We start from the raw sequence: 69,700 nt of genomic DNA, 5'->3' as shown, positions 1-69,700 counted from the left end.
ACTTTTTCAACTGCAAAAAGGCAGACATGAATGCCAGAGGAACAGAATGCCAAAGAACTTGCCAAACTCTAAACAATGATTGCGTAAGGACCAACTTATGCTTTAATGTATATTGGTCTTCAGAGCTGTTTGACCATACAATACTGTGATATTTGACAGGTGAGTAAGCATTGTGTATCAGGCTGTGTGTGTCCTCGCGGTCTGGTGTCTAATGGGAAAGGAAACTGCATCAAGGAGGAAGACTGTTCTTGCACCCATGGAGGAGTTACCTACAACCGTGAGGATACTATTGAAGTGGACTGTAATCGCTGGTAATTACAATTATACATACATATATATATAAAAGGAAAAACAACTTGCTTGGTTAGATATGGTAGCAATATCTGTCAAATGGTAGGTGTGATTCCATGTTATTCTTAAAAAAAAAAGACAAATATTTAATTTTACATTTTATTTCTTTTCTTACAATAGTACCTGCCGAGGTGGTAAATGGAAATGCACAGATAAAGTGTGTGATGGCATGTGCACTGTATATGGAAAAGGCAATACAATCACATTTGACCAGAAGAGGTTTTTTTTCCGTGGAGCCTGTCAATACATTTTTGCACAGGTGTAATAAATCACACACTATTCCATTCCACATAATAAGCAGTAATAGCCATTGGTATTTTAGCAGGCACATGTATTAAATCTGTTTCTGACAGGATGACTGTGGGAAAGATGGAAAAGGCACTTTCGCTGTTCTGATAAAGAACCACCCATGTGAAACATCTGAGGCTGACTGCTTCACCATCAATTTCTTCTTAGGGGTGAATAATTTGAGATGAATGTTTTGATGCATGTACTTTTTGTGGCAATAACTGTTAATGCTTTAATTTTCAGAACAACAGCCTTGTTCTTTCTGAAGAAAATGTCAAAGTAACAGAAACCACAGTAACAGATATACCATATAAAATCCACATTGTTGGCATTTATCTTGTAATTGAGGCAGAAAATGGTATTGTACTAATGTGGAATAAGAAAACAACACTCATGATAAAACTTAAATCTACATTCAAGGTAAGCAAATATATAATTGAATTTGACTATTAATGCAGTTGTTTTTTTATTTTGTTAATCTGACCTCATTTTGTCTCAGGGTAAAGTCTGTGGTCTGTGTGGGAATTATGACGGCAACATAAAAAATGACTGGACCTCTAGATCGAATGAACCAGTGGTGGAAGCTTTTGAATTTGGAAACAGCTGGAAAAACTCACCAACCTGTAAAGATGCAAAACCACCAAAGGATTCCTGTGATATGTACTCACACAGACATGCATGGGCCAAAAAACGCTGCAACATCATACTCAGCAAAGTATTCAAGGAATGCCATGCACGGGTAAGATCAACATGTGTTGTTTTTTTTCCTGTACAGAACTGTAGACTTGATTTTTGCTTTGTAAATTGTTATTGATGTTACTTATGAAAACTATACTAAATGAATGTCAATTGTAGCTTTTCTGGCAGTTTATTTAATAATGGATGGATTTGCATAACCCCTTTCACGTTCTTTTGATTCATTTGTAAAAGGTTAATGCTCAAGAATACTATGATGCCTGTGAGAGTGACACGTGTGGATGCAACACAGGAGGAGACTGTGACTGTTTCTGCTCTGCTGTTGCCGCTTATGCAGCAGCTTGTAACAAAGCAGGAGTGTGTGTAAGATGGAGAACACCAACTGTATGCCGTGAGTCAATATAATATTCCTTAATTAAAATACAATTACAGGGTTTTATGGTTTAAGCACTTTTCTATTTGGACAAGTTTATCTCTTCATATCTTCTTTAGCACTGTTTTGTGATTACTACAACTCCGATGGACATTGTGAATGGCACTATGAGCCTTGTGGAAAATCATGCATGAAAACTTGCAAGAATCCATCAGGAAAGTGTTACAATGAAATTCCAACATTAGAAGGTATACCAAAAAAAAATCTGCATTCTCGTGTGTGGTCTATGCTCTGAGGGTTTTGCATATTGAATTAATAATTGTAATCTTTACTAGGCTGCTATCCACATTGCCCTGGGGGGAAAAAGTATTTGGATGAAGAGAGCATGAAGTGTAAGTCAAGAAAAGAATGTGGCTGCTATGATGAACAAGGAAACCATTACGAAGAAGGAGCAACCATGCCTCCATCCCATCCCTGGCAAATGTGGTGAGTGGTAATCCCTCTTTTCTATTCACACATGCGCCCTCCTCTGATCCTACATTATGAGCACATTTCCAAAGGAGGGTTATGTGTTAAAAGTATTTCTGACATGCATATTTATTTGCACAAACCAAAGAGTTTCAAATAAATTTCTGTCTATTTTTAGTACATGTTTGTCAATGGTGCAGGTCTGCACCACACATACTACGACCACAGAAATGCCCACTACAACGACAGAAAAAACTACCACTGCCAAAACTTTCACAACAACTTTACAACTGTCCACCACTGAAGAATCTACCACCACAACAAGTAAACCGACGACAACGACTTCACCAATCACAACAACTTTACAACCGTCCACCACTGAAGAATCTTCCACAACAAGCAAACCTACGACAACTGAGCAACCTACCACCACTGAAAGATCCACAACAACTGAAAAACCAACCACCACTACCACCACAAAGAGTACCACATCTATATCGACAACTGAAAAACCAACTACCACCACTGAAACTCCTTCTACAACTTCACAATCGACCACCACTGTAAAAACTACAACAACTGGTAAACCTACTACAACAACTGAGCGACCCACAACTACAATAATTTACACTACAACCACTGAACACTCCTCCACAACAACGTCTGAATCCCCAACGACCACTACTTCAAAACCTACTACAACAACAACAACAACACCCTGCACAGATCTCACTTGTTCAAAACCTACCACTACTTCTGGTCCAGTTACAACTACAACAACTGAGCAACCTACAACTACTGAAATTTACACTACAACCAGTGAAAAGTCCACCACAACAACGACTGAATCCCCTACAACTACTGGTCCCACCACCACCACTGAAAGATCAACAACTGTAGAACCAACCACGACCACTGAAACTCCTTCTACAACTTCACCACCGACCACCACAGTAAAAACTACCACAACTGGTAAACCTACTACAACAACTGAGCAAACTACAACTACAATAATTTACACTACAACCACTGAACACTCCTCCACAACAACTTCTGAATCCCCAACGACCACTACTTCAAAACCTACCACTACTTCTGGTCCAGTTACAACTACAACAACTGAGCAACCTACAACTACTGAAATTTACACTACAACCAGTGAAAAGTCCACCACAACAACGACTGAATCCCCTACAACTACTGGTCCCACCACCACCACTGAAAGATCAACAACTGTAGAACCAACCACGACCACTGAAACTCCTTCTACAACTTCACCACCGACCACCACAGTAAAAACTACCACAACTGGTAAACCTACTACAACAACTGAGCAAACTACAACTACAATAATTTACACTACAACCACTGAACACTCCTCCACAACAACTTCTGAATCCCCAACAACCACTACTTCAAAACCTACTACAACAATAACAACACCCTGCACAGATCTCACTTGTTATTGGTCAGATTGGAAAAGTGATAAATATCCTAGCAATGATTTGAGTGGTGGTGATCAGGAAACACTACCAGATATTACCAATTCAAATGTGGAGCAGATTTGTGGCAAAAATCTTGTAATTGAGTGTAGAGACAAAGCAACCAACAAAACACCTGAAGAGGCAGGTCAGAAAGTAACATGTGATGTTAAAACAGGCCTGATTTGTAATAATCAAAAGCAGCGACCGCCACATTGTTATGACTATGAAATTCGGGTCGGATGCTGTGTTTGCCCAAAAGAGACAACAACAACTTCTATGACCACACCTGCAGAGACCACAGTGACAGCGAGTCCCACTACTACAACAACTGAAAAACCAACCACCACAATAAAGAGTACCACATCTATATCGTCAACTGAAAAAGCAACTACCACCACTGAAACTCCTTCTACAACTTCACAATCGACCACCACTGTAAAAACTACCACAACTAGTAAACCTACTACAACTAGTCAGTCAACAACTACTGAAATTTATACTACAACCACTGAAAAGTCCATCACAACAACTACCGAGCCCCCTACCACCACTACTTCAAAACATACCACTACTTCTGGTCCAGTCACAACTACTTCACAACCAACCACCACCACCACAGTAAAAACTACCACGGTAACTAGTAAACCTACTACAACTGGACCCACAACTACTACCACTGAAAAGCCCACCACAACAACAACTACTGAATCCCAGACAACGACTACTACTTTAAAACCTACCACCACCTCTGGTCCTATCACAACTACTTCACAACCAACCACCACCACCACCACTGTAAAAACTACCACTGCCAGTAAACCTACTACAACTGGACTCACAACTACTAACATTTACACTACAACCCCTGAACACCCTTCCACAACAACTACTGAATCCCCAACGACCACTACTTCAAAACCTACCACTACTTCTGGTCCAGTTACAACTACAACAACTGAGCAACCTACAACTACTGAAATTTACACTACAACCAGTGAAAAGTCCACCACAACAACGACTGAATCCCCTACAACTACTGGTCCCACCACCACCACTGAAAGATCAACAACTGTAGAACCAACCACGACCACTGAAACTCCTTCTACAACTTCACCACCGACCACCACAGTAAAAACTACCACAACTGGTAAACCTACTACAACAACTGAGCAAACTACAACTACAATAATTTACACTACAACCACTGAACACTCCTCCACAACAACTTCTGAATCCCCAACGACCACTACTTCAAAACCTACCACTACTTCTGGTCCAGTTACAACTACAACAACTGAGCAACCTACAACTACTGAAATTTACACTACAACCAGTGAAAAGTCCACCACAACAACGACTGAATCCCCTACAACTACTGGTCCCACCACCACCACTGAAAGATCAACAACTGTAGAACCAACCACGACCACTGAAACTCCTTCTACAACTTCACCACCGACCACCACAGTAAAAACTACCACAACTGGTAAACCTACTACAACAACTGAGCAAACTACAACTACAATAATTTACACTACAACCACTGAACACTCCTCCACAACAACTTCTGAATCCCCAACGACCACTACTTCAAAACCTACCACTACTTCTGGTCCAGTTACAACTACAACAACTGAGCAACCTACAACTACTGAAATTTACACTACAACCAGTGAAAAGTCCACCACAACAACGACTGAATCCCCTACAACTACTGGTCCCACCACCACCACTGAAAGATCAACAACTGTAGAACCAACCACGACCACTGAAACTCCTTCTACAACTTCACCACCGACCACCACAGTAAAAACTACCACAACTGGTAAACCTACTACAACAACTGAGCAAACTACAACTACAATAATTTACACTACAACCACTGAACACTCCTCCACAACAACTTCTGAATCCCCAACAACCACTACTTCAAAACCTACTACAACAATAACAACACCCTGCACAGATCTCACTTGTTATTGGTCAGATTGGAAAAGTGATAAATATCCTAGCAATGATTTGAGTGGTGGTGATCAGGAAACACTACCAGATATTACCAATTCAAATGTGGAGCAGATTTGTGGCAAAAATCTTGTAATTGAGTGTAGAGACAAAGCAACCAACAAAACACCTGAAGAGGCAGGTCAGAAAGTAACATGTGATGTTAAAACAGGCCTGATTTGTAATAATCAAAAGCAGCGACCGCCACATTGTTATGACTATGAAATTCGGGTCGGATGCTGTGTTTGCCCAAAAGAGACAACAACAACTTCTATGACCACACCTGCAGAGACCACAGTGACAGCGAGTCCCACTACTACAACAACTGAAAAACCAACCACCACAATAAAGAGTACCACATCTATATCGTCAACTGAAAAAGCAACTACCACCACTGAAACTCCTTCTACAACTTCACAATCGACCACCACTGTAAAAACTACCACAACTAGTAAACCTACTACAACTAGTCAGTCAACAACTACTGAAATTTATACTACAACCACTGAAAAGTCCATCACAACAACTACCGAGCCCCCTACCACCACTACTTCAAAACATACCACTACTTCTGGTCCAGTCACAACTACTTCACAACCAACCACCACCACCACAGTAAAAACTACCACGGTAACTAGTAAACCTACTACAACTGGACCCACAACTACTACCACTGAAAAGCCCACCACAACAACAACTACTGAATCCCAGACAACGACTACTACTTTAAAACCTACCACCACCTCTGGTCCTATCACAACTACTTCACAACCAACCACCACCACCACCACTGTAAAAACTACCACTGCCAGTAAACCTACTACAACTGGACTCACAACTACTAACATTTACACTACAACCCCTGAACACCCTTCCACAACAACTACTGAATCCCCAACGACCACTACTTCAAAACCTACCACTACTTCTGGTCCAGTTACAACTACAACAACTGAGCAACCTACAACTACTGAAATTTACACTACAACCAGTGAAAAGTCCACCACAACAACGACTGAATCCCCTACAACTACTGGTCCCACCACCACCACTGAAAGATCAACAACTGTAGAACCAACCACGACCACTGAAACTCCTTCTACAACTTCACCACCGACCACCACAGTAAAAACTACCACAACTGGTAAACCTACTACAACAACTGAGCAAACTACAACTACAATAATTTACACTACAACCACTGAACACTCCTCCACAACAACTTCTGAATCCCCAACGACCACTACTTCAAAACCTACCACTACTTCTGGTCCAGTTACAACTACAACAACTGAGCAACCTACAACTACTGAAATTTACACTACAACCAGTGAAAAGTCCACCACAACAACGACTGAATCCCCTACAACTACTGGTCCCACCACCACCACTGAAAGATCAACAACTGTAGAACCAACCACGACCACTGAAACTCCTTCTACAACTTCACCGCCGACCACCACAGTAAAAACTACCACAACTGGTAAACCTACTACAACAACTGAGCAAACTACAACTACAATAACTTACACTACAACCACTGAACACTCCTCCACAACAACTTCTGAATCCCCAACGACCACTACTTCAAAACCTACTACAACAATAACAACACCCTGCACAGATCTCACTTGTTATTGGTCAGATTGGAAAAGTGATAAATATCCTAGCAATGATTTGAGTGGTGGTGATCAGGAAACACTACCAGATATTACCAATTCAAATGTGGAGCAGATTTGTGGCAAAAATCTTGTAATTGAGTGTAGAGACAAAGCAACCAACAAAACACCTGAAGAGGCAGGTCAGAAAGTAACATGTGATGTTAAAACAGGCCTGATTTGTAATAATCAAAAGCAGCGACCGCCACATTGTTATGACTATGAAATTCGGGTCGGATGCTGTGTTTGCCCAAAAGAGACAACAACAACTTCTATGACCACACCTGCAGAGACCACAGTGACAGCGAGTCCCACTACTACAACAACTGAAAAACCAACCACCACAATAAAGAGTACCACATCTATATCGTCAACTGAAAAAGCAACTACCACCACTGAAACTCCTTCTACAACTTCACAATCGACCACCACTGTAAAAACTACAACAACTAGTAAAACTACTACGACAACTGAGCAACCTTCCACTACTAAAACATACACTACAACCACTGAACACCCCTCCACAACAAGTACTGAATCCCCAACGACTACTACTTCAAAACCTACCACCACGTCTGGTCCAGTAACAACAACTGAGCAACCAACCACCACCACAACAACAGTAAAAACTACCACAACTAGTAAACCTACTACAACTAGTCAACCAACAACTACTGAAATGTATACTACAACCACTGAAAAGTCCACCACAACAACTACTGAGCCCCCTACCACCACTACTTCAAAACATACCACTACTTCTGGTCCAGTCACAACTACTTCACAACAAACCACCAACACAGTAAAAACTACCACGGTAACTAGTAAACCTACTACAACTGGACCCACTACTGCCACTGAACAGCCCACCACAACAACAACAACTGAATCCCAGACGACGACTACTACTTTAAAACCTACCACCACCTCTGGTCCTATCACAACTACTTCACAACCAACCACCACCACCACTGCAAAAACTACCACAACCAGTAAATCTACTACAACTGGACCTACAACTACTAACATTTACACTACATTCACTGAAAAGCCCACCACAACACCCACCAAATCGCCTACAACCACTCTCCCCACTACCACCACTCAAAAATACACAACTGAAAAACCAACAACCACATTGAAGAGTACCACATCAAAATCGACAACAGAAAAAGTATCGACCACCACTGAAACTGCCTCTACAACTTCACGACCGACCACCGCAGTAAAAACTACCACAACTACAACCACTGAAAAGCCCACTACGACCACTATGTCAACGACTAAACTGTCAACCACAACAAGAACAATCACAAGTACTACAGCACCCCCAACAACAACAATTCAAGGGTCAACTACTTCAAAAACTACTACAGCCACGCCACAGACCACCACTACACCACAGGCGACCACCACGGAAAAGCCCACCACGACAAAGGGATGTTTTTGCACACATAACAACAAAGTCTTCAAACCAGGTAAATTATATATGAAAACATTTGAAAGTACACATTTAAACTGGAATTATGTTTATATTATATTTTATCTATATATTTTTAGGTGATTTTGTGTACAAAGTGAACGATGGGAAAGATGACTGTTATGAAGTCCACTGTAGCTTGACGTGTACTTTGGAGAAGAAGCCATGCGGGGATAACTGCTCATACCTAGTTCCCCCACGAGAGGTTTTTTCTTACTTTCTTGCTTTTTAAATGTTGTATTTGCTTTGTATTTGTTTGTTGCTCTCTATGCTTTACTTTTATAGAGTATTGTAGTTGTGTATGCTTCTACCTGTCTCAGAATGGTGACACCTGGATATCGGGTTGTAAGAGTTACCGGTGTGAAAATGGGAAAACAATATCTGAACCAGTGACATGCCCATCAGTCACAAAGCCTGCATGTGACAGTGGGTGGGAACCTGTGAAAGTTTATTCTGACGGAGGCTGTTGTTATCACTATGAATGTCCTTGTAAGTTTGCACAGTATTCGTGTTATATCATATGCTACAATGATTTTTGTTATGCCTCGTCTTTATCCAAATTTATGTGTTTTTTAGGTATTTGCTATGGCTGGGGAGACCCGCATTATTACACATTCGATGCCCAATATTACAGCTTTCAGAAAAACTGCACTTATGTTTTGGTTCAAGAAATTATCCCAAGGTACAACTTCACAGTTCTTATTGACAATGAAAACTGTGATGCCTCTGGAGCTGTGACCTGTGCCAAAGCTTTGATTGTAAAGTACAAAAACTACAACATTATTCTTACGGCGAGGACAACTCCATCATACAAAAACATTGTAAGCAAACACTGTATTGTATTATTGATTAACATATGTAAATGCTGTGAGATTTAGAATGCATGTTATGAGAAAATGTTTTGATGGTCTTGAATATTACAAAACCATATCAATACGTTCCATCTGATTTTAATCATTTTAATGCAATAGGAAAATCTTTACATTATTTTAGGCTGTGTTAATTAAGTATGTTGTAGCTTCTTACGATATGCTATTGCGTTATATAATGCCTGAATCAAAAATGATCTGGAAATATATTGTGCAGCCCTTATAGTTGGGATATGCTTGAATCACTATGGTATACATTAGAAGAAGATTCCCTCTTCTTGATGTGCAAACATGCTTTGTTTTAGGTGAAAATGAACGGCAAGGAGATATTCCCAACTTTCTCCAATGATGACCTGATCATCACCAGCACATCCATTGAACTGCGCTTGAGGATTCCAAAAATTCATGCAGTTGTTTTGTTCAAATCGCTTCAGTTTAGTGTTGAAGTGCCAAACACTCTTTTCCACAACAACACAGAAGGACAGTGTGGTAGGTTTTGAATACGCACCGATTTATAAGATGAAATAAAAATCTGACCTCTAAATTCTGCTTCGGACAGGCACTTGTGACAATAATACCTCGAACGACTGCAGGTTACCAAATGGCCAGCTCCGCCCCTGTCCCGAAATGGCACATGAGTGGCAGGTCAAAGATCCTAAGAAGCCATACTGTGAGCCCGGACTTCCTCCTCCAACAGTTACACCTTCTCCACCTCCAGTTCCTCCTGTTGTTCCTCCATGTGAAGTATTGAAAAGCGAGTTAGTAATGATCCTGTACAGCTAAAAAAGAGAAGTTGATAATGTGATGTTGAAATTTACAAGCGTCTGTGTTTGTCTTTTTAAAGTGTCTTTAAGGAGTGCCACAAAGTGATTAAGCCAGATCGTTATTATGAAGCTTGTAAATATGATGTTTGGTACAAGAACAATGCAACAGGATGCGCCAGTCTTGAGGCATATGCTTCTTTATGTGCTCGAGAATCTATTTGTGTGTCTTGGAGGAATGCTACAGATGGACTTTGTGGTAAGATAAGACAGTGATAATGGACATTAATGTAAATATGTGATTCACTCATAGAATGCATGTCAATATGCTTTTAACTTGTAGAATTTGATTGCCCTGCAAACCAAATCTATAAACCCTGTGGCTCAGCTGTTGTTGAAACATGCAATCCAAGGTACGTGTAACGTAACGGTAACGTGTCTAAATATATAAACCAAAACATATTTGTTTATGATATTTACTTTTTTTTTTCAGTTACAATGAAAAATACATTCCCAAATGTCCGGGACAAACAGTTGCTGAAAAAGAAGAATGTAACTCTTTCATGGAGGGATGCTTCTGTCCAGATGGGTTGAGACGATTCAGTTCAAACTCCGACCTCTGTGTCTCTGCCTGTAAAATCTATTGCCAAAATTATTATAACAAATGTACATGATATATGTAAATACTAACCTTTTAACTATTATTAGGTTGCCCTGGTCCAGATGGCTTACCTAAAGAGGTATATTGAACATTCAACAATATATTAGAATTTACTGTTAGAGAGTGTTACTATGAAAACATTAAATATTTTCCTGGGTTATACAGCCGGGTGATACATGGCGGAGTGGCTGTCAGGAGTGTGTTTGTGACAAGGACACGATGGGCGTCCAGTGTAGACCGCGCACCTGTCCCACACTGCAGCCTCTCGTCTGTAAAAAAGAGGGAGAAGTGGTGGTAAACTACACCGAGGATTGTTGTCAGCAGTTTAAATGTGGTAAGTTAGCATGATGATTCAATTATATTGGACAACTTATTTACTCTACAGTTTATGGATTTATTTTGTTTGTTACTTACAGAATGCAAAAGTGAACAATGTAAAGACATCATTCCAGTGTGCGAAATAGGATTTGAGCTGGACGTACATAAATCTAATGACAGCTGCTGCTCTAAATACACTTGTGGTACTTATTTTGTATTCTTGTTTAACTACATTTAGATAATATGTTGAGTTTTTGATATAATTAACTTTTTTTCATATGTAGTTCCAAAGAATGTCTGTGTTTTTAATGGCACTGAGTACAAGGTAAGAAATATTTGGCAAATGCAAGACTTTTTATTATTATTATTATTACTGTATTATTATTATTTGTTTTTACCAGTTTGTTTGTTGGTAATGTAAAGTGTGTGTTTGTTTTGTTTACATGCATTTATTTATAGCCAGGTACAGATTTCTTCAAAAGCCAGTGTGAACGTTGCTCTTGTACTGAAAATAAAGACAAAGACACCAAGTTAAATGACTATAAGTGTCAGGAGAATCCGTGCCAAAAGAACTGCTCTGAGGTAGTACTATGTTTTTTTTTGTAGTATATGTATTTCATTATGTCACTTTGTTAAAACATTTTTTTTCTCTAGGGCTATGTTTATGATGAGCCAAAACCAGGGCAATGCTGTGGCTCATGTAAACTGGTCAACTGTGTTTTAAGATTAAACTCCACTACTGTTATTATAAAGGTAAGACTCAGTGGACCCACTTATATTTATGCATATAATAGTCGGAACACATACATCATATACATTTGTTTATTATTGCTAAAAATTCTACACGGATGAGATATGAACATGTTCACTATTGGATTCACTATAACACAGAAATAAATAGAGATGTATGAATCTTTTATGAGCACACTGTATGCCCCTGGACCATCCCTCACTTTATACAAATATTTCCACAGCCTTCTGAGTCATTTTCCCCTTCAGATGACCCCTGCACCAAGTATCACTGTAAAAAAGAGAATGGAGAGTTGATTATTACAGAGAAACAAATCGAGTGTCCCAAGTTTGATCCAACAAAGTGCATTCCTGTAGGTATACCGTGGGATCAATAGTAAATGGCAATTGTTAAGAAACATTGTTCTTAACATAATAATCATAATTGCATAATAATCTACCTTATTCCCAACAGGGAACTGAGCAAACTGATGCTAATGGTTGTTGTAAAAGTTGCAAAGGTAATTATGTTAGTTTAAACTGCTGATCAAATCTTCAATATTTTCAAACAAATAAGCAACATGTGTAGGTTTTCCCCCTTGTATATTTCTTGTCCTGTTTAATCATTGTTTGTGTTTGTGGCAGTGTCCGACTGTGGAGTGAAAAAGAACGTAACACATCTGGAGGTTGGAGGCTGCAGGTCGCTCAAAGAAGTGGAGCTCACTTTCTGTGAAGGATCTTGTGGGGTTTCTTCATCCATGTGAGATTAAAAATTCAGAGACAACGTCCATTTTAGTCTGATTAGATATTAATGCTTTCCTTTGTATTTCTAGGTACTCTGCTGTGAGTAATGTGATGATGCATTCATGCACCTGTTGTCAGGAAATGAAAACCAGCAAGAAAGAAGTGGAGATGCTTTGCTCAGACAACAGCATCAAACCCCACACCTACATTTATGTGGATGAGTGCAGCTGCCATGTTGCTGAGTGTAAAGAGGCCTCTTCTTAAGAAGACATCGTAACATTCATATATTATCCCCTAATCATTAGTAGTATCCTATTTCTCATCACATATTTTCACTTTTTCAATGATTAACACAAACTTTCCTGCTTAAAATGTTAACTGCAATGTTCCTTAATGCATGCATTTATCTGTATCTTTTGCATCTTGGTAAAAAGTAATTGACTGGATTACCTCATCAATACTTCAATACTACTTTTAAATAATCATATTAAAATATTTTCTTATTATATATCCAAATGTGTCCGTTTGCCAGAGGTGTGTTGCAGTCTACTTACCAGACACTAATGCTGTGTGTTATTATCTGATCAGTGGAGTTTCTGTTTGATTATCATTCTTCATCTTATTTGTACCCTCCTAAAAATCCCATTAAAAGTTTGATTTCATTGCACTTCCTATTCATTTTTTTTAATCAACTTTCCTTTTATACAAGTATATACAGTATACAACAATGCATTGTTGTATACTGGTGTTGATATTAAACTGATAAGAAACTGATATTTATAGCTAAAGATAAGATAAGCAGAAATACAAAGTGACAAGAAACTACAGAACTTTACACAGTGGAATTAAACTTTATAATATTTTATCATAAATTCTCAGAAGACAATGTCTTTGTCTTCTGAGAATTTATGATAAAATATTATAAATTATGACCATGTTTATGTTAGTACCCATTTTTAGAGTAATGCATGCTACACTGGCCAAAAGCTTCCTCTTTGTGAGTAGGAACCAGACTTCTTTAGTCTTGCTTCTCATCGGAACAGTTTGAGTGTAACACGCAGATCGGCAGTCATGTCGGCGCAGAGCGCGCAGAGGTATCTGAGCTGTCCGCAAGAGTAGTCAATTTTCTGTTTTCAAATATTTACTTTTGTATATTTTGTATTTAGACAGATCAGTTTGAAACAATGCGTTGAGGAAAAGCGACGCACATCTTAGTACCGATTCAAATTAAGGTAAGTAAAGTTAAATGCTACTTGTCACTCAGGCATTGCTACTCTGGACTGTAACGTATAGCTAACATATTGACGTTTGGTTAACTAATGCATATAGTAAAAAGAATACAAACAGCTGATACACATCAAGATAAATAGACATTTTAGGCTTGCCTAAACATAGCCCTTTGTTGTTGTTGGATCAGTTTGCAATCCATTCTTTCTTGATCTTCATCTTTATAGCCGTTTCTGGGTTTGGTTTTGAATCATTTTAGGGGGTGCATGATTGCAGACACTATTAAATTGGCGAAGCGTGATTACTGCTAACAATGAACTCCCTTGTGTCAGTTTTACCATGGCATCGCTGTCAGAGGAGGTGCTTCTGGTGCTGAAAAAAGTTCGTCAGAAGAAGCAGGATGGGACACTTTACCTGATGGCAGAGCGGATAGCCTGGGGTCCAGAGGGCAAAGACCGCTTCACCGTCAGTCATCTCTATGCGGACATCCGCTGTGAGCGACCCTTCCAATTTTCTACATGTGACATGAGCTTCTATTCTTTGAAATCATATATTTTTATATTCTTCATATGTTCAGGTCAGAAGATCAGTCCAGATGGTAAAGCCAAAATTCAGCTTCAGCTTGTCCTTCACACTGGAGAAAGTACCACATTCCATTTTGCCAATGAAAGCACTGCACTAAAAGACAGAGAAGCTGCCAAGGAACTACTGCAGCAGCTGCTGCCCAAGTTCAAGAAGAGAGCAAACAAGGAGCTGGAAGAAAAAAACAGGTCAGTATCAGATACTGTGGATGAGTCTTTTAAATTGAATACGTTATTCCAGCACTTTTGGATATCCACACAAAAGAGCAGTTCAACTTCAACCCATATGGGTGTTACTAATCTTGATATTTTACCACAGAGGTTGGTACCAAAAACATAATAGGCTGCTCCATTGTAGGAAAAAATATTACTAGTCATATAGTTTTAGTCACAAGTATTTGTCAACTTTTAAGAGTGTCCTGTTGAATTCATGTAAAATATATTCTTTAACCAAAATATATATTATTATTATGATGCTATTTTTTTTGTACATACATTTTGTGTGCTACAATTGAACTGTTATCAGACCTCACAAAAGTAAGTCCATCCCTAACATTTTTGCAAATATTTCATTATATGTTTCATGGTAGTGGTTCAAAGTAGTCCATCTACAGCTTTTATAATAGTGTGATTATAATGTCTCCTCAAAACACCTTAACACACACACACAGCTTTAAGTTGCCACTGGACTCCTTTTCCACTCTCCCATGTCAACATCACAAACCTGGTGAATGTCAGAGACCTTGACCTTCTCCAACCTCTGTTTGTAGATACCCACAGATGCTCATTTGGGTTTATATCCGACGACATTCTTGGCTAGTCCATCCTTTACCCTCAGCATCTTTAGCAGGACAGTGGTCGTATTGCAGGTGCATTCGGGGCCGTTAAGTTGCCCACTTTCTGAAGGAAGGAGGGCCGTATATTTTGCCATTCCTGGTTCTCTGAATGAACTGCAGGTTCCCAGTGTTGGCAGCGCTCATTCAGCCCCACCACTGTGCTTCCCTGTAGGCACTTGTTTACCTCACCAGTTGCACCACACACGCTTGACACCATCTGAACACTAAAACTTATCTGACCACAAGACATGGTTACAGGGATCTTCAGCAAACAGTTTTGGGGCTTTCCTTTGTATCATAGACGAGGCTTCCTTCTCTTGGCATTCATGGTTCCCTTATTGAGATTCATGAATGCTGTGCCATACTGAAACAGAGCACAACCCCCTCTCTTCAGAAACTGGTCCATATAGGGGAGCTCCAACATGAGAGCGATCCCAAACTCACATCAAAGACAACAACTGCCCTGCCAAAGAAGATGAGTGGAAAGGTGACTGAGCATCATCCACCAGGTCTTTAATGTCGACATGGAGGAGTGCAAGAGGAGTCCACTGGTGACTTTTTAATCTGGTGAACTTCATGGCCATGAGTGTTAGGGCAGAGCTGGGAAATAATGGTCACAACACAAAATATTGACTCTTGGGACAGTTTCAATTTTTGATCATACTAGGAGTACTTACCTTTGTGAGATACAGTATGAAATGCCATAAAATTGTCTGTAATCCTTTTTCCTAATTATGTCATTTTTGTACATAATTTATAATCATAAATATAATTGAACTTTGGTTAATTGCACAGCCCTATGCTCTGCCTTTTTTTTATGTCACAGGATGCTTCAAGAAGATCCTGTCCTCTTCCAGTTATACAAAGACCTCGTTGTAAGCCAAGTAATCAGCGCTGAGGAGTTCTGGGCCAATCGTTTAGGTAGTAACAACAACGCAGACTCTGCTGTGTCTAACAACAAGCAAGAAGTTGGAATTTCTGGAGCCTTCCTGGTGAGATCATGTGATGTGAAATATTAGATCTAACAATGTTGTGCTTAGCTCATACATGATCATGAACCGTTTCTTTTGCCGCCATCAGGCTGATATCAGACCTCAGACTGACGGCTGTAATGGATTAAGATATAATTTGACTGCTGACATAATTGAGTCAATCTTCAGAACATACCCAGCAGGTAAACTGTTGATCCACTGATTTAATTCTGTGCTAAATCTGTTCTCTGCTTTACTTTGTCATTTTCTCTCCATGTATTTCTTACAGTAAAGCAGAAATACAGTGAAAATGTGCCTCATAACTTAACAGAGAAGGAGTTCTGGACCCGTTTTTTCCAGTCACATTATTTCCACAGAGATCGCATCAACACAGGGTCGCAGGATATCTTCTCAGAGTGTGCCAAGCAGGACGAGAAGGGTAGGAAACAGTCAGCACTTTTAGAGGTTGAATATCTATACATAAACAATTCTTTGTGTGCGATCTATTCTAGGTTTAAAGTCTATGGTTGTTCAAGGAGTGAAGAATCCACTTGTAGACCTTTTGTCTTTAGAGGACAAATCATTAGATGAGGTGAGATTTGCTTATAAATATATTGATTATTAATTACGAATAACCAAATATTACAAACTCACTGCCATACAGGGTTATGGACTCAGCACGCCAATTCCTTCCACTTCCAATTCACACAAGACTGTAAAAGACAGCAGCAACTCTGCCATTATAAAGAGGTTTAATCATCACAGTGCTATGGTGCTTGCAGCTGGCTCGCGAAAAGGGTGAGTTAAAATAGTTTGATAGGAATGTAATAATAATAATGCATTGCACATTATTTTTTCTCATGAATAATTGTATTTTCAAGAGATGCACCTGCTGATCAGGCCAGTGAGACGAGCAGTACAGATGGAAACTCCAGAGACTCAGATTTTTTTCAACCCCCTGTTAAAAAAGTATGTAGAAAAGTTATGTTTTACTTCGAATACAACAGTTTGTTTTGAAGTAGACTAGTTAATATTACACTTTTTGTTCATTTCAGGTCAAATTACAGGAAGCCATAGAGTATGAGGATCTTCAAAGGGAAAATAAACCAAAAACGGTTGCATTAAACCTGAAAAAATCTGATAGGTACATTTTATTAGTATTTCAATTAAGAGGAAACATCTGATTAGTGCTTGTGTTAAATCGTTTTCCCTATTTATTTTTTGTTGCCTTAAAGATACGCCCATGGTCCGGTTCCACTTCAGTCTCAACAGTACACAACAAGTCAAGATATTATCAATTCTGTCAACTACATACAGCATGAGATGACCAACTACAAACCCAATCTAACTCAGGTAAATAGATTCATGTTTACTTCATGTGATTTCCTACAATAGTTCACCCGAAGACCTAGTAGATGTTACTTGTATGTCACAGAGTCTTCCTTTCTTCCTTTGCAGGTGTTATCCAGTGCATCTGCTAGTTCTGCTATTGCCGCACTTTCACCAGGTGGCGTCCTCATGCATGGAGGAGCTCAGCAAGCCATAAATCGTAAGTGATTTAGAATATTGGATTTGTTGATACAATGGATGTTCTTGAATATATGTTGAAGTTTAGGATCTGTGTTTTTTAAATATTTACCAAAAAAAATGCCTCTGTGTCCCCTGATATAACACTATACATTTCACATTTATTATATATTATTATTGGTTAGTGTTTTGGTTCTTGTTATCCAATCCAAATTATATTGGGTTGCCATATTCTATGGCTACAGCCTGTGTGCTGTAGGTAAACAAAATGTGATGAATTCAAAATAAATCTTCTTTTCAGAGATGATCCCTACTGAGGTGCAAGGAGAGTTGAAACATCTTTATGCTGCTGCAGGAGAGTTGCTAAGGCACTTTTGGTCCTGTTTTCCTGTAAACACACCATTTTTAGAAGAAAAGGTACACCCAGTCTTTATATTAATGGTTATTTCACCATATGTATCATTCTGTTTTTCATTTTGTGTGTGTGTTTTTTTTGTGTCAAAGGTCATGAAAATGAAGTCAAATCTTGAAAAGTTTCAGATGACCAAACTTCGACCATTTCAGGAGAAGATTCAACGTCAGTATTTAAGTGCTAATGTGAGTTAATAGTAGGGCAGAAAATGCATCTTCATTTTAAAGTTGATAATTATACGTTTTTAATTACAAAATACCTTTTGATTTATTGATTTTGCACAGCTAACGGGACACTTGGAGGACATGTTGCAGAGCGCTTATAGCAAGTTCCAGATCTGGCAAAATCGCCGGATGATGAGGAAAACCTGAAGCCGCTTTGAGTTGAAATAAGGGACTAAAAAGATGAAAGTGTATGGACTAATTGCCTGTCAATGCTCTGGACTGCTCTGACTGGACATCCCCTGCTGCATTGCCTGTGATGGGACTCACAGTGGTCAATGATTTGGACAGAAAGATGCTGCTATCAGAGATTAACTGCATCTTATTAATACAAGAAATTGTAATTTAGTTTTCTTGTTATATTTTTAAGTGGTTGAAAGATTTACGTCACTAATGGAAAAAAGGGAGGTTCGGACGTGAATAATGGTACATGACCAAATTGGAGGTGGAATCAGGAAGGCACTCAGGACAACAAGGTGACCCACAAGATGCCAGCAATGGACTGCCAACATGTGTTTGCTCTGCATTTGGAGCAAGGTTCTGGGCACAAAATGCCTTTGAAAGCACTGTGTCAACTAGAGGAACTGTGTTCACCAGAGGAAAGAGGAAGTGACTATAGCAATACTGTTATTTTACACTTGAGTGCATTAGTTTGTGTGAGCTTCCAATCACACTGTAAATGATTTGTAATGTCTGCACATTCTGTCTGCACTGAAGACAAAAACTTTAGTCCTGGATTAAAGTTAAACAAGCTGTTGTTCTCTGGCCATCAGTTTATATACCATAAAGATGCTTATGTCGTTTAGATTAAGCTAAAAGCATTTTTCACTTATGATTACTTTAATTTCAGGGGGCAATATTTGCAGTTTCAGCCTTTCTTTTTTGTATGTATAATGAGTGAATGTAACTCCAATTACACATATTTCTGTTGATGATATCAAGGCATTAAAAAGAGCAAAAAGTATAGTAAACTACAGAGTTCAAATGTAGTGATAATTGTTTTAAGTTTCGTGGAAGTATCCAGTGACCAAGGCTGCTGTGCGTGAAACGTGCGTAAACCAGAGTCGCCACAGGAAGTAGCAGAAACATCAGCTGAGCATCAACATTACAGTGAAAGTGGGGCGTGTATCTGCAATGGCACGGGTGTACTCTCTGAAATAATTCTCACTTTTACAAAGGTCTGAACTCGAAGCCACCCCGCTGACGTTTTCATTTGGTGAGTGTTTAGAATGATGTTTTTGTATCCTTGGTTAGCACGCCGTGATTTAAGCTAGCTAAAGTCACGGACCGATTGAGACGCGCAAACTTCAACGATTCTCTAATATTCCTTTTAACTAACATTTTACCATTTATGCTTGTTTGACACAGCTGTTTCTTTTTTTTACATTTATTAATAGCAAAAGGTTAGCACAAGTCACATGAGTCCCAAGACTGTCCCGTGACGCGGCGACGCGACGCAGGGAGTTGAGGCACCGCAACTTGATCAATAAAACAGTTTCCGCTGTCCCAAACCGGACTTTGGCCGTGATTTAGTGTATTTTAAAAGGCCGAGCCTCTCTTTTATTGTTCGTCATATGTTGTTAACTCTGGATGGCATGAATTAGAATGAGAAAGTTTGCTTATCTGCTCCAGTGTGTTTACTCTCCCTCCTTGTAACTATTATTGTGTCCCTGTTTTTGCTTGTTTGACTTCTGTAACCATTAGTACTTGACTTATGGTTTCCTGTGCAAAGGATTGGATGGTTGCCTTTAAAGATGCCCAGTGTACCTCTTGTGCCAGAGAATCACACTCATGCATTGGCAGAGTTTGACTGTCTAGACCCACTTCTGGCAGCTCTACGTTTGGACTCTGGCAGGCTTAAGGTTGGCCACCGTGTCATTGACAAGAGGTTCATGATAATAGCAGTAAAATATTTTTAAAAGTTGTTTTGTTTGTCCTAGTGCACTTGTTTGGCAGTATCCAGAAAATGGCTGGCTCTGGGAACATCCGCCGGAGGTTTGCACCTTATACAGAGAGAAGGATGGAAACAACGGCTCATTGTCACTCATAAGGTAATATTCTGGTATATCTTTCTGCATTTTAGTCAGAGTAAAATTTGCTTAAAAAGAAGAAGAAAAAAGCCCAGAAAAAACATTCATCATTCATATTACTGCAGCTTCTGAAGATGCCATTAGTCACCTGATTCCCTAAATAGATTTTTCCAACACTGGGGTCATTGTGCAGGTAAGATGTAGGTCACTGCTCTCAAAGCCAGGCTGGTGACTTTCTTGATGGAAACATACTTGTTATTTGTTGCCAAGATATATATATATTTTTTATACATTATGCCATATTGGTGCAGTTAATATGTTTTGGAGCGTGTCTCACTGCTCTAAATGTTTTTTAGGAAGGATCTATCACTCAAGTGGCGTGTTGTCCCCATGATGAGGACTTCATAGCTGTAGCCACAAGGTAACCAATATTTTCAATCAATATTCATATCAATATTTTTAAGTTTTTTGGCTAAATCTCTGGTTACTTTGAATGTGACTTTGATTTAGTCAGGGGCTGGTGGTGGTGTGGGAGCTGCAGCTGGAACGACGCGGCCGTCCCGAGCGAGTGAGTGTGTCCTGGGAGCACAGAGGGCAAGCAATCACTGCTCTGTGCTGGGACACAAACACCCTCAAAGTATATGTGGGGGACACAGCAGGAAAAGTGTCCTTTCTGAGGGCAGGGTCCTCTAAAACCGGCAAAGTATTGAACATCATAGCAGTACAATGTAATACATGATGAGGAACCATGTTGTGATCAAATTATTTTATTTTTGTTTTATTCTTTGTTTTTAGGGAACAGCCTTTGTTATTTTTCCAGTTCAAACTGTGACCACGGTTGACTCCAAAGTAGTTCAGCTCGGCTTTCAAGATGGATGTCTGCTGGTGTCTTCCTTGACCCGTTGTTACATCTGCGATACTGAAAAGTCTGTCTTGGTTTGATTTTCTGACATATTGCATAAATAATGATCATGATAATATTATAACAAAATCTATCGTTGTCTGTCTTAAGGGAGAAGTTCTGGCGAGTTGGACATAAAGAGCGCGATGGAGAATATGGAGCTTGTTTCTTCCCCCAGAACAGAGGCTTGTTACTGGGACAGGCCCCACTGCTGTACTGTGCACGACCTGGATCTCGAATATGGGAGGCTAATTTTAACGGTGAGGTTGTGAGCACTCATCAGTTCAAGCAGCTCCTCACTTGTCCTCCTCTGCCGCTCATCACATACAGGTACAAATATGTTCCTGTTTGGAAGTTCCTACCTTCGTTAAAACAGCCTCACGTTGTGTTTTTCTTGGTTACTTTTAGGAACGAGCCTCAATATAATGCGTCACAAAGGAGCCCTCAGTCGTTAGCCTTTACAAAACTACTATATATGGGGTAAGTATTATTGTCTTATTTTGTTATTATTCATATCAGTATTTATTATTGTTATATCAGGGGTAAAAGTAACACACATTCAATGCCAACCTGATGATCTGATTGTTACTTCATTCTATCTATTTCAATAACATATCTTCTTAACACAAAACCCTCTGTTATACACGTTTAGTGACCAAAATCTACTGACTTGGACCGACTCTGCCATTTTCATCTTTACGCCTCAGAATGGCCAAGTGCTTCTGTGGACTGAAGTGAAAGGTTACTTGATGAACAGTTTTGAATTAAATATATAACAACTATACTGCATTATGTGTTACAAAGATATGAGCAAGGTTTAGCTGTATTTGCAATGCTGGTCCTTTTATTTTTTCAGATGTAGCTGATATCGTAGTCTACCGCAGTGAACTGTTCTGTCTCCATGGCAGCGGTCGCCTGTCCCACTTCACACTTCTATCAGCGGAGCGATGTGTGGAGCGTCTCCTTCGCAGGGAGTCATGGCTCTTGGCTGCTGTCGTCTGCTGCATGTTCCAGCACGCCATCACCACAAGCAGGGTGAATAATGTTTACTGTGCTATTATGACTTTATGGCCACTGCCTGGTCAGGAAAATAACTCATTGCTCTCGACTTGTTTGCGAATGGGATGCAATTTATATTTGTTAATTTGTTAAAAGCAAACATGATGCTTTAGGAGAGCACAAAGGCTGATCTTAAAGGTGATATTTGTGCATATTTGACGTTGTAGTGACTCAGTGGTTGTATGAGTGGTTAGCATGGCGCCTTTACTTAGTCTCTAGGATGCTCCAGGATCAATTGTTTTGTAGGTTTTCTGGTGAGAGGCTCCGTCAGCAATGAAAATTCTCCAAACAATTGATCCTGGTGCATCCTAGAGACCACTGTGGTGGAAAGTAAAGGCGCCATGCTGACCACAGCCGCTGGGTCACTACAAGGTCAGATGCACACACCTTTAATGCTCTGTGTAGCCGTGTACCCCCTGAAGCTTTGCGTGAAGAGTCTATTTCCATCCATTATTACTGTGAACTCAAGCAGTTTTTCCACATTTAAACATTTTTTTGCTTGCTTGGGTGATAGGCTATTAAGAATACGAAAATACAAAATATTAAATGAAAATGTCAGTTTTTAATTATTTTGAAAACATGGCTGTGAAGGGGTAAAGCTTTGTCCCAGTGACCAGCTCATTCTGAACATAAGACCCTGGTTCGGACTCTGTGATCTGGCCCCGCCCCCTCTGTGTCTCCCTCAGTAATGGCTACTGTCGTATAGATCCGAATGTGTTGGTTTCGTTGATGCAAAGACAATTTATACGGAGGACATTACAATATTTGCACGTGTCGCCGTGCATCAACTTGTAAATGAAATGAAGCTATGTGGCAGATACAAAGCGACTGAGGAACGTGAGGTTCAGTTTTTGAGCGGCATTTAGGTCCAGAACTGCTCATCCACGTTTGAATAGGCTCTTCCGTATTATAAGCGTGTTTCCCGTGTGGCAGTTTTAGCGGGTTAATATCGATTAGATTGTGATAAACTTTTTTTCTCTCAACATTTTCTTTGCGTACCCCCTAGGGCGTCCTGTACCACAGTTTGGGAACCCCTGGCCTAGTCTATTTGTATTAGACTTTAGATTTTCTGTATTATGGTTTTGTGGCGAATAAAAGGGAACTTTTGTTAGGCCAGGAAATCTATTCCCATTGATCGTCTCGAGCATCTGAAGTCCCAGCTGAGCCCCTGCGACACTACAGAGCTGATGGGACAGTTGGAGGAAGTGATCAGCAAACTGGAGCCTCTTGACTCTGCCTCCAGCAGCCGCAGGAGCAGCATCTCTTCACATGTGAGTCCAGATTAATAATTTTCAACATATTTGTCATGATTTTTTATGAGCCACAATTACGCAAGATACATCTAGTTTGAAACATAATTAAAATAGTCTATATTGCCTGATTACAAAATGGGACAGTTTATTGAGAAAGTGGGTCTGGGTCAACAAATCACTTGTAAAGATAAATCAAGCGTATTACTAATCTGAATTACTATCACCTCCAGGAGAGCTTTAACGTCCTGGACTGTGGGATCTATCGAGTGATCAGCCGCAAGGGAAGTCAGTCGGATGAAGAAACCGGATCCCTCCTAAACCAGTCTGCGTCTGAGGAAGAGCGGCTCAAGGACTTCAGCTTTGTTCAAGATGAGGATCAAGTGGATCATGGTAAGAATAGGCTGATTTAGCGTCTGAGCACTAACTTCCAAATAGAAGTATGGAAATACAGTAACTCGCACTCAAACATACCTTTTTGTTTTTATTTCCTTCTATTACATTTTCTCTGCTAAATGTTGCTTTGCCTCGTCTAAAGTTAAATGACAAAAGAGATGTTGAGCTTACTGCATTAAGACTTGTCTCCTGAGATTCTTTTTGATTAAAATGTGTTAATTACTTGTGGTGGTACTGGAATTACTCTGACAGTGCTTAAATCTGACATATCTTGCCATACTGTTCCTCCGTACTTCATGCCACAATTATTTTTATCACATTGTGCAGCATTTAATTTATGTTTTCTATTCAGTCATGTCTTGCACCTCAGCTCCACCTGCTTCCCCTTTGCCCTTTCATTCTCATTATACATTTCCACCGCTCCATACATCTGTGTTTTTCCTCTGGCTTTGGCCGCCATCTTGATTCAGATCCACAGAGCTGCGAGCGCATGGAAATGGAGCGGTCTGAGCAGGGACTACCATTCAATATCCCCCTGTCGTTTCGACCTAAGCCGCCGCGCATCGCCCTGCAAGCTGTTAAAGAAAGGTAACCCTTTTTAGAAACTGAAAAAAGTTCAGTTCTTCTTTCTGTTTGTTATAAAAAAAACAAGCCAATCCATCTATTTAAGACAGCTTCCCCTTTTTTGAATGAACAAATTCTCCAACTTGCTCTTATGTAACATTCAGGACTGTTGTGAATCATTACTGAGCATGACTTCTCTTTAGTGTGTCCAGTTTTATGAAGAAGACGACGGAGAAGATCAACACCCTCCAGATGAACTCTGAACTGTGGCAACGACCCGAATATCGAGATGGATCCACGGTGGAAATGCCTGCACCGACAGCAGCATATTCTGAGACTATGGATCACGAGTAAGCCACATTAATTCACATGTGCAGCTTATCAAGGCATGATGTGAGAGGAATTGCTTTGTTTTACAGGGTTTATGATGAAATGTCAAGCACAGAAGCAGAATTGAATGAACTGCAATCAGCGACTGACCATGCGATGTAAGTAAACACTGCGTACTTTCAAGACAGTTTAATATAAAAAGAATTGCCTCCAAAATGTCACATTACAAAAGTGATGATAGCCCATATTCAGAGCCCATCCATTTATGAATGTCAAATGTCAATTAGTTTTCTTGTATCTTGAGAATTATTTATTTAATTGCATTTTCATGGTGAATTTCAATGTTATATCTTTTATCTGCCCTATCCTGTCGTAAATCAGTCTTTTGCGTTGATTTTGTGCTTAGAATTTCACCACTTTTTAACCATTACTTGTGTAAATATTTGGTTCACACCTTTATACTGTTCTTCTTTTAGTAAAATTATTTTTATGTAACGATACTCTTGCTTGAGGACATATTAGTTAATGATAACATGCTTTCACATTCACTATCTTGAAAGCATTTGGATATATATTAGATGTCTAAAAATTACTAAGGGGCATGAGAACTGTTTTTTGTGTTTGCCATGGTCAAACTTTTATTCTACTCCTCAATCTTAGTCAATTGAAATCCTTATTTTTTACCCAGTGCCCAAATCCAGGATCCCTTGGTGCTCCTTGACCCGATTAGTCTTGAAGAAACTCTGCTCGAGTGGCTTCCTGCTCTGGAGAAGGTCCTTGGTCCGGTCAAACTTGAGTTAACTGTATCTGGATCCGAATCAAACCACAGTGTCCCAACAGACGACAGAGAACCCCTAAACCCCTTCACAGAGCCGCGAGAGGAACAGAATGTTTCAAAAGAGGAGTTACACGGCAGCAGTGATTCTGGAGAGGAAAACTCCCACTGTGAGCGCGAGTCACCAGTGGATCACAAAGTCATAGACGCTGATGCTTCCAATGGTTCTCGTGCGGAGCCTATTAGAGTCGGTGCACCCAAACCTGTCCCATCAGATCTGATGGGCAATCTCTCTCAGCTGGCCATGCTTTACACAGAGCTCAGCTGCTTCAGGAAACACCAGAGTAAATATACTCTGGGCAGCTGCACTTTCCTCCGACGCTACTTCTTTCTCCTCGACCACGAACGAGTGAGAAAAATGTGCCTGCTCTGCTACAAAGACCAGGCCGACCTCCAGAGCTCCTTCATCGAGGCTATGCAAGGTCAGAAAATGTGTGAGATTTATTTACATTTTTTCTTTGTAAAGTCCCCCCTTCCCGGATCTCAGCAACTAATCAGAGTCTAGCATCCTCTCGCATGGACCAAGGAGGGAGGGGTAGGAGCTTGATCATTTTCTTTTGAAAATTCTGTTAGTGCGCTGCTCGTTTTGCTTTCTGGTTAAAGAAATTTCACTCTCCTCCTTCATCTCTCCTCATTTAGCAAACTTAAAGACTATCACCTTCAAAAAAAACTTTGGCCAGAAACAAGTCACCCAAGGCTGATGCCTTGATAAATGCATGAGGAATCTACACACAGCAGCAGTTGCTGTAATTGTTGTAAGGTTAAGATTAACCTCTTGTTAAATTGGCACACGATTAAAACCTTAAAAACTGTTGGCATCATGGTTCCACACCTAAATAAAGGTATGGGAAATGGTTTAAATGAGAAACCTCTGAGAATGCTCCCAGTTGAATGTTTGACTGCATTGGCCACCCATCTGTTGCCCTCCATGCTGTATGTCATATACCGCCCTCGATGAATGAGTTTGGACACTCCAGATCATTATAATTGCTGCAATGTAAGGTTCTTATCCAAACACCTGAAGAACTTTAATCTGTTCACAAAATGTATCTTTTACTTCGCATTAACATACATAACATAGTTTTTGAAAAAGCCCTGCATTGACTTTTGGATACACACAAGTTTAGAACAATGAAGAATAAAACGCATATTTCTTTTGTTTTCTTGCAGAACTAACAAAGTCCAGTAAAGTGTCTGAAGTTATTCAGAGAAGTGATTTGCAGCGGTCCCTGCGCAGCCTGAGAGAGCTGCAGCCCTCCTGTGGTGCATCTGCTCTCCTGCCTCACTTGTACCGGTTTGTACTGCTTTTTGTATGTTTTTGCCTTGAAATTACTTAAATATAACGTCAATATATCTTATCCAGTTTGTATGAGAAGGATGGAGAGGCTGCTGTTCGCTCCTGTTCCCAATTTTATCCAACGATTACTCCGGCTGATGTTATGATAATGGCGGATCAGAGGCATTTTTTAGCATATTTGGATAATCTGGTCCAATCCAGAGCTGAAGACCACAGGTTTGTCCAATCAAAACTTCGGTGCAAAATGTGTTGCAGTGACTAATAACCTCTATGTATTATCCTAAATGTCTTTTATTCAGGTTATCATTTCTTCAGTCTCTACTGGACCCAGAGTCTTTGAGGCAGGATTGGCTGGAGCTTGCACTTTCTAATGATGCTCCTCTGCTGTGTGACACACTGACCCCTAGTGGAGATCCAAGGTCTGACACAATTACCTTCTAGCATTAAAGGGCTCCAATTTTGAACCAATACACAATACAATAGTCACTTTTGTCAAAATATTTAGAAATAATAAGACAATTTAGGAATAATGTGTTCTTTATAGGTGGCACTCCCACTGTTTTAGCTGGGGCTATGGCCGCCTCCTGTCTCTGCTCATTCGTCTTCCTGCTGACCTCGCGTCAAAACAGGCCATGGCAGAGAGCTGTCGCAGTCATGGGTATTTATATTTATATTATACAAATAACATAAGGTAATGATCTTTTCATTTCAGTATCCAGTAATGATAGACTAAGTGTTGGTGTTGATAGCGTTTGATGTGTGCAGGTACTGGATGGGTTACCTCTATCTGTGCAATCAAATGCAAAGAAGATCAGAGGCTTTTTCCACCATTTGTCAACTGGACGACATCAGCCTTCTGGAGGAACCTGAAGGTATAACTAAAAAGTGTAATTGTTTGCAAATAATATAACTAATAGATAAAAATAGAGAAGTTTAATTCAAAAGCCGCCCAGACTGTGAGCACAGAATGAATAAGTGCAAACCTGAAGATAGTTAATGCATTTCTTCAGGAGTTGAGCCTCATTCGCTGGACGAGTGGAAGCTCCTGATCCAACTGTCCCAGAGCAACGTTTCGGCCGAGCACGTCCCAGGTGTGAATGGAGGCGATGGCTGGTCTGATGAGTCCGGGGTGAGTGGAGGGAAGGTGAGCCCAGAGACCCTGACCCTGATGCTGGCTCGCTCCGCTGGGCCGGACGTGGCTCTGGCCGTCCTGCAGGAGTGTGGGGTGCAGTTGGTCCTGACGCCTCACTCTAAACTCATCTGTGAGCTCCTGCGGGTCACTGAGAAGAGGCAGAGGTGGGTCATCGCACCTGGCTGTTTGTATTGATACTACACAGTAATGATATTTAATTCTTCCTAACAATGATTCTGCAATGTAGCTTAAAGAGGGGTTAATATGTTTTTTACAGGTATTTAGTACTTTAGTATTTAGAAAATGACATTGTTGTATGGTAAAAAGCTCTAAAAAGTAGTTTGTAGTAGTTTATTTGTATGTAAACAATCAATCTGAGGTAGCAAGAGAATTAAATCTAACCTTAATTAATCTAACCTTTATTGACTTACTCTCCTCTTCTTAGAGCGATGATCCAGACGATGCTTGAGCGCTGTGACCGGTTCCTGTGGTCACAACACGCCTGAAACCAAAGACGTCTCTCAAAGCCTGAACAAAAGTCTCGACTACTGAAATACTACTGAAAGTTTGCACTGTGATATCAAAAGGTAGATTTTAAAATGAAGGTGCACTGTTGAATATGTTATTTAAGATAAGGGTGTTTTATGGTTTGTTTACACATAATATATCTCAGTATTGACCTTTTTGTTACATGTTTTTTTTTTTTTGTGATTAAGAAATTATTCAACAAATTGTGTAATTTTGGCTTCCAATGTGAATTTCAGTCAGTGTTAGTTTAAGTAACTAATAGAAAACAAGTCTTAAAGCAGTGTTAAACTTAACATGATTTTTATAAAACATGTGTCAAAGTAATAAATGCATAAACATAACACCACCCTTGTTCTGCTTTTTTCTGCTCGTGGCAAATGACTGCTTATGTGGGTCAACTGAGACAGAAGTTAATATCGTTGTATTGAAAAGGAGGATGGCTCAGTCTCTGCTATCACACACCTGGAGCTTCAAAGAAAAGTCGGGGAAACACTGGAGCTTCAGGTTTGATTTGTGAAAGTCGACACCGGCTTTAGATTCTTGTCCAGTAACACACATTAATATAGAGCTCACGTCACTCTGACCTTTTCTGGCTGTGCTCTCTTTTGACAGCTTATTACCATTTCCCAGAAGTCTAGTCCTTTTGCCACATGTTTTTGTGTATTTCGTCCGTGGGAGTTATTCAAGTTTACCTTCAGCTCTGAGCTGCAAAGTTAAGCTCAGCTCAAAGGTAAAAGCAGTAATTAATGCTAAAAGAAAAAATAATGTGATTTTTATTTTTAAATACCAATTTCCATTACATTAAAGGCACACTGCGTAGCATTTGTACCATCAATACAAAACATGCTGCTAATGATCAGCTCAACACAAAAAATGCTATTACTGCAGCGGGTAATCTCAGAATGGATTTGGATGAGGATCTACTACTGACTAGTCGACATCGCCATGGAGACGAGCTGGAGACGTACCCACTCCCGGCAAAGCTGCAGTCATGCCTTAGGAGAGAGGAGCCCCTCACAGCATAAGCACATGTTTGTAAATTTATGTGGTATTTTTTATATATATCTGTCATAAAATAAATGCTTGTATTTCAATTGTATTTATTGGGTAAAATTCTACGCGGTGTGGCTTTAAGATGCGTAGACCATAAAAGCAATACTATGTAGTACTTTTCACTTAAGCAATCAAATCCAAGCATTTATTTAATTATGGTTGTTTTCACTGGTGAAAAATATGTCTAAAAACATGCCCTTTTACCGTTTCTCAGGCCTGATGTGACTTTTCTTGGAGGGGGTCATCGCCGTTGCGTCTCCAAATGTGAGATTCAGATACATTTAGGAAATTAAATCTTTGAAATCCTTTATTTGAAAAAATTGCTGCTGAGTTTTATGGAGAATAGTATGTGTGTATCTCCATCAGCGTGTTGCTTGTCTTTTACTCTACTCTCTGTTTTAAGATGTGAAGCTTCAACAATTTCAAGGGGAGGTGATAATTATATTTCAAAATGTTTTGATACTTGGGTTTTCATCGACAATGAGAGACAGAATAAATGCGATTTGTGAGGATTGAGGTTTTTGGGCCAAATGAGAGCGGCCACTGTTTGAAGTTGGACTGCTGTCACCAGAAGTGCAGATTAGGGGATTCTGCACATACCTGCTGCTTCTGTGGTCAGGATATAAAGGGTAAAGCTGATGCCCAGAGCCCTGACTCTGAAGACACAGTCACAAAAACACACAATGACTCTCCAGCTGGATACGTATCTATAGAAAAACAGATGGAGGCAACACATTTGGTAAGTGTCTCTTCATATTATATCTATAAGTACGTATGTTTTTAATTATCTGAGTTTAAACTACTAAAGTATTATTTTTAATTCTTTTCTTACTGTTTTAGATCTCATTTTCCTTGCTGCTCATCATCATTTTAATGAAGTATGTTTTGCTGAAAAATGTTGACAACACAACAGGTAAGCGGTACTAGTTTGTTATTCTGACCAGTGGAATGAAATTTGTGCAATAAATGGTATAGGAACAGTACTGCCACATTGATTGAGGAGAGCGGTGTTGGTTGAAGGGGCCATTGGCACAGATCGAAAGCAACCCCAGGGCAGCTGTGGCAACATAATATTATGTAGTTTACCATCACCAATAGCGGGAGTGATGAAATAACAACTGAACCACTTTTAGAAGCTATCAAGCAAAATATAAATCTGCATCTTTATTATCATTTAACACTGGTCTGATTTGAGGTTGTGTTTGTGTTAATTCAGAAAAGGCGTATTTGGGTTCAGAATTTGTTGAGGAAGCAGTTCAGAGAGCCATCGAAATGACAGACGCTGCTTATGCTCGCACAAGTGAGAGGTGAGGTCCTTCGTCAACATTGCTTCATACTGATTAGGGAAACGCAAATATGTAGAGCCTGTTTATATTGTTCAGAGTGAAGAAGTCTCTGTCGGAGGGCACTCTAAGGCCCAGTGACCTGCTGGCTCAGTTCAAACAGACTGAGGCCTCGGTCCGGACCCACATTTACGCAGCAGAACTGTTGGACAACACTGTGGAGCTGATCAGAGAGATGGTCTACACTCACAGCATGGAGCAACCACAACCTCATGGTATGTCCGTGACACTTTTTACTATGCCTTTCATGCTGTACTGTCCTGTCAAATAAAGTTAATGAGCCAGGTCTGATTGAATGTCAATGTTTTTGTTTGGGTCAGATTTGTTGAGTGAGAGGGATGTGGAGAACTTGCTGCAGGTGACAGGTTGCTCCTCTGAGCTGCAGAGGCCGCTGTGTCCCTCTGGCTGTGTGTCTGAGCGCTACAGGTCCATCACCGGAGACTGCAACAACAGGTCAGGACCGGACTTAACCAGGATTAAGCTGGACCAATCCAGGACCAGGCCATATAAACTGTCTAAACCCCACACTTACAAACTGACTCTACACTCTACCACCAAGAGAACTTCATAGACCAGATTAAGACAAGAGGAAGGAGAGATGGGTTGATCATTATTCCAGTGATTTTTCCTCAAACAGGAAGTATCCCAAGTGGGGTGCTGCTAACGTCCCATATTCTCGCTGGCTCCCTCCTGAGTATGAAGACGTGTGGGGGGCTCCTAGAGGCTGGGACCCGGGCCACACTTATCTCAACGCCAGCCTCCCTCCAGTAAGACTGCAGTACAGAGGAGCATTTGTCATCTTTTCTTTCCCCTCTAAAACATCCGATACTTTGGTAATGCCCAGGTGCGGCTGGTGTCCCAGGAGGTGCTTTCCACACAAAATGACAACATATCTCTGGACTCCACCCTGTCCCACCTGCTCGTGGAGTGGGGGCAGTGGATCGACCATGATGTGGTGCTGACGCCTCAGAGTCCCAGTACGACAGCGTTTAAGACAGGAGTGGACTGTAGCCTCACCTGCAGCCGGGACACTCCCTGCTTCCCCATACAGGTTTCTGTCCACAGTGTGTCCACAATGTTTACAGGCTGTGTCAGAGTGAATTTTTCTGCGCAGCATTTCTATATGTTTATCTCTATGTTGCATGTTCATAACACTGTCTACTGCTTTTACTACAAATACTGTGCAGATGTTCTGCCATCAACTGTGCTTCCCCACAATTATATTTATTAAGCAAAATGTTCTCCCTAGATCCCGTTGTCCGACCCCCGCAGTGGTATCCAGAGCTGCATGCCGTTCTTTCGCTCTGCACCCAGCTGCTCAGAGGGCGTCCTGCCTCAGCGTCACCGGGAACAGCTCAACGCCATCACCTCGTTTGTGGACGCTAGTATGGTTTACGGCAGCTCCCCTGCTCTGGCCACTGTCCTCAGAAACCAGTCCTCCCCTTTAGGGTCCATGGCGCTGAACTCGCTGTGCTGGGACCAGGAGCTGGCCTACATGCCCTTCCTGCCCCAAAAGCAGACCCACCTGGACCCCTGTGGCCCTCGAAACTCCAGCGGCCCTCCCAGATCTGCTCTTCTGCGGAACAGCACGTCCTGCTTTCAGGCTGGTGAGACCGTAAATGTTTTTCTATTGTTCGCTTTTGTGTTTCAGCTTCAGTTTACTTTCAAGCATTGTGTTTGAGTGAAACCACGTTTGTTTGCCTGTGTGTCAAAGAGGTATCATTTCACGCTCTTATCTGATGAATTAAATACTTGCTGAAAGCCACAGACACGTTGCTGTGTACACAAATAACATGTATTTCTGAATTCAAATATAGAAAGTACACTGCCTGACCAAAAAAGAAAAGTGGCCACCTGGATTTAACTGTTGTAATCTCGGGTTGCTGAAATCTATGTGCCCAAAAAATGAGATCAGCTGACGCCCTGGACCTCCTGAATGACCAGGTTATTCCATCAATGGATTTATTCTTCCCTGATGTACAGGCATATTCCAAGATGACAATGCCAGGATTCATTGGGTTCACATTGTGAAAGAGTTGTTCAGGGAGCATGATGTATTATTTTTACACATGCATTGGCCAACACAGAGTTCAGATCTTAACCCCATTGAGAATCTTTTCAATGTGCTGGAGACAGCTTCCCACAATGGTCACACTCTCCCATCATCATCAATACAAGATCCTGGTGAAAAATTGACGCAACACTAGTGGACGTAGCAGAGCTTATTGAAACAATGCCACCGCAAATGCATGCTATAATCCAAGCCAAAAGCAGCAAACATATTTGAGTGTGTTCGAAAGTGTACGATATTTCAATGTTACTAAAGGCTTTTTAAACATTTAAATTAAAGGTTTATTTTTACCACTGTGTAGAAATGGGCAACTTGAAGGATAAAAATGACCCATGCAGTATGGTAAACCCATTGATTGAATATTCTTAATGCTGAACAGGTGATTCCAGAGCCAATGAGCACCTGGGCATGGTGGTCCTCCACACACTGTTTCTGAGGGAGCACAACCGACTGGTCAAAGAGCTGCACCTGCTCAACCCTCACTGGAGCCCGGACACACTGTACCAGGAAGCTCGCAAGATCATGGGGGCGATACACCAGGTATAAGAGAACCTGCATTTACTTTTACACTGATGCCCTGTCACATTCAGTCAGAAAGCGAGGCTGAAGCAAATAATTAAGAGGGATGAAAGTGTACGCATTTGATTAAGTTTAACAAGGGACACATTGTGAGGGTAAGGCATAGCACATTCAAAGCTCTTGCAAGCGCCATCACTCTTATGCCGAGTATGTCGCAATCGATCAAAACATTCTGAGCGATCATTAACTCTTTCAGATATTAACGTGGGAGCATTATCTTCCTCGGATTCTCGGTGAAAGCGCCATGGCGGATCAAGTCCCCCCCTACAAAGGCTATGACCCCTCTGTGGATCCGACCATTGCTAATGTTTTTGCCACTGCCGCGTTTCGCTTTGCCCACGTCACTGTGCAACCGATGGTGGCCAGGCTGGGACCGGGCTACACCACCGACTCCCAGAATCCCCCTCTGCCTCTGCACCAGTCACTGTTTGCTTCTTGGAGAGTTGTACAGGAAGGTAAAGGCACAAGCTTGATATTTATATTGCTTGTTATGAATGTGATGCAAGGGGCCTTATCGGTTTTGCAGGGGGGATAGACCCAGTGCTGCGCGGGCTCTTGTTGTCCCCCGCCAAATTGCAGACACCGGGGCAGATGATGGTGGAGGAGCTGACCGAGCGGCTCTTTCAGGCTCAAGGAGGGATCCCGCTAGACCTCGCTGCTCTCAACCTTCAAAGGGGCAGGGACCACGGGCTGCCAGGTGATTTTTTTGTATGTTTAAAGGTGCATTATGGAACTTTTTATGTGGAAAGAAAACTTTTCCTTTGTGCATATTTGACCTTTGGCGCCTTTACTTTCCGTCACAGTGGCCTCTATGATGCTCCAGGATCAATTGTTTTTAGTGTTTCTGGTTTTCACTGCTTTCAGAGGTTTCACAGAACCTCTCACCAGAAAGCCAACAAAACAATTGATCCTGTAGAGGCCACCATGATGGAAAGTAAAGACGTCACGTTAACCACCCACACAGCCATTGGGTCAGATAAAAAAGATAAATTACGCACAAATATGAAGGTTTGTTTAGTTTTTAACAGAGCAATAAAATAACAAAAACACAGAAGGAATTTTGAACTGAGGACCAACCAGAGGCACCACAAAAACTTAATGCATGCATAATAAGACAATAATGAAAGGGGGAGTGTATACATTGTCAAAGTCAGCTTTATTTCTATAGGACATTTCTAAAAAACACAGCTGCTCAAAGTGCTTCCCATAAAATAGATAACAATTATCAAAGAAACAGAAAATACATGCAAAAACGGCTCAACTTGATGAAAAGCCGGTGCAAATACAGCAGGTAAGACTTTAGGGAGGATTTAAAACTGCTTAGAGTCGGGGCCAAGCAGACGCTGAGGGCAAACCATTCCACAGCCGGGGAGCAGCAGCGGCAAAAGCTCTGTGTGGTTCATACAAACAAACAAACAAGCAAACAAAAATCTAGTAAAACACCAAAAGGCTATGTCTCTCCCACTGTAGAATTTGCAACATCTGCCACAATAAGATGTTTTATGAATGGGTCCCAGGTGAATATATGAATTCAAAATATTTGTTCTTTATTGTGTACCTTAAGGTTATGGTGCATGGCGTCGCTTCTGTGGCCTCTCTGTTCCTGACACTACGTCTGAACTGGCTGACATTTTGGGAAACTCCACTTTGGCCCATAAATTTCAGCTCCTCTATGGGACGCCACACAACATTGACGTGTGGGTGGGGGCCATTGCTGAGCCTGCTCTGCCCGGGGGCCGAGTGGGACCTCTTCTCTCATGTCTGCTCGGAAGACAGTTCAGGACACTCCGAGATGGAGACAGGTAAGGGAATTATGTGCATAGTATTTTCCAATGCAGCTGATTATGATGTGCAAAGAAATTGTGTTGAGATTGGGATTAAATGTCAAGAAATAGACATTATTGGCTAAATAAATAAATAAAACAAAAATCAACAAAGGTTTAAACTAAAAAAATCTCCATTGATTTTTCGTAACTGTGAATTTTACGCTGTTGAACGATCTCGATTGTTTCTATTAGGTTTTGGTGGGAAAGGAAAGGAGTTTTCAGCAGTTCCCAGAGAAAACAGCTCCACTCTGTGTCTCTGTCCCGCATCATCTGTGACAACAGCCACATCACTTTGGTGCCCTTTGACCCCTTCACACGAACAGAGAGCCCAGAGGAGCTACTGCCCTGCTTCCATCAGCGCATCCCCCACCTGGACCTCCGCCCCTGGAAAGAGCCAGAGACAGGTGAGGAAGAGGATGTGAGGACAAGTATGAGATGTATCTGGTCCATAATTAGGACCTCTTGCTTTTAGGTGCAGTGTGGTCGCTTGCAGACAAATGTTCTTAAACCGTTTCCTGTAAGGGAATGTTTTACCTCAGCTCTCACCTTAATAAGCTACTTATGATGAAAACGACTGAGAGCTTAAACAAACATTTGATATCAGTGACTGTTGATAAGGAATTTTCCCAAGGCCACCTCCAAACCTTTGTTGGCTTCCCTTTGTGACTTACTCTGTGTCAAAAATAATCTGATAACAATGGCCTGACGCCTCAGACTACCACAATGTGTTTGCGTGTTTGTGTCTCCAGGTCCTGTACTGTCAGTAAATAAACTATTTAAGATCTAGAAGAAGTAGATTACAGTACAAGCCCAGCCTCTTACCCTGGGGACAGGAAAGCTCGTGTCATTGGTCCATGAGCAATCCTGCGGGACTGTCATTTGTTGAGATCAGATAAGGGAGGGGCTTAAGACAAAATATTATTATTACTCTTACTTTACATCAAATGAGGCCTAGAGGGTCAAATATATGCATTCTATTAAATTTGTGATACATTTTAGACTAACAGACTATCACTTTAAGGTTTTTCATTTTCACACTGCATTTGGCAAACTGTATCTTTTGTAGATCCAAACTGTGGCCCCGTCCCAAGGATTGCAGCAGGATACTCTCTGCTCTGTAGCTCCATGGTTCTCTACGAGTGCCAGTCTGGATACAAGCTGCTGGGCTCTTCATCCATCAGCTGCGACCTAAACACCAAGAAGTGGAGACCGACACCACCATCCTGCCAAGGTACAGCCACAATCGGCCTTTTCTACTCTAAAAGCTTTTTCCTTTCCATCTTTATGACTATTTTTTGTGATTACAGATATAAATGAATGTGAAGAAACCATTTCACCATGTCCTAAAGATATGAGGTGCCTTAATACCCCAGGTTCCTTTGTGTGTGTAGGTACGTCTGTCCTTGTCTTTTGATTTGATTTATAACTCCTCTATTAATTTAATTTCATTTTGTTTTCTTTCCCCAGAGCCAACTACACAAACCACAGCCTCCATCATCACTGCAGTCATTGTGGTCATTGGTGGTGTGGCCCTTTCGGTGACGACGATGATCTGTTATCGCAGGTAACTGTTAGGAAATACACTGGTCTCATCACACATGATGAATGAGATTTAAAAAAAAATGTATTTATATTCCTTTGTTTTTCTTGCAGATATTACCCCAAGAGAGAATTTGATAATGTGAAATGTTGTCAACCAAAAAGCTGACTTTGGGTATGAGGTACCGGTCATATCTTGCAATGTAGAGCTTCTTCCCCCTTGTTATTAAATGCTCTTTTCATTAAACTTGCCATGAATGTACTACATACCCCCCAAGATACACCTATTTACACCTTACTGTAACCTCACTTACAATTTATTCATTCTCTCCTCTTTTGAGTCTTAGCACATTGTTAGGAAAGCTCTTGTGCAAATCCCAGAAATCAAAATCGGACTGGAATGCCTACACGGCAGCATTTCCTCTGGATTATGTGCTTTATTATCACTTCAGAACCGGTTTGATTGCTGTGGGCGTGTAGTAGCTCTTTTGTGGCAATGCAGTTCCTGGCAAAAGAGCTACTGTGAATCCGAGCAGTTACAAGAATAGGTTTTCCTGCCATCTAGGTGTAAATTTATTACCAGCATCGACCAAACAGTTTACAAGATCATAAAGTGTCAATAAAGTGGGGACAGTACAAAGGTCCGGTAGCACAGCTTGTTTAATGGAGTGTGTAAACTACAAAAGAACACATTTAATCAGCACAATGAGGCTAGAGGGCTCCAGGCCTAAACCAGGCTAAGAAACGGCTATTGCACTTACGCACCATTCTCTTTGTATTTACAGTCAAATACTTAACAATGGGATATAAATCTATACTGTGAGGTACAAATAATAAACTTCATGTAATATGGCTGCATTCTTGCATCTGCATGGCTTTTAATTATAAGATTGCATACAAGTACAATTCAATAAATTGATTGAAAAAAAATGAAAAAAGCCACACTAACTTGTATTAAAGCATAATCATCTTTTAAAAAACACACATAGTTCCAGATCCAAAGAAAAACAGAACAAAAACATGTACATTGTATGAGGCAGCCAGTCCTTCATTTGTTTTTATACAAAGCATCTTTAGGAAAGGGAAACTGTCGAGCCATGCCGGAACAAAATGTCATGTGTGGTGGGCAGGCCAAACTGATGGTAAACTGAAACCCATGTTACCGGTTTAACAAATTGTATCCTTGCGTTTGTGGAGATCGACTTCAGGCCTCGGGTGCAAGACTCCACAGTTTGGTACCGCTCTGTTATACAGATCATTTTTGAAAGTAGTACCCTCTTTAGCCCTGATCTGTCACATAGAAACCTAACTTTGCCACAGTCATTTCTTTACGAAGCCGCAGCACCTCCCAAAACATTTGCTCCGCTGTAAAATAAAAAGATACCTGAGTGAGCAAACGAAACGGAGTCATATCCTACAAGAATAACTTCAAATCAAAACAACGCCGCCCAAGAAGTGACTTCCTGTTTCGATGCAGCACACCCAAATAAAAGCACCATCTTATTGATTGGTTCAACTTTCTTTCTGCCTAACTATTAGACAAAACACTTAAAATGTGTGTATTTAATTACATTTTGTGTACATGTTGCAAGTACCTGCTGAACTGACCAATGAGACGAGCTGCTTTTATTTTGGTGTGCTGGATCGTGAAGTCAATTAACTCCAAACGGCAAACAACTGTGATGTTTATGACCATGTGCTAAATAAGACATTTCTGATGCTCTATGTTTTCCAACTAGGACTCAAACAACAAATCGATTATTGAACAGTAAACACATCAAGTAGTTATCTTGCACAGTATACACAGACTCCATCAGCTGAGAGGAGAGGTTTTCTCACTCAAAACAAAACACATAACACACAAATTACATCCAACGTCAATTGTTGCCGAAAAAACTATTTTATCTGTCTCTATTTAGATGTTCTCTGGTGTCCTTTTTAAAAATCCCATTTCATTGTATAAACTTATTGTCAAGATTACTCAATTTGAAAATAATCTCTAATTCTGACAAGTAAATAACAAATTGAGCTGCAGAAGGTCAAATGGATAAATTGGGTTAGCAAAGATGTATGTTTTTAAAACAAAATGCTGCATCTTTCAAGTCTGCAGAATAATGTATAATTGATGCTATAAAAATAGTGCATAGAAAGAATGTTGTGATTGGCCAACAGTTCATTTTCACTGTAATTTTTGGTGGTCAGTTTTTGGCAGGTAAATAACAAATTTACCTGCCATAATGTTCCGGGTAAAATGTGTATTATGACTTACCGTTGTGTCTAACCAGGCCCTGCTGGATGTAGCGGATGTATGTAAAAAAGTTACAAACAGCTGTGATCTGAAAATAAAGACCGATGAGTCACATAAACAACTAAAGATTGCTCCAGCAGGTAGTTTTATTTGTGCAAAGGTTCGATATAAATAGTCACCCTGGCTCGACTTGAAGGACAGATATAATAGTAGTTTCCTTTGTCACCAAGTTTGATGCGGTGCCGGCACATTCGTGGCAGGCCACTCAACGCGCATTTCCTATAAGCACAGAAGCGCTCTGAGCAACAATGACCAGTGTTTGGGTCAATAAAGACTGCATCACGTGTCCGAAAGAATATGCAAAGCCATGAATTAGACATGCAACCAAAATGTGTGCCGGAGTTAGTGAAAAAGCATTCGCGACAGACACAAATTGGATGTTATAGAAAATATTTCAGAAAAAGAAATACTCCCGAAAGCACTTACGTCTCTATTGCTGCCCTAAGGCCACTGGAAGAGATTTTAATCAAACAGGGATTAGAAATGTGCCCATTGATTAAATCCATTTTAGATAAAGACAGTAGTAAAAAGCCATAAAGAACAACAAGGGATTGTCACAACCAAATCACGCGAGAGGTGATTTTCCAGAGATGACTTGCCTATTGTTTAAAGTGAACAGTGACAGGCCAGTTTCTTTAAGGGTTAGATTCTACAGATAACTCACTTAAGGCTGCCGCACTCCAGCGATGAAGCCTTGACCGCGGGTAATGCTGACAGGGCGACAGGCTCAATAGTTAGAGAGTTGTTTTCCACTGCACTTTGCACCATCTGAGACAACTGCGGACAAACAGCATGACAATGAGTCGGTGACTGGTTGAAATGGTGACGTTGAAGGAGTAGTGTCTGACCTCGGATCTAGTGAAGGAGAGACACGGCCTGATGTCTTCTCTGTAGATCCGACTCAGAAAGGCAGAAGAGCGGTCCAAACTCGCGTGTTCTTTCCACATCAAAAACTCAGCGAATAAAACAGAGTCCATCTGTAAAGTCATGCAATAATCTACTTCATTAGATGTTTTTTTTTTTTGTACTGGTAATTTAGTCAGTCTTCCATGCTGCCTTTTTGCCTGCAAGCATAATTGCCCAAGTCATAAATTGAGTTTTTTGGGAGAATGGAGAAAAGGCCATGAAGTTGGCAATCTTAAAGGAACAGGCCACCTTTTTACCATACTGAGATATGAATATATCTGTTGTGCCTTCAGTCGCGCAAAAATACCAAAGATGTTGTTAGTGTTTAGCCTCTCCTCCTCTCCTCTATAGGGCCAAACGGGGGTGAAGCGAGAAGCGACCAAGCTCTTCCATGTTTCCCCCGTTTAAATACGGTTACGAGAGTAGTTACATGATCCAAGTATAGTCAGAACACAAAATTAAACATGTCGATGTCCATGCAGTAATATCTTCACTTTACTGCCACTATGTTTAATTTTGTGTAACAATACTTGGATCGTGTAACTACTCATGTAATCGTATTTAAATAGGGAAAACGTGTAACTTCAACCCCGTTTGGTCCCAACAGGAGAGGCTAAATGCTAACAACAACATTGGTCTTTTTGCGTGACTGAGCGCACGCACAAAGACCAGACAGGTACGTAATCATTTCGTCTAAGCTCAGGTAAGAAAATATCTCAGTATGGGAAAACGGTGGCCTGTTCCTTTAAGAGTCAGAAGTGTATACACAGAGTACATTGAAACAAAAATCTCAATTCGGCCCAAAACTTGCATTAGGCAATTACGCTAGTCGGCAAAAAAGAAAACATGAATGAATTGAATATTGCTATGTAGCTTAAAATAAGACAGAGTCAGAGCATGTTATTGCACTTGAAATACAAAAAAAAAAAAAAAAACGATTCCACTTGGCTGGTTGTAGCCTTGGTCAGTCTAGAAATACTGTACATGAATCAAGATAGAAATAAAAATAAGAAATCACACAGCACGTTGTTTTTCTTTTTCTGTTTGTTTTTTGGGCGATGTTATTTTACATGATTGTGGTCACAATGGTGTAGTGACTGGATGTTTGTAGTGTGTTTGTGTATATTTTGATGGATACACATTTTATATTATAGGGATTGCAGTTTAGGAATAATCTGGTATAAAGCATCTTTACATATGTTACATAAACTAATAAACTAAAACTAACTTCACCTTTTATGAATGTCTATAAAGTTACCTGTCTGTAGTTGATCTCTTTCCCCTGCACTTCTTTGTAAGGTTCATAGGTCCTAGGGACAGAGTATCCAGGAAGTAGGCAGAAAATAAGCGAAAGGAAAGCAGGAACAGGCTGAACACAGAAAGCCTGAAAAAGTTAGCATTGAAAGGTAGTAGTTGAAGCCAAGAAAGAACAGAAGAATAACATGCTAGAAGAACGAGAACATTTAAATCTTTAGACATCACCTCTTTGTCCTCTTTTGTCATGGGCTGAACTGAGACGGGTTGTGCGTCTGTTTTCCCGTTCGTTTGCGGAAGAACGCTGCTGGTGCTCTTGTTTCGGCTGTGGCCCATATGTTTATACGCTCCTCTGGTACATGACGACTGCAGCTGTGGATGGAGCTGACGATTCGGTGAAGCTGGAGTCGAAGTCAACACCAGAGCCTTTAGTGCCGTGACTTCTGCTTGGAGGACATCAATCTAAGAGACAGAACCATCAAAAGACCTTTTCCACTTAAAAAAAAAGAAAAAAGATTTAAGCTCTGACCATAAAAGTCGACATACCTTTCCCTGAGCCTCCTTTAACCGCTTCTCTGCTGCTGCTTGTTTCACATTGGCATCTCGTACCATCTTATGCGCTTCCTTATGGAAAAAGACAAACTTTCTAATCACACTCGACATTATTGGATATCATTCACTCCATATAAGAGTCAGGAGTGAAAGAAAAATTGGCCCTTGTGAAGCACTGTGTGACTTGTGTCATGTGAGAAAAAGTGCTAAACAATAAGATTCCACCCTTTCGTCACAAACAACAGTTTTGTTTAAGATTGTTTACACTTTGAAAGGACTTTCCATAGACTGAAAAAGTGTCCAGTAAAACAGTGAATGGATAACAGATATGGAGCTATGAAAGTCAGATGGTGTTGATACTACTTCCTTATTATGAATAGTGTTATTGGGGTATGGTATAAGTATTTGGTGCTGGTTAGGAGGTTAGGATAGGATATGACAAAGGCTTTAATCCTAAATCTTGAACCGTATCTTGTGATTGTGAAGAGACAGCATCTTCACGCTGTCAGACCCTGCACAGCACAGCAGTTTAGTCCAAGGGGCAATTAGTGCTTGCCTCAAAGAGACTGGCCGTCAGCTCCTCCAGCTCCTGCTCCAGCTGATTCCTGATCTGTGACAACCGCTCGCACTCCTTGTCTTTGAGTTTCAGTTCCTGAGACAAACGGCACATAAGCACATTCACCAAAGGAAGTCAAATCTGCTTTGTCAACCGTTTTGACAAGCCACATCACTGTTATTGTGCGTGTAAAAGTAGGTTACTACACCCTCTTCGCCGCGTCCAGCTGTTCCCTGAGGATCTCCGAGCCCTTTTCTCGGATTTCTTTCTCTCTGATTTCCAGTGAGGCGCTCCGGAGTCGGGACAGGTCCCTCGAGCCCCCATGGCCCCCGCCTCCTTCCTCCAGGTGGGACTCCGGCTCAGGATCCAGATCGACCAATCTAGACACATGTTGATTTAGTCCGAATTAAAGAAACAGAGCAACAACAACAAAAATAATTTATAAACAAAAACAAACATTGCATGATCATAAGTGGACAGTGTTTTAAATGGCAACTTTTACTTTTTAAAATGTGTGTCCCATAATAAATGTGTTGACCTTATTTTTCAAGCAGGTTGCATAGAACATGACTGTACACTGTATTATTGTGAGTTTGTCATTACCTAGGAATGCATGTGTTGCAAGAGTTACATTTTGTGGGGGACAGAGTGGCATTTTATTTAACGACACATGTATCCCCCGAAAGGAAGTGCCCACAGATAAACTCCAGACTGTGTCCACTGCTCCACAGAGAAGTCATGAAACGTGATATTCTTTTTTTTGTCTGACAGTGACAGCTAGGATGACTTATTATTCAAACCAGCTGATTATTACCCATAGATCGCCAAGTACAGACGGCAAACCTCACACATTTCTCCGGATAAGTTTCCCTCTCGTGACGCCGCACCCTTACCCTCTCGCTCGGTGTCCAGAAGAGGCAATGTCAGCTTCTCCCCTCCAGTGCCCTGACACTTTTCTCTCGCAGTGGTAGCTATTGTCTTCAAGTCTGATCCAGGGCTGTGTGCGTAACTTCTCCAATCACGGCGGCTCGCGAAGGAAGGAATGCGGGCGCAATAACAAACCGCAGTCCAGGCCCGTACGGCGCGAGAGTTACATGTTCACGAAAGTTGCAACAATAAGGAAGATATTCATCGGGCTATTGTTTTGTAGCAACAACTCGTACTTTCCCATAAGTGAGTTTCTCCCGGAGCTCTGCCTCTTTTTCGCTCGCTGATCACATGATCCACATCCACTCCCAGAGCCACCAAGGAAAAAAATGTAGTCCAGTCTGCCACAGCGCACCATGTAAGTGCCTATATCTCACCCCAGGAGGCTTATTACATGTCACTGATGTCAACAGTTGAGCTCACTGATGTAAGCCAGGACTTTGCCACTAATTATACTGGTGAACCACTGGTCCATGGATGTAACTGTGACCATGTTGTGCCTTATACAAATACTAATTAAGAACTGTTTATTTATTTACCTCATTTAATCTTTACAAATATATTGGCTAAGCTCTAGCTGGATCCTTTGCATGAGCAGAATGAAGGTGTTGGGGCATTAGTTTCTTTTGACCAAAAATATAACTTAAAGTGATAGTCTGGAAGTCTATTACAAATTTTATAAAATGTGCAAAATTGATCACCTGGTGTTGCTTTTTGATGTTAAGTAAGTAATATATATACGTTTTTTTGTTGTTTTTTTGTAAAGTCCGTCCTTCCCGGATCTCAGCAACTAATGATAGTCTAGTATCCTCCCACATTGACCAATGAGACGAGCCTTTCCTGTGAACCAGCCTGTCAGGCAGTGTTAATTTTGACAACATATTTTAATTTAGTTTTAGTCTTAGTCTTTTGACTAATTTAATTTTAGTCGAAAAAATCTTTTCAATTTTAGTCTAGTTTTAGTCGACTAAAATTGCATGTCAATTTAGTCGACTAAATTTAAGACTAATTTAGTCGACTCGGCATTGATAATATTGATTATAATCATATTTAATGTTGTTCTTCTGCTTCATGGAGCTGCTCCACATGAACAAAGCTCAGAGCTGATCCTTTGGCAGAGAATTTACATGATCTGAGGCTCTTTCAGACGGTCAATAGAAGTTTGGATGATTTTAGTCTCTCCTTTTCATTTTTATTTAGTCTTATTTTAGTCGACTAAAATATCTGGACATTTTAGTCATAGTTTTAGTCTCATGAGAAACTTTTAATTTAGTTTTAGTCCAATTTTAGTCGTCAAAAATATCACTTTGACTAAAATTAAGACTAAATATTTTAGTCGACGAAATTAACACTGCTGTCAGGACCAATCAGGAGAGGTGGGGGAAGAGCTTGATAGGTTACTTTTGAAAATTCTGTTCCTGCTCTCCTCATTTTACAAACAAAGAGGGGCTTTCTGGTTAAAGAGGGGAGGAATTTGATTGTTTACTTTCAAATTTCACTCCATCTTTCCTCACTTTGCAAACGTACAGACTATCACTTTAATGGTTTATCACTTCTTTCATTGTGATTCTTTTCCTTCTTGATAAAAATGACAAAGCACATGATTTGATAAAACCTTTGACCAAAAGTACCAAAACCAGAAGATAAAGACAGCCAAATCATATTCTACTCACTTTTGTGTGTGTGTCACAAAGGTCTAGGTCAACAGATAAGTGTGGGATATGATTTTATTTTTGTATTGCACTATAATCAAACTCCATCTTTCCCACACAGTGCATTGTTCAGTGCACTTACTTTCCCACAGCACAGGCTTCCTCGGCTTTCCTGCTTGGCGTGTGTCGACCAATGGCTCCATGTGTCCCAAAGAAGACTGCAGAGGAATAAACAGCGATTCCTGACCTTCCGGCTCTCACCACTTCATAACTAGGACCAGAGGAGGTTGATGGAGGTGAGGGGGAAATGTGGACACTGTGAATCCCCTCAAAGGCATCCATGTCTCTGCCACTGTCAAAATGAGAAAAATATCGAATTATTTGGTTTGATCATATAATATAAATCATCCTTTGTTGTATATGCCTGAGCTATAAAGACCATGTCTCCTTGTCCTTAGCTGGCAAAGAATGACCTCCACTGTGTAAACTTTGATACATAATATCGCTCTTGATACGTCTCTGTGCTGAAGGACAAAGGACTTTTACATATCCTTCAGGTCCCCCCCCCCAAAAAAAAAAACAAGCCATACAATTGTATAGTATGAAATAACACTGAACTTATAGCATCACTCTCAGAATAAGTGCAGAATGTAAACAGTAGTATACTCACAGTCATAGTGATTAAGATCTGTTGAGAGGAGTTGTTTGCATCATAAAGCCATAAAACCACTGGAGTACCATTGGAATAAGTGAGTTTTGCAGGTTAAGCAGCGCCCGCACTTCGCCCCACTGCTGGTCTCCTGGTTAGACAGGAAGGGTTAATCACCAACACCTTCTGGCTCTGCTGGTGTGCTCATGCACATATCTGCCACTAGAGGGAGCAGCCACCGCTTCACCTATGATTTAAATGTACAAGACAATGAGAGGATAGAGCTGAGAGTATTGGGGAAAATGTAAAAGTAAACAATTGATAAGTTAACTTTACATATATATTAAATAGGTATTGCATGGTGTCCATACCCTGTGTATTTGTAGCAGTACTGTCCTCAGATCTGACCAGATTAACAACCCAGCTACAATGCAGCTTTGTTACAGGAACAGATTATTTCATCAAGTGACCGGAGGTGTAGACGTCCTGCTGCTCTGTTTTTTACCCCAGATTTGCTTTGCACATTTTCTACGGACCGCTGCCACGAACCTCACCACTCTAATGTGAGTACAATAGACATGACACTTACAGGGTAGTTGTTGTGTCTGCATTGTTATAGCCTTCTGTATTGTTAGGTGGAATGATTTAGATTTCAGCATTCGAGTATTAAGAAAAACAGGTCAGACTCAAATTTGTTAAAGCTGGAGTAGATGATTTTTCCAGTTAAAACTGTGAAATATTACAATATTTAGTTTTGGCCCAAACTTGTTTCTAGCTCTCACGATCCCTCCTGAAGACACCAAATGTTCAAGCAAATTATTTATATTAACATTTTAATGCAGCTTTGAGCAGTGGCAAAGTGAAGCAGGGGGGACCACCCCCAAAATAAATTGCACTTATTTAGATTCTACATCTATCTTCCGTCGCTCAGTTAAATTTTAGACAAGGTCTGATTTTTGCTGTGCTTACAGGATACTCTGGTGACAAAAATAAATTTATGCTACAAAAACAAAAAGTCAGGTACCCAGCTATAAGAACTATGACACTTTTAATATTGCATTCTGAATATTTTTGAAAGTGAAAAAAAACAGCGACAATATAAATCATGTTTTTTTTATGTTAGGACTCATTTGGGACAGCAATGACTGTAACTTACTCACGCCGAGTGGCCGATGCAGGACTGGGGACTTTCTTCCATCTGCTCTTGCGATGGAAGGGCAGCATCTACAAACTCCTTTATCGCGAGCTCATCATCTTCACTGTCCTCTACTACTTCTTCAGTGTGGTTTACAGGTACAGCTCTACAAAAGAAAACAACAGCAAATAGAAAGGATAACTATTTGTTTTTGTGTTTGATTTTATTATTTATTTCGAGTTACAAACACATGATAAATTCATGCAAATTTGAATGATTGTATGCAACCATGGCACATGAACAGATACACAACATATTTAAACACTATACATTATCAAATATATTATGGATCTTGAAGAAGAGAGTAGACCTTGTCTCCCTATTTTCTCAGATATTTACTCAATAAAGACCAAAAACAACAGTTTGAGAAGCTGTCGATATACTGTGACCGTTACGCAGAGCTCATCCCTGTGTCATTTGTCCTGGGTGAGTTGGCATCCTTTTTTATCACGCTGTCAATGCTGTCAAAGCTGTAAAAGATGCAATTAACTGTAAATTAAGATTCTTTACTCTATCTTGCCAGGTTTTTATGTGACGTTAGTAGTGTCCCGTTGGTGGGGTCAGTATGAGAACATCCCATGGCCGGACCGGTTGGCAGCATTAGTGGGTGCACATGTCCGTGGCGCAGATGAGGTCTCTAAACTGACCCGTCGGACTCTGATGAGATATGCAAACCTGTCTGGGGTGCTCACCTATCGCTCTGTCAGCACCGCTGTCTACAAGAGGTTTCCCACCATGGAGCACCTCGTACAGGCAGGTAAGAGTCCTCTTTTACTTAAGAGGATCATTGTACTGTAATTCAATTCGAAATCAATCAGAAAATGTGATGCATTTTAGTCAATTCAATTACAAATCAGTTCATATCATATGTGATTTGCAAATTCTTATTGTTTTAGGTTTGATGACGTCTGAGGAATTGAAACATTTGGATGTCCTGCCGTCCCCTCATAACAAGTTTTGGGTTCCTTCAATGTGGTTTGTTAATCTGGCTCTGAGAGCTCGAACTGAAGGCCGAATAAACAATGACGTAGCCCTCACAGCCATTCTCACTGTATGTTTGCAGTCCATTATTTTGTTGCTCTGATAAACGACTTAAAAATGCATGAGCTGAATTTTGTCAATTTTCAGGAGTTGAATAGTTTGCGAGGAAAGTGCTTGAAGCTGTATGGTTATGACTGGATCAGCCTGCCTCTTGTCTATACTCAGGTTTTTGCCGTAACTCGTTATTAGAATCTAATTACAAAGACTAGCAGTATTTAGTTTAGTGTAAAGTTGTAAATAAATTATCAAGTAATCTCCGCCTGCAGCTTCTGCAAAATAACCTGATTAAATAAAATAACCCATAATCGGCACTCATCAAGAACAAATGTAATCAAGAGAGGTAAATAAATGTATACATGCATGTCCTGTGTAGGTAGCTACTGTAGCAGTCTACAGCTTCTTCCTGGCCTGTCTGATCGGTCGTCAGTTTTTGGATCCTGCCCAAGGCTATCCCGGTCATGACATTGACTTCTATCTGCCCATCTTCACTCTGCTTCAGTTTTTCTTCTATGTGGGTTGGCTCAAGGTGAGAAACACATTTAGTTTCTTATTATTTATTACATTTAATAAATTACAATTATAATATTATATTAATATTAAAATGTAAATCTAATTGTCTAATCAATTCACAGGTGGCAGAGCAACTTATAAATCCTTTTGGTGAGGATGACGATGACTTTGAAACAAATTGGATGGTTGATCGGAATTTGCAGGTCTGCTTCTCTCACAACTTTAAACTAATGGTTTTATTCAGTTTGGATTATCACCAATATTGACACTGCCCCGTCAGGTGTCTTTATTGTCAGTGGACGAGATGTACGACAGCTTGCCTCTGGTTGAGAAGGACATGTACTGGAATGAGTCTGAACCACAGCCTCCATACACGGCTGCCAGCGCAGAACACCGCAAACCCTCCTTCATGGGCTCAGCTCTGGATATCAGGTTTGTTAATTCATCTTTAAGATCTCTCTCAGCCAGTGCCCCTTCATGTGACTTATAATTTATTCATTCAGTGTTGCCAAGGAGGAGATGGAGTTTCAGTCCAACCTGGAACAGATAAAGGAAAATGAAGAAGCTAACTACTCCACCCCACTGTTAGGGGGGCTAGGTCGGCTGCTTGGAGTCCAGACTCCCAATTTTCCTCGCTCCTCTCGGGTGTCTCTTCTGCGCAGACGTCCCGGGGCTCCTCTAAGCCGCTTCCCCCTGTATCTGCACCCAGAGGCCCTTTTTACCGCAGGTCAAGGTCGCCAACCTTTAAACCCAGAGTCAGAGTTTGCTCTCTCTGCTTTGCCCCCATTTGACAGAGCTGGTTTTTACAGCTGTCCTCAAACTCCCATTCACTGTGTGCCCCCTGCTGTTCCCCGCCCAAGACCAACCAGAAGGGCTCAAAATGAATGGGATCGAAGCTGTAGCTCTCTTGCACCTCCTGTAATAGGCTCACATCTCCTAGCTCCGGACACCCCAAACCACATCTTGCAACCTCCATCTTCAGCTTTCCCATGGCTTGGAGAAGACAGTGAAGCACCTAGTGGTCCGGCTTTCTCCTTTCCAGAACCTCTACCAGAACTTAGCCCTATATCCAAAATCAGACATGGCTTATTATCTCGAAGACCCCCTCCTAGACTCACCTTGGATCCTGCCCCACCAGCGGACATCCAAACAGCCCCATCCAGCGCCCGCATCACTGGTGGTGAGAGAGTGTTCTCGTTCACTCCTCCATCTCGCTCTGCGAATTCGAGTAATCCCAGTATTAGCACAACCAGTATTAATGCAGCCATCACCAATGGCTCAGGTACGACAGGGAATCTCTGCAATGGAACAAGTAACAGTAATTTTAATAACAGCTTCAGTAGCAACATGAGGGCAAGCAATGGGGGGGCAAATGGAGGCTTAAGCAACATTGTGAACACAGTCTCCAACACTCAGCCAGAAGGCAACCAACACAACTCGCCGAACGATTCAGGAATCTCATTGGCTGAGGGGGACCTGTTGGGCGTCTTAGTGGACAATGGGGTGAACAAGACTGGGGCAAAAGAGCAAGAATAAATAATGACAGATACTGGCCTTGTAACTTTGACCAGATTTATACACTGTGGAAAAAACACAAGGCAACAAAGTGTTAACAAGAGTTAATCACTTCCTGATTAACTTGTCAAAAAGCACCTTACAGGAATTAACCGGTGACATAGAAACCATTCACCACAAAATGTGCTGTTGCAGAAGAATGTATGTATAATAAATGTTTTCATAATTGCTGTACATGTTTAATATTGTGTAGTTGGTCATTTAAGTGTAATAAAACCATAGACATATATTAGATTAAAAACCAACAAACCAGAGTAAATTATTATTGCTGTCCCTCTTTTTAAGGTAATGTTTATTATTTGTATTATTATTTTTTTTTTAAGAGATGTAAGTAATATATGTAATATAAGGGCATTCTCTATAGATAAGCTGTTCCAAAACTGACCTCCTCTGAAGGACAGCACAGTCCAAATGTTGTTCTTCTGTGAGGGAGCTCAGCATCTCCTCCAGAGGAGCTGAGACCCATCACAACTTTAGGTTTAATGTAGTTAGAGAGTGGGGGCGGGGCAAGACCAAGAAATGCTTTGTATAGCCTTCAAGGCAACAGTTTTGAAAATTTTGAAAATAGAGCATTTTTGTATTTTTCCGGAATATTCAGTGGTGATATAACCTCCATATCTTACATTTTGGAGTCAAAAAGAGCTACTTCAAGCTTCTTAGCTTAAATAAAGGTGTGGTTTCATGGTGAAAACCTCTGCTAAATGCGCCCATTTTAATTTTTCATTGCATTCACCACTGGTCTGTGGCCTTCCATGGCGTATAAACTGCAATATATATATATATATATATATATATATATATATATATATATATATATATATATATATATATAGATCCATAAGTACACCAAGGACAAGGCTCCGACAGATGACGTGCTCAGTGAATGTCTCAGACAATGGGGAACAGAAGATGAGGTGCTGGAGGTCCCGTCACGGGAGGACAAGCCCCAACACGGCATGTACCACCGAAACATAACGGAAGTGGCTGATATACAGAAATCCTACCAATGGCTAGACAGAGCAGGACTAAAGGACAGCACAGAGGCACTCATCATGGCTGCACAGGAGCAGGCCTTGAGCACCAGAGCAATAGAGGCCCAGATCTACCACACCAGACAAGACCCCAGGTGTAGACTGTGCAAAGAGGCCAATGAGACAATCCAGCACATAACTGCAGGGTGTAAGATGCTGGCAGGAAAGTTTACATGGAACGCCATAACCAAGTGGCTGGTATAGTGTACAGGAACATCTGTGCAGAGTATGGGCTGGAAACCCCAAGGTCAAAGTGGGAAACACCTCCAAAGGTGGTAGAGAATGACCGAGCCAAGATCCTGTGGGACTTCCAGATACAGACGGACAAAATGGTAATGGCGAACCAACCGGACATTGTGGTGGTGGACAAAGAGCAGAGGAAAGCCGTTGTGATCGACATAGCAATACCAAGCGACTTCAACATCAGGAAAAAGGAACACGAGAAACTAGAGAAATACCAGGGGCTCAGAGAAGAGCTGGAGAAAACCTGGAGGGTGAAGGCATCAGTGGTGCCCGTGGTCGTTGGGGCACTCGGGGCAGTGACCCCCAAACTGGAGGAGTGGCTCCAGCAGATCCCAGGAAATACATCAGACATCTTGGTCCAGAAAAGTGCAGTTCTAGGAACAGCAAAGATACTGCGCAGAACCCTCAAGCTCCCAGGCCTCTGGTAGAGGACCCGAGCTTGGAGGAAATAAAGAGACCGTCCGCGGAGGGTGAGGAAGAGTTTTTTAATATTTTTTTATATATATATATATATATATATAAATTGAAATGCCTTTCACACAGTGAAGCAGATACTTTCTTTGACATGAAATTAAAGTAAATCAGTCCAACACTCATTTTTAGTAAAAATATAATTTGTGTAGGCCTAGTTTTATATTGTGTTTTGTATTCCTTTATAAATACTTGTATTGCTTGTGTGACCAGAATCGACGGGACGACAGATCTAAATGAGCAGTTTTCCTACTATAGTTTACTATAATCTGGCACATTTACACATTGATTGTTCATTAATGTGCGTTGTCCTGATGAAATAAATAGATATATAAAACAATCATGTAGAATTATTAAACTTGCAGTAAAATCTCTGGCGATGTGTGTCAACTCAGCAAGAAGCCTAGAGCCACATGGGGCCAACCAAAATTGGTCTGAGGGCCACACTTTGGGCATCCCTGGTATAAAATATGGGTCCCTGAGAGCTGGCCTACACGGGCTGCTCACTGCTCCTACAGGAGCAGCAATTATTAATAAAATAGCCTATACCTTAACGGGTTGCTATTAGTGGTAGCACAGACCTTCCCTGGAATCCCCAGACACACTGACCATGTTTTCTGCGCATCTATGACCCTGCTCTGCGTAAATGCATTGCCTTTTTGACACGTTTGGTCATAAATTTATTTATTAATAACAATACATTGGTTTTGTATAGCGCTTTTCAGTACACTCAATGACGCTTTACATTGCACTATTCATTCACTCCCTACTTGTTGGTGGTAAGCTACTGTTGTAGCCACAGGTGCCCTGGGGTAGACTGACGGAAGCGAGGCAACGAATCTGCGCCATCGGCCCCTCTGACCACTACTAACCACTTACTCACACACACTGCATTTACCTAGCCTTCCTGGCGTTGCCAAACTGTCTTCCATCCAAGTACCGACCAGGCCCTTCCCTGCCTAGCTTCCGAGGTATGACTGGATCGGGCAGCCATAAACGGAACAGTGCGTAAAGAAAAAGTAGGATTGGTTCTATTGAGAGGAATGCGTCATGTGCGTTGCCCATGGCTCGCTTACGCACAGCTCAATGTGGCCGCTTCAATCCACCGTCAATGATTCTATGTCAAAACGCGTCAAAAAGGCAATGCGTTTACGCGGAAAAGGGTTATTAACGCGCAGAAAACGTGGCCGGTGTGTCTGAGGTCCCAGAAACAAACACCTATGAATTTCAAAAGACGTTTTGAGTAACACTTTCTATTCATGCCATATGAAAATGTGTGACTCACCAAAGACATACATCAGCGTATATAAACAAAAAAAATCAAGATTAATCTTGGCTGCAATCTCTGTCCTGGTGAAAATGGTTGTGTTGCTCGCCCATTTTCGACAAAGTATTTAAGCGCTTTCTTATTGTTGGTAAATGGTTCACTGTAAATAACAGTATTTATTCATCTTTTCGCTAAATTAAACACTGTCTTTTTATTAATTGAAACCGGAAGCGCATCCATCACGTGACCGCTTTATGCTAGTTTAAAAGAGCTAGGCCCACAGCCTCAGGGCAGAAGCTGTGGCGCAGTAGTCGGGCCGTGGCCTAAGCCTTGTGACATCTGGGACGTGTAAGTGTCGTTTTATCTGTTTGTCCATTTTAACTTAATCCATAGTACGCTAAACTATTTTATTCTTTATTCACAGGGGACCTATGTTTACCTTTTCTTTTCTGTAAATATTTGAGCTCGAAATAAACTTTGAAAAGCCGACTGATTCTCCCTGGTGATTTCGAGGGGGCAACAAAATCTTGGTGTTTCTGCCCGGTCGGATTAAGTTTGTGGATGACCTGGCTCGCTACCGTGGATTGTGGCTACCGGAGCGCGTGTGTGGACTATATTCGTGAGTGGAATACGCTACGAGAGACGCCAACACGAAGCTATCACGGAGCTAATGCTAACGGAAGCGAGGTCAAGGAAGACGACACAACCCACCGCAAGTCACGATCAAAGCCAAGGTAAAAGACTTTCCAATCATGCCAGACTTTAACGAACAAGTGTCTGAATGGGATAATATGCTGGAAGAAATCGAGGGAAAGCTAATTGCCTTACCTGCTTCGGAACTTCTTAAAATATGCACTACACTTGAAATAAATGTTGAAGATGAAGATAAAAACTCACCTCGCAAATTGAGAAGGCTAATTCTGCAGCATTTGGAGTGTGAGGATGTCACGTCGCTTGAAGATGGAGGAATGTCATTGTTATTGAAAATAAATGACAGAATTGATGAACTGAGAAAAACGCTGTCTACGTCTGGTCCCACGTCGCCACGCCGCCCTCTGGCGGACACAGCTGGTACTGCGCCCAGCAACACGGAACCTGTGGTAAGACCACGCACCTCTGCCACCACGCTTACTGCCGTTAATAATTTCACTGAAAGAACTCAAACTGTTGTTCACCCAATGTATAGAAAAGACTTGAAAATTAATGGACAAATTGGTGAACATAATCAAACGGATAAGCTGGGATATTCAAGTTTAGAAAGACAAATTACAAAAGCATTAAAGAAAGGATATGATGAATGCGAAATTATTGACGCAGTCCTTCAAGCTATTATTCCAGGAACAAAACTGCGAAGTTATCTGGAAAGTAGAGATGATTTGTCATTGAAAGCTCTGAAACAAATATTGCGGACTCATTTTGTTGAAAAAGATGCTAATGAGCTGTACCACTCCTTAACTCGTGATGCACAAGATCACGGAGAGACTCCAGTCCAGTTTCTAGTTCGAGCTATGGACTTGAGGCAACAGATACTCTTTGCTTCAGAAAGAGCAGACACTGGCTTGAAGTACAGCCCAGAGCTCATCCAAAATCAGTTTTTGCAAACCATACTTACCGGACTTCAAGATGACACCATCCGTATTGACTTAAAGCCATATTTGCAAAATCCAAGAATAACTGATGAAGTTCTGCTGGAGAAAATGACCGCCGCCTACAACCTGGAGATGGAGAGGAAGGGCAAGCTGTCAAGCAAATCCAGAGCCAAGGTGTTAGCGGTGAGTAATGATCCACATTTCACTGATTCAGAGAGCAGCAGTTATGACAGTAACTCTACCAGTTATAAAAAGCAAAAGTTTGAAAAACGTGACACATTGATGGAGAAAGTAGACCAGGGGAACAAAGCAATCTGTGAAGCCATTCAGAATCTCACCACTCAGCTGTCAAGCCTGCACCAGCCACCCGGACAACCACCACCATGGGGACAAGCCAGCCACAGCTACAACAGACCACCGCCAAGGACACGCCCCAACCGGCAGTGTCACCAGTGCCAGCGGACCAATCCAGGGGGGAAATGCGACCACTGCTACAAGTGTGGGAGCATAGACCACTGGGCCGTTGGTTGCCGCAGAGCGCCTAGGAACACCACAGCCTCCACCAACAAGATCGAAACCAGCGTACATCTTGGTAAGAACACAGACATATTCTGCACCACAGCGCCTCTCACTGGTAAACAACATCAAACTGCTAAGCTGGTGGGGAGGAGGTGCCTTGTTCGAGCCACAATGAACAATGTTGACACCAAAGTGCTGTGGGACACTGGCTCACAAGTGTCCATTATTGGAGATGAGTGGAAGCAGAGACACTTACCCCATGTTACTGTGAGGCCTGTGGAAGAGTTACTGGAAGAAGGAGGGCTGGATCTGTCCGCAGCAAATGGGACAAAGATTCCATATCAGGGCTGGATTGAAGTGAAGTTTGCACTGTCACAAGATGCTGTTGCTGGGATGAGTGATGAACCAGTAGTTGTTCCTATCTTAGTCGCCTCTACAGATCTGGAACGTCCTATTATTGGATTTAATGTAATTGAGGAGCTGGCTTTGGCAAATGAGGGTCTTGGAAGCTGTTTTCCTTCTGGTCACATGGTAAGGAGATTTTGTTCAGCACTTGATGTGGGTCAGGAAACTGCGAGGGCTGTTCTAACTGTTTTACAGAAGCCGTCACCTGAAAACAACCCCCACATTGCTCGTCTGGGAAGAATGCCAGTTACTGTCCCAAAGAGGAACGCCATCCAAGTGCAATGCAACTATCTACAGCAAGGGTTGCTCTGTGGAACTCACGCCGTGTTGGAGCCTAACCCGGAGACACCGTGGCCCACAGGACTCAAAGTAAGAGAGCAGCTCATTCAACATCAAGAGAATACGAGGATTAAGGTAACTGTTGAAAACACAACAGACTGTGATATTACTCTTTGTGGCCGCACAACGCTTGGCTGGTTACACAGTGTTGATGCAGTTTATCCACTAGAGCCCAAGTCACCAGAGGGCAGTGCCACATCCTCACCGGAGCAGCCCAGTCAAGCACCACAGAGGGAGCCCTGGGTCCCGCCTGTAGATCTGAGTCACCTCTCGGCAGAGCAGCAGCACAGAGTTCGTCAGATGCTGGTGGAGGAGGGTGACGTGTTTGCCAGAGATGAGTGGGATGCTGGTTGTGTCACTGGTTTGCAAATGGACATTAATTTGAAAGACTCTGTTCCTGTCCAGAGAACATACAATGCCATACCCCGACACCTGTATCAGGAAGTCAAGGCTCACATTCAGGATTTGTTGAGTAGAGGTTGGGTTCAAAAGTCCTATTCCTCTTACTCTTCACCGGTAGTCTGCGTCAGGAAAAAGGACGGCACTCTCCGGTTATGCATTGATTACAGGCTGCTGAATGAGAAGACCTGGCCAGACCGTCATCCCATCCCCAGGATCCAAGAAATCCTGGAAAACCTGGGTGGAAACTCCTGGTTCACCGTCCTGGACCAGGGCAAAGCATACCACCAAGGCTTCATGAGCGAGAAGAGCAGACCATACACAGCCTTTATTACACCATGGGGACTCTATGAGTGGACCAGGATCCCATTTGGCCTCTCAAATGCCCCGGCTGCTTTTCAACGCCACATGGAGGGATGCCTGGGAGATCTGAGGGATGAAGTCTGTGTGCCCTATCTGGATGATGTCCTTGTTTTCAGCCGCACATTTGACCAACATGTGGAAAACGTCAGACAAGTCCTGCGGCGACAGAGAGCCTGTGGGATGAAGCTGAGAGCCGAAAAATGTGAGTTGTTTAAGCCACAAGTAACGTATGTTGGTCGTGTGATCTCTGCAGAAGGATACAGGATGAACCCAAGAGAGGTGGAGGCAGTAAAGGCGCTCACGTACCAGACCCCAGCTACAGTGAGAGAGGTGAGGAAGCTCCTGGGATTCTTGAGCTACTACAGAGCTTACATCCAGGACTTCTCCAGGACTGCAAAGCCACTGTATGAGCTGCTGGCAAAGCCCAAAGGTGAGCCAAAACACTGCCACAAAAAGGGGACAAAACATTCAGGTGCTCAGCTCCCACCCTCCTCTCCGGTTCAGTGGACAGAAATACACAGAGCAGTTTTAGAAAAGCTTGTGAACCAACTTACAAATCCACCTGTTATGGCATATCCAGACCTCGAGCAGCCTTTCATTCTTCATGTTGACGCCTCAGAGCAAGGGCTCGGTGCTGTGCTGTACCAGCGACAAGATGGCGCACTGAGAGTCATTGGCTACGGATCCAGAACCCTGACGCCTGCAGAGAAGAACTACAAGCTGCACTCAGGAAAACTGGAATTCCTCGCACTGAAATGGGCCATCACAGAGCGTTTCCGTGACTACCTGTTCCACGCGCCACACTTCACAGTCTACAGTGACAATAACCCACTCACTTACGTTACCAAGTCGGCAAAACTCAACGCCACGGGTCACCGCTGGGTTGCAGAGCTGGCAGACTATAGATTCACACTCAAGTACAGACCTGGAACAGCTAACACAGATGCTGACTTTCTCTCTCGCAGACCTAAGCCCATCAGAACCATCATGCAGGAGTGCACGGAAGAGTGTGAGCCGGAGGTCATGGACAGCATCTGTAAAGCAGTCAAAAGCAGCCAAACAGGTGAGATCAACTGGATTTCTGCTGTCACCTGTAATGTGGATGTCCTACCACCAGATGGCAGTGCTGTACCACCTCTTCAGCCCTTCTCCATCCAAGACATCCAGGCCCAGCAGAATGCAGATCCAGCCATCCAGAGGGTCTCCAACCTGAAAAGAGAAAACACTTACCTGAAGTACAGAGACAAAGCTGCAGAGAGTGAGCAAGTCCGGGTTCTCCTGAGAGAATGGCCAAAGCTGCAGCTGGGTGAAGATGGACTCCTGTGGAGGAAGACCAACAACAGGCTGCAACTGGTGGTGCCAGAGCCCTTGAAGCCCCTGGTGTACAAGTACCTCCATGAGGAGATGGGACACTTGGGTGCTGACCGGATGGTGGCCCTGGCCCGAGAGCGCTTCTTTTGGCCAAAAATGAGGCAGGAGATGGAGCACTACGTTACACGTGTCTGCAGCTGCATCAAAAACAAAAGGCCCAACAGAGTCACAAGGACACCACTTCAAAGCATTGAAACTTCTGCACCATTCGAGATGGTCTCAATAGACTTTTTACATCTGGAGAAAAGCAACGGGGGGGAAGAGTATATCCTGGTTTTAGTGGACCATTTCACTAAATACGCTCAGGCCTACGCAACCAAAGACAAGGCCGGGAAAACTGCTGCCAGAAAGCTGTTTGACGAATTTATCCCACGCTTTGGGTTTCCATCCAGGATCCACCACGACCAAGGGAGAGAGTTTGAGAACCAGCTGTTTCGGAAGCTCCAGGAATATGGTGGTATTCAACACTCTCGCACTACACCTTACCACCCCCAAGCTAACCCTGCCGAACGTTTTAACAGGACTCTGTTGAGTATGCTGCGGACACTGGAGGAGACACAAAAGGCCAGATGGAAGGAGCACCTCAACAAAGTAGTTCATGCCTACAACTCCACCATCCACGAGGCGACAGGGTACTCCCCTTTCTTCTTGCTTTTTGGACGTGAACCAACCCTCCCAGTTGACCTCTTGTTTCCCAAGAAGCTCGGTGACGCAGAGAAACAGACCCCTGCTGGTTATGCGGAGAAGTGGAGAGAGGCAATGCAGGAAGCCTATTCCATTGCCCTGACGAACATGAGGAAGTCTGCAAAAAAGGGCCAAGATTATTACAATCAGCGCGCCTGGAGCTCCACGCTGAACCCGGGTGACCATGTATTGGTGAGAAATCTCACGCCTCGAGGTGGTCCGGGGAAGCTCCGCAGTCACTGGGAGGACACTGTCCATGTGGTGAGGGAGAGCAAAGGCCCTGGAAGCCCTGTCTATGTGGTTGAGCCTCTGAATGCTGTAGGGAGAAGACGGGTGCTGCACAGAAACTTGCTCTTACCTTGTCCTTACCTGGTTGAACCAGCGCCTGTCGTCCCCAACCCTAAAAGGAGAAGCAGGAGAACCAGAACGTCGCCAGGAAGAGGGACAAGTGTTAAGTGCAACATCCAGCCTGCAGGTACAGAGAGCTCTAGTGAGGAAGACTACCATCTCGTCCTGCCACCCCAACCCGCTCTTCAGCCGCTCAATCCAACTGCCAGAGAGTTCCAACCTAGAGTCCCCACTCCAAGACAGCCGGAACAGGGAGCTGCACCTGCTGAGGAGAGAGCTGAAGTGGTGATCCTGATCCCAGAGGTTGACTCTGAGCCGGAGCCAGAGCCAGTACAGGAAGCGGATTCATCTGAGCGAGAGGCATCCTCCTCTGACTCCTCGGAGGGACCTGCAAGACCTGTCAGAACTAGACGGCCCAGGCGCTTGTACACCTACGACCAGCTTGGTGAGCCCACGGTCCTGGAAGTGCAGACCTGTCCTGTCGGTGTGTCCAAACCAGCGAGGGTCCGAGACGGCTTCTTCAGCACCTCGGCCAACCTATATCCTTTTTAATTCCCAGTCGTAATGCAGTAGTAACATGCACTTTATGTACCTGCTAATTGAGTTGCACTTTGCACTTTGCACTTTAAAGTATGTGGCTTGTGTGCAATAGAGATATGTGCAATAGTAGTAAATGTACTTTAATTATTGTTTCAGTAGTACATGCCATTTGTTTAGTTGGTTTGCTATGCTGCTACAAAATCTTGGGTAGAAGGTATTTTCCTTGAGTCAATTCTGAAGATTCTGGGGCCCACCAATGCTTCAACGGACTATCTACCCAAATACGGAAATGGACCTTTAAACCTGCGCGTACCGCCGTGCCAAAGGACTCTTGGATAACGGACACTATTCATTTAGCCTGGACTCTTTTGTGAAGTATTGTTGTGGTTCAAATTGTTTATTTACTACAATTTATGGTTTAAGTCAAGTAAGACCCCCCAGTAGGATTAAGGGAATGTTGGGTTAACATTATTTTTAGTGGGGGAGGGTGTTGCTCGCCCATTTTCGACAAAGTATTTAAGCGCTTTCTTATTGTTGGTAAATGGTTCACTGTAAATAACAGTATTTATTCATCTTTTCGCTAAATTAAACACTGTCTTTTTATTAATTGAAACCGGAAGCGCATCCATCACGTGACCGCTTTATGCTAGTTTAAAAGAGCTAGGCCCACAGCCTCAGGGCAGAAGCTGTGGCGCAGTAGTCGGGCCGTGGCCTAAGCCTTGTGACATCTGGGACGTGTAAGTGTCGTTTTATCTGTTTGTCCATTTTAACTTAATCCATAGTACGCTAAACTATTTTATTCTTTATTCACAGGGGACCTATGTTTACCTTTTCTTTTCTGTAAATATTTGAGCTCGAAATAAACTTTGAAAAGCCGACTGATTCTCCCTGGTGATTTCGAGGGGGCAACAGTTGCACTTGTGAACTAAAAAAAAAAAAACTAAATCAACAATGCTCTAGTACTCCCACATCAGACTCTTTATGCTTGCAAAGGCGATGTATCAGTTTATGGTCCCTGATATAAGGATGCGCTAAATGTTCTTTGCAGCTAATGTGAAATTCGGGGCTTATTTGAATATCAAAAGGCAAATTAAAGGCCTGTCTTTTTTTCATGCCAAAATGTTTTTAAGTAGTCGTTTCTTGATAGTGTACTCCAAAACTCAGTGCTATAGATTTTGCAAACCACAATATATATATCTAAAAATTAAATAAATATGCTTGACTTATATTTTGTTTAAATTGCAACCATAGAATAAAAATCCCAATGTACTAAAAAGCAGTATGATACACAAAAAAACAAATGTTAAGATTACAGCAATAGTAAAACTTTATTGAACATTAAACTTAAAACATAAAAACAGCACAATGCTCTCTGTATACAGCGTTATTTCCCGCCACCTGGAGGGGAGTGCCAAACAGCGGAGCTCGTGCGCTTAAAATATCGCGGCTTGCTCTTGTAAAAAATCTTTTCAAGATTTGGTGCTTCAACTTTTCCAAAGAAACGATCCAAATCCGGGGGGCTGAAATATTGGTTTTTAATCAACAGCTGTAGATTATGACCTGAAAGAGAATTTAAACATATTAATAAATCATCCATGAGCAAAGGTACACATGGTTAAAAGCCCCACCTTCAGCCCAGGACGGTATAGGTTTTCTGGGAGCAGATTCATCGTCGGTGGAGTCGTCACTGTTTTGGTCCATTCCATAATTTTCAGGGTTTTTGGAAGGGATCTTGTTCCCACCCTTTGGAGTAATGGAGTAGGACTGTGGAGATTTCTGTTCAGAAAAAACAACAGTCAGCACTTTACCTTTTTTATGTTACATAAAAAATGACCCCCCCCCCAAAAAAACAACAACAAAAACTATCTTTTGCCATATTCAGTTTCTCAACCTACCTCTATATCAACAGTCATGTTTAGTGCATTGCCTCCTGCTCCTTTGCCGAGAGGTGTACCCATCACAGAGCGCTGGCGGGAAAAAGGACTAATTAACCAATAGACAAGTAGTTGAATATATACCACCATGTGTAGGATTAAGATATGTAGAACTTGTGAACCCAAGTGCTTACAGCTCATTTCCCCAAATTTACTAGTTTTCAGAAATGTGTCACAGAAGCACTTACATCAATATCTACAGTTTGATTGAGTACTCCTCCCCCTGCTTTGCCTGTAGGTGTACTCACAACAGATTTCTGACAAGAAAGGTAGTCAAAATAAATACTGTCAGTAGTAAAATATCTGATTCATGTGCCATTTTTAAACTAAAATGTAAATCCAGCATTGAACCAGCACATTAAAGTGGACCGCTTGGAGTTTTCACTTCTATGCCGAAGTCTAAGTCTAAGTATCACACTTTTTAAGCATGCCAATGTCTTACCTCAATATCCACAGTGACATTCAGAGCTGAGGGAGCCTTAACAAAACATAACACTGTGTTAATTGATGGCAAATATGTGCATGCAGAGTAATCAATTGCATACAGCAAACTCAACTTTAGCCAGAATGTTATTTACTAACCGGTTTTCTAGCAGCTTCTCTTTCTTTAGCAGCTTTCGCCTCAGCAGCTAATTGGAGCTGCTTTTCCAGTTTGCGTTTTTCCTCAAGTGCCTTCATCTTCTCCTCCAGTTCTCTCCTTTCCTTCTCTCTGGCCGCCCGCTCCAGCTCACGTTGTAGCGCTAGAGCCTTTTCTCTCTCAAGTCTTTCCCTGAAGAACATAAATTGCCAATACTCTAAATAAATCCTATACACTTCCAGAGCCATTTTAATTCCAACTCGACATCGGCATACCTCTCAGCTGCAGCCCGTCTCTCTCGTTCCCTCTCGAGTGCCCTTTCCTGCTCCCTCTTCAGCTCTAAAGCTCTGTGGGCCTCAGCCAGTTTCTGGGCTCTTGCCTCCTCTTCTGCCATTTTAGCCTCCTGCTGCCGTTTCTCCTCTTCCTTAAAGATAAAATATAATGCATTAGACTTGTGTAGCGCTTTTCCAAATGCTCAAAGACACGTTGCAATTTTTCTGCATTATTCATTCACACCAGATCACTCACTCAATTCATTCACTCAAATGTTCCGCTAGTCTCCCATCCAAGTACCAACATGGCCGTACCCTGTTTAGCTTCCGAGATCTGACGGGCTTGGGCATAGCAAAGGCATTATGACCATAAGAAAGTTTTATCTTATTTTATGAAGAGTAAGACAAATATTACCCTGGTTTGATATGGCTTTGTTCAAGCAGAACTAAGTAACTCGTGCCCCTAAAGGCCCTAAGGTGCAGGTGTCGTAGCATGTTGTGGTTTTTTTACCCATTGTCAGTGAGTCAATACTAGGCTGACAGAAAAGACAAAGGGAGAGAGGGATATTGTACATCCAGTTACATAATGGAGATAATTTTTTTCACTCAAACTTGGCTGTACAGTTTAAGTCGCTCTAGCCCACAGTTAGCTTTGCCTGTGCTTAGCCCCTTCTTTGTAATTCCATTAGTGTGTATTGACGACTCAGACCAGGAGGCGGGGTAGTTGCAAGTGTGGTTTTCTGGCCAGAGACACCAGGGGGAGATGAAAGACCCCCCCAATCGTCCCATTAACACCTGTATTACCCAAAGAGGGACTACAGAAAGGATTTATTAAGGTAAACATATTAGTGCTGCTTTAAAGTCCAAATGCTCTGCTTACTTGCTGGAGCTTCTTTTTTGTAGCCTCTTCCTCCTGCTTCTTTTTTAGCTCTAGCTCCTCTTGACGTTTCACAGCCATGACTTTTTTCTTTTTTTCCTCTGCCAGACGCTGCCAATACAATATGTAATGTTAGTTTCCATTTTGTGATCATCATTTTGAGTGGTTTGTACATTTTTGCTCTTACTTTATCATTTTTCTCATCATTCTGAGCCATCTTTTGCTCCATTTTCTTTTTCTTCTCTTCTTCTTTCTGCTCTTTGGCTTCAAAAACTCGCTTCAGACGCTCATCTCTTTTTCTGAAAATAAATATTAACAAATTAATACAATACTGGTTTGGAATTATCACTCCCAGTAGAAAAGAAAAACTCAATACAAACCTTTTCAGTTCCTCCTGTTTCTTCTTTTTCTCCTCTTCCATTTTCTTAATTCTTTCAATTTCTTGCTCCTGTTTCTTTTTAAGGGCTTCCAGTTTGTAACGTTCCTTTGTCTATAAAAGAAATGACATCATTTTGAAAATCAACCCTGCAAGTAAACAATTGGTTACTACAGCCAGTGTGACAAAATGCACCACGAAAAAGTTATATGCATTAAGATGGGGCATGAAGCTTTAGTTGGGCCATCAGAAACAGCACCCATGCACCACCAAGTGTCATTAAGAAACACTATTTAGGGATAATGTAACCACCCAGAGACAGACACTTAGAAATCACTTTCATTCAGGATATTAGACACAGACCCAAAGTGATCTAGTGGACCAATGATAAACTAAAAGTGGTGGCTGGTGTAGGCCATGCACCAGACATGTTAGAACATTTATTAACCAACAGTTATTAAACTACCACTTACCACTATACCACTGCTCGTCTGAGAGGAGAAAAAGACAAGAGCGTTCTTATTAACACACTCTTCAGATTCTAATGCAATGATTTCACCACATATTTCAGTATCTTATTCGTATTCGCAAATGTGCTCATATACTTTTTATTTAACCATTATGACTTTAGGGACCCTAGTGTTTTCTTAGTGGTAAGGGAAAACTGAAGCACTCGGAGGAAACCTACACAGATACGAGGACTACGTGCAAACTCCATGCACAAAGGACCCAATCTTCCACACGATTCATTGTAACCGTTTCAACAACTCCATGCCGATAATTTAGAACCATATGTAGAGCTCAAATCCATTACGGTAATTGCAGAATCCCACTTAACAGCACTCAAAAGAAAAGGTTGTGTGGCTCACAACAAGCTAAAATATAGTGTTCAATATGTCATAAAAGTACACCTCACCTGCTGGTCCATCTTTAGAGGAGTAGTATGTTTAATAAAAGACTTGAGGACAGTAGAACGGCTAAGAGTAGTTGGCGTCATCATCAACATTTGATTCTTCTGGACAGTGTGGAGAAAAGATTTCATATTTGGCCTGATTGCCTGCAAATATAGAAGACTTATTTTATAATCACATAATTTTGTAGTATGTAATCTCCATAACTATACCACTAATCTGTTAAGTCAAAGCTAGTCATACACTTTGGCTCTTTTTGGCAGAAGAGGGTCTTTTTGTCGGACTTTGTGGCGCTTTCCTTTTAGCACTTAACCTAGAATGTAAACAAAAGTTCATCTCAGTTAGATGGGCAGTGATTTTTACAGCAACACTGAGCAGGCAATACACTCACCGGAGACCTGGTGTTTTTTGCTTTTCTGCAGTAACTGAAACAAAAAGGTATAAAAGGCACATAATGAGTCGAGTCCATGAGTAATTTTCACATCTCATTATGAAGAAACATGTTCATACCTGTTCGCTTGTCTGGAGTGCCAAATTTGACTGCGTAAAGTGGTTGAGGAGCCAGTTTAGGAGAATTGGCTGCGACAGAGCGCGTGATGCGCCCGACTGCCTGAACTGGAGGGAGTGCAGTCTCTTGCACACAAGTCTGTTTGAATGGATGTCCATTAGAAAATAGTATTGTATAAATTCAATTGCATAGCATACTTTGAGAAACATACCGTTTCCTCTGTGTTGTCTTCAGTTTGAAGAGTATTTGCAGCTGTTGCCATTCTGCACAATAAGAGACATAAAAAGAACATGCATATGCATTAGGGCTTAAACAAGTCATCCAAAACTAATCAGTGGTTGAAACAGTTGTTATATATTTTAGTAATCGATTAATCACTTTTGGTATAGACTCAGACAGGGCAGGTCATGTAGATATATAGTATATTTTTTGTTTTATTGTAGAATGTGTGTGCCATTTTACCAATGTTCAGTTGTTCTCAAATTGATTAATTTTATTTAGCCATTTGTTTTCCCCCCCTTCTTTTTTAAACAATTATATTGGCTAATGTCCCGGTTTCCCACGGTGTGACCCAACAGTGGGAATAAACAAGATACATACATACGAGTTGGGGTCCGGATCCCATTAATTAAAATGGGGGTTGTGGCTCCAAAAGGTTGAGAACCACTGCTTTAAAAGGTGAACGGTTTGAACCAGATCTTAAGTGTAAAAAGAGCAGAGTCTTTCCGCATCAATTTTTGCCAAAACTCCTACCAACAAACATAAGAATCAGCCTGATAATGGAGCAGGCAACACAAGCGAAAACCTTTTTCACACAAGCGAAAACCTTTTTCACTAAAGTGCAAGCTAAGTGCACTACAAATGATTTGTCAGGCAGTTGCAGCCTTTTTTTATAAGTTGTGATTAGTTAAGATTTCATTCACAAAACGTTTTTCAAAGCATAAATATGGGTGCCATTGTAATTTTAGATTATTTAAATAAAAACGTGTGCCTTGTATCGATCACGTCTAAGATATTAAGAGTTATCTGGCTGGCGTTGTTAAAATTTCACATTAAAAAGAGATGGTCTTTTGAAAGGCTCTTTGAAACCGTAAATCCCACCACAATCCAAGCACATGTCCCCAATCAAGTCCCTAGTGCAGACTCCAGTTAAAGCTTAGTGAATTAATTCAAGAAGTTCTGACCTCGACAATGAGAAACATGTGCACATAGTGAATCTTGTGATCATGTCTCAGCAAAGAGCATCCTATAAACTTGAAGTATCCTCCATCAGTATCAGTTCATCGTAAAAAATTATTGGAAGATTAATCGATTACCAAAATAATTGTTACTATGCATCATCAAGGTGACTTACGCCTCACTCTCTTCATCTACTGAATCCATGCAGGCGTCATCTACAAAAAACAAAATAAATCTTACATCAATATGACATGCTTGAGTTAACCACATTTCTCTAAAAAGCTCTAAAAAGTGTACCTTCAGTGTTGCTGTCACATGTCGAGTTACCCATGCGAGCCGCCTTTCTCTTGAGCATAGATCGCCGTGATGCTCGTCTCACAGACTCCGTGGTCATACTACGTCTTAAACCAGCCACAGAGCGACGCAGTTTGAGAGAATGCCGCACTGAGCTTCGGCGTGACTTGTTACCTTGAGCCCCTTCAGCTTTAGTAGCTGCATGTCCAGCTGGGATCTCTGCTTTCACGGCTAACTCAGCTGACAGACGGTCTTCAGGAGAAAGGGCAACCACCACTTTTGGAGATGGAATATTTTTTGGAGACTCGATGTCGCAGGATGGCTTCTCCTCTTTGACATCTGCATCCTTCTGCTCCTCCACGTCATCTTCCACAATTTCTATAACCTCTGCCTTCACAAGGTCCACCTCGTCAGACTCAGTGCTGCCACAGAGGATCTGAGTAGCTTCCTCTTCATCAGCCTTTGTTTGCTTTTTGCGAGTAGCCCGTTTTGGCCGCGTGCTCTCCGTTTTCGAGGTAGAACCCTGAGAAGCATTTTCCTCCTCAACAATACTTTTCAATGCATCAGACGAGGATCCACGGAGATTGCTGCGTCTTCCCTTGGAAAACCTTCTTCTTGTCTGACTTTCCTCCTGGCGGCCTAAAGACACACGCTTCCTGCGAGTATTTCTTTTCTGTGAGGGGGTCTTCGGCATTAGTTCTGGCTCAGCATTAAAATCTCTGCAAATGTTTTTTTTTTTTTATATACAAAAGGTCAACACTTAAAGCTGAAGCAAACATATTATTACAGTCACCAATCATAGAATAAAACCTACCTTGTGAACATGCGGTTGGCCTCCTGTTGAATCTCCTCAAGCCATACCATATGAACATTGTCTATTTCAGTGACAAATGCCTGTGATTTGCCAACAAATGTAGTCATCAGGGACTGCAGTGATGACCGCACAGGGTTCATATTTACAGCCTAGGAAAACAATAAGCAGATAGTTTTGGTTAGCTTGGAAAAATGATTGTACCACTGAAAACACTTGCACAACAAGAGGCATATGAAGCCTAAATGTACTTGTCTGCAGTGTTTACATTTTTGACAAACGCTGAAAATGAACAGCAGCAATCATGAAACTCGAATTTAACAGCAAGGTTTGCATCATTTCTTTGTGCAGTGAGATCTTTGGTAAGTTTTGACTGCACATGCGCACCACAGAACAGGACAGGAACTGGAATGTACACCATAGCTATAAACAACAATAGGTTTTACATAACATCAAGTAGACATCCAAGCAGCTTGGCAAATTGAGTGAAGTCCTAAAGCCATCGTTATTCGTGAAACGTTTTTTTGTTGTTGTTTCCAATGAGGGGCCATCGTTGCCTTGCATAGGAAAAAAGGGCAATCATTCTCCGGTAACCAAAATCAGGCAAAATATAACGTTAATCTTCTAAACAACAGCATTACAAGAATGCTATAGCTTCCTGTTGTCAATGGTTTGTGTAATTGCTAACATTAAGCTACATTGTTTACATTAAACTCGAAGACAATCATGGCGGTGCAGCTAAAGCTAAAGAACTCAAAGCTTTACCATGGTTAGTCGACTTCTTAAAACTTCCAAATGCACGATCCGTCCGTGAGTTAAAGAAGCGTGTGTCCCATTCTGATATAAAAACAATCCTGATTTTTAAAAAAATCTTCTTCTTCTTCAAATGATGTGTAAATACATCTGATCGACAACAGCGTCGACACCAGTCCAGACACTGCCCGCCGCTGAAACCGTTTAACTTCAAAACTCCCACCGCCAATCCCGAGACACAGTGACGCTCACACGGTGCGCTCGGTTTCCTAATGGCGTGTCCCCCGCAGGCGGAGCTCAAGGTTTGCTCATAGGCACAGACACGTCGGAAACGAAGGAGTGAATGAATCGAACAAACCCAGGAGTATGTTGGGCTGGGCATCGGTGCCACGTAAGTTTGAACGGACCAACCGCTTGCAACCATCACTGGCAGTGCCCGCCCCCCTCTCCATTCAACACAAGAAAGAGACATGGCTGGACTTGTTTTGTTTTGTTTAATTGCGAATATGAAAAAGAAGTAATGCTAGCAACATGGTGAAAGGTGTAGTAAAAAAATAGGAAATTCGTTTTTTATTAAATGATCCGGACACAGATTTAGTTTAAAACGCATGGTCATATAAAATAAAAACGTGACCCATTAGAGAATAGTGTCCATAACAAAGACTAAAGCCAACATTTTTCAGAAAGGCCAACATGAAGAATTCAAATCTAGTTTACAAATAAAGCCAGGCTCCCTTGGGATTGTCACAGGATGACCTACCAAAAAGAAAAAGAAAAAGGCACCAGTTAATGTTATGAATCAGGCCAATATACCACAAAAGCAATAAATAGGTGTGACACCTGGTGTGAGAGGGATTTTTGATCCTGAAGCCTTCAAAACAACCTGCAGATTATTGCTGTTCACGTTTTGAGAAGAATTGCTTCCTCTTAAAATTATGGAAATTTCGTCTTTCCTCAACAGCCAATCAAGCTGATTGCCAAGGTAGCTCACCCCACGTATGCACAACTCTGAAATGTCACTTGAGAGAAGGGGATTGAAACAAAGGCATTCCCTCTGAACTCTATAAAATGAAATAAAACAATTATTAAGTATTTACAATTCTCAATCAGTCAAGTTCTCAGAGT

The 69,700-nt window shown here is 41.5% G+C and overlaps 7 protein-coding genes across 9 annotated transcripts in view; 4 read left to right on the top strand and 3 right to left on the bottom strand.

Annotated features, from left to right (window-relative positions):
* Positions 1-13,923: 13,923 nt before the first annotated feature.
* gtf2h1 (general transcription factor IIH, polypeptide 1) lies at positions 13,924-19,518 on the top strand. Of its 2 annotated transcripts, XM_079567733.1 has the most exons (16): positions 13,924-13,975; positions 14,048-14,113; positions 14,441-14,601; positions 14,686-14,878; positions 16,352-16,517; positions 16,606-16,699; positions 16,786-16,935; positions 17,009-17,088; positions 17,161-17,294; positions 17,378-17,465; positions 17,552-17,640; positions 17,732-17,849; positions 17,955-18,045; positions 18,325-18,440; positions 18,528-18,620; positions 18,720-19,518. In XM_079567733.1, the coding sequence occupies exons 3-16, from the start codon at positions 14,448-14,450 to the stop codon at positions 18,804-18,806; spliced, it is 1,653 nt and encodes a 550-aa protein (XP_079423859.1). In that variant the 5' UTR covers positions 13,924-13,975; positions 14,048-14,113; positions 14,441-14,447; the 3' UTR covers positions 18,807-19,518. The 2 variants fall into 2 exon arrangements, with proteins under 2 accessions (XP_079423859.1, XP_079423858.1); XM_079567732.1 differs by having other exon boundaries at positions 13,942-14,113.
* Positions 19,519-20,366: 848 nt separating this feature from the next.
* hps5 (HPS5 biogenesis of lysosomal organelles complex 2 subunit 2) lies at positions 20,367-29,225 on the top strand. Its single transcript, XM_079567378.1, has 22 exons — positions 20,367-20,518; positions 20,597-20,707; positions 21,043-21,107; positions 21,197-21,389; positions 21,482-21,612; positions 21,699-21,917; positions 21,996-22,067; positions 22,240-22,328; positions 22,444-22,622; positions 23,759-23,917; positions 24,130-24,289; positions 24,763-24,880; positions 25,060-25,206; positions 25,276-25,344; positions 25,875-26,443; positions 27,192-27,315; positions 27,385-27,534; positions 27,618-27,737; positions 27,863-27,976; positions 28,084-28,190; positions 28,329-28,614; positions 28,896-29,225. The coding sequence occupies exons 1-22, from the start codon at positions 20,411-20,413 to the stop codon at positions 28,954-28,956; spliced, it is 3,351 nt and encodes a 1,116-aa protein (XP_079423504.1). The 5' UTR covers positions 20,367-20,410; the 3' UTR covers positions 28,957-29,225.
* Positions 29,226-31,261: 2,036 nt separating this feature from the next.
* Positions 31,262-37,558, top strand: epx (eosinophil peroxidase; the record flags this gene model as incomplete). Its single annotated transcript, XM_079567895.1, has 15 exons — positions 31,262-31,338; positions 31,414-31,589; positions 31,695-31,827; positions 32,012-32,141; positions 32,219-32,425; positions 32,624-32,981; positions 33,825-33,985; positions 34,221-34,479; positions 34,551-34,721; positions 35,589-35,826; positions 36,043-36,254; positions 36,917-37,081; positions 37,158-37,241; positions 37,318-37,414; positions 37,504-37,558. Exons 1-15 carry the CDS (start codon positions 31,304-31,306, stop codon positions 37,556-37,558), a joined length of 2,481 nt encoding a protein of 826 aa, XP_079424021.1. The 5' UTR covers positions 31,262-31,303.
* A 473-nt stretch (positions 37,559-38,031) lies between these two features.
* rab3il1 (RAB3A interacting protein (rabin3)-like 1) lies at positions 38,032-46,348 on the bottom strand. Its single transcript, XM_079567239.1, has 12 exons — positions 46,215-46,348; positions 45,687-45,896; positions 43,174-43,345; positions 42,966-43,061; positions 42,404-42,481; positions 42,086-42,319; positions 40,546-40,674; positions 40,362-40,474; positions 40,124-40,147; positions 39,817-39,916; positions 39,659-39,725; positions 38,032-38,754 (listed from the first exon to the last, which is right to left on the bottom strand). Exons 2-12 carry the CDS (start codon positions 45,884-45,886, stop codon positions 38,669-38,671), a joined length of 1,299 nt encoding a protein of 432 aa, XP_079423365.1. The 5' UTR covers positions 45,887-45,896; positions 46,215-46,348; the 3' UTR covers positions 38,032-38,668.
* Positions 46,349-47,189: 841 nt separating this feature from the next.
* Positions 47,190-50,584, top strand: best1 (bestrophin 1). The gene is made up of 10 exons (XM_079567879.1): positions 47,190-47,213; positions 47,317-47,486; positions 47,720-47,814; positions 47,912-48,145; positions 48,285-48,439; positions 48,517-48,594; positions 48,803-48,955; positions 49,062-49,142; positions 49,220-49,371; positions 49,443-50,584. Exons 2-10 carry the CDS (start codon positions 47,335-47,337, stop codon positions 50,473-50,475), a joined length of 2,133 nt encoding a protein of 710 aa, XP_079424005.1. The 5' UTR covers positions 47,190-47,213; positions 47,317-47,334; the 3' UTR covers positions 50,476-50,584.
* Positions 50,585-61,398: 10,814 nt separating this feature from the next.
* On the bottom strand, positions 61,399-68,784 carry incenp (inner centromere protein). Of its 2 annotated transcripts, XM_079567756.1 has the most exons (20): positions 68,588-68,784; positions 67,826-67,974; positions 67,015-67,730; positions 66,893-66,932; positions 65,750-65,801; positions 65,541-65,676; positions 65,422-65,455; positions 65,274-65,343; positions 65,036-65,176; positions 64,593-64,610; positions 64,124-64,233; positions 63,931-64,042; positions 63,747-63,854; positions 62,870-63,018; positions 62,600-62,786; positions 62,460-62,495; positions 62,206-62,274; positions 61,979-62,050; positions 61,712-61,859; positions 61,399-61,643 (listed from the first exon to the last, which is right to left on the bottom strand). In XM_079567756.1, exons 1-20 carry the CDS (start codon positions 68,588-68,590, stop codon positions 61,468-61,470), a joined length of 2,526 nt encoding a protein of 841 aa, XP_079423882.1. In that variant the 5' UTR covers positions 68,591-68,784; the 3' UTR covers positions 61,399-61,467. The 2 variants fall into 2 exon arrangements, with proteins under 2 accessions (XP_079423882.1, XP_079423883.1); XM_079567757.1 differs by lacking the exon at positions 64,593-64,610 and having other exon boundaries at positions 68,588-68,783.
* Positions 68,785-69,208: 424 nt separating this feature from the next.
* pgghg (protein-glucosylgalactosylhydroxylysine glucosidase) overlaps positions 69,209-69,700 on the bottom strand; it is a 4,770-nt gene continuing 4,278 nt past the window's right edge. The window contains exons 12-13 of the mRNA XM_079567619.1: positions 69,416-69,636; positions 69,209-69,331 (exon numbers count right to left, since the gene is read on the bottom strand). Of these exons, the coding sequence (XP_079423745.1) occupies positions 69,255-69,331; positions 69,416-69,636 (298 nt within the window). The 3' untranslated portion in view covers positions 69,209-69,254. The remainder of the gene's footprint in view (positions 69,332-69,415; positions 69,637-69,700) is intronic.

Source organism: Gobius niger (assembly GCF_951799975.1).
Source record: "Gobius niger genome assembly, chromosome: 12".
Lineage (NCBI taxonomy): Eukaryota > Metazoa > Chordata > Actinopteri > Gobiiformes > Gobiidae > Gobius > Gobius niger.
The sequence above is the reverse complement of the archived record's forward strand: the minus strand, read 5'-3'. Positions and strand labels throughout refer to the sequence as shown.

Excerpts from the sequence above, each read along its gene's own strand:
- hps5 (XM_079567378.1), top strand. The coding sequence starts at position 20,411 with ATGCCCAGTGTACCTCTTGTGCCAGAGAATCACACTCATGCATTGGCA. Across the intron at positions 21,613-21,698 it reads TACATCTGCGATACTGAAAA|GGAGAAGTTCTGGCGAGTTG; the intron begins GTCTGTCTTGGT and ends GTCTGTCTTAAG. Across the intron at positions 22,329-22,443 it reads TCTGTGGACTGAAGTGAAAG|ATGTAGCTGATATCGTAGTC; the intron begins GTTACTTGATGA and ends TTATTTTTTCAG.
- gtf2h1 (XM_079567733.1), top strand. The coding sequence starts at position 14,448 with ATGGCATCGCTGTCAGAGGAGGTGCTTCTGGTGCTGAAAAAAGTTCGT. Across the intron at positions 17,295-17,377 it reads GCAGCTGGCTCGCGAAAAGG|AGATGCACCTGCTGATCAGG; the intron begins GTGAGTTAAAAT and ends TGTATTTTCAAG. Across the intron at positions 18,621-18,719 it reads GTCAGTATTTAAGTGCTAAT|CTAACGGGACACTTGGAGGA; the intron begins GTGAGTTAATAG and ends GATTTTGCACAG.
- incenp (XM_079567756.1), bottom strand. Across the intron at positions 64,043-64,123 it reads AAACAGGAGGAACTGAAAAG|AAAAAGAGATGAGCGTCTGA; the intron begins GTTTGTATTGAG and ends ATTTATTTTCAG. Across the intron at positions 62,275-62,459 it reads ATGTCACTGTGGATATTGAG|AAATCTGTTGTGAGTACACC; the intron begins GTAAGACATTGG and ends CTTTCTTGTCAG.
- best1 (XM_079567879.1), top strand. The coding sequence starts at position 47,335 with ATGACTGTAACTTACTCACGCCGAGTGGCCGATGCAGGACTGGGGACT. Across the intron at positions 48,146-48,284 it reads GGAGCACCTCGTACAGGCAG|GTTTGATGACGTCTGAGGAA; the intron begins GTAAGAGTCCTC and ends TTATTGTTTTAG. Across the intron at positions 49,143-49,219 it reads TGGTTGATCGGAATTTGCAG|GTGTCTTTATTGTCAGTGGA; the intron begins GTCTGCTTCTCT and ends CTGCCCCGTCAG.
- rab3il1 (XM_079567239.1), bottom strand. The coding sequence starts at position 45,886 with ATGGATGCCTTTGAGGGGATTCACAGTGTCCACATTTCCCCCTCACCT. Across the intron at positions 40,148-40,361 it reads CTGGAGTGCGGCAGCCTTAA|TGGCCTTAGGGCAGCAATAG; the intron begins GTGAGTTATCTG and ends AATCTCTTCCAG. Across the intron at positions 38,755-39,658 it reads GGGCCTGGTTAGACACAACG|CGGAGCAAATGTTTTGGGAG; the intron begins GTAAGTCATAAT and ends TTTATTTTACAG.